Source organism: Protopterus annectens, chromosome 13.part0 (genome assembly GCF_019279795.1).
Source record: "Protopterus annectens isolate FY-2018-M chromosome 13.part0, PAN1.0, whole genome shotgun sequence".
NCBI lineage: Eukaryota > Metazoa > Chordata > Ceratodontiformes > Protopteridae > Protopterus > Protopterus annectens.
This window is the reverse complement of record NC_056747.1, coordinates 490,353,127-490,425,215: the sequence shown is the minus strand read 5'-3', so window position 1 is coordinate 490,425,215 and position 72,089 is coordinate 490,353,127.

Genomic DNA, 72,089 nt, shown 5'->3' with positions numbered 1-72,089 from the left:
AGGAAGAATGGACTGCAGCGTGACCATCCGGAACTTTGTTTTCTTAATAAACTTGCTCAAGTTGCTGAGATCCAAAATGGGTCTCCAGTCCCCTGTTTTTTTTGGAACCAAAAAGAATTTGGAGTAGGTTCCGGATCCTACTTGGTCTGCTGGCACTGGTTGAATAGCTCTTTTTGCGAGCAGCTTTGAAATTTCTAATGCTGCTTGCTCCCTTTGACTGGGTGGAACATCTGGAAGGGATTTTTTGGACAGCTTTGGAATGAAAAGGAAAGGGATTCTGTAGCCTTCGGAAATGATAGACTGTACCCACTTGTCTTGAGTTAGGGATAGCCAGGCTTTTGGGTACAGTGACAACCTTCCCCTGACTGCCTCCGAAGGTGGACAGTCGGGCAACACCTCAGGGATGCTGAAAAGGCTTGTCGGAAAAGGATTCTCGACTGCCCTGATTCTGCGGGCCCCCTCTGCCTCTGGGATGGCGTCTACCATTGTTGTTCCCCCCTCTGCCTCTAGAGGGGAATCGACTCTGTGCGTCAGGCAAGTCTTCTTGAGATTGTTTACGGAACCACATCTTTCCCCCCTTCTGACCTTTGGGGTAAGGTCTAGAAGGAGTAGAAAAACGGACTCCGACGGCAGAAAGAGTTTTGCCATCAGTCTCACACCTAGTCAGGGTTTCCTTCACTTGAGGACCAAAGAGGGATGATCCATCAAAGGGGGAATTAGTGAAGGACGCCTTAAAGGGGTCCGCAAAATTACAAAGCCGCATCCAGGCGTGCCTACGCAAGACTACACCTGTACCTGCCGCTCTACTTGCTCCATCAGCCGCATATGAAAGGAGGCGCATGGAGGAGTTGGTTATAGAATTAAGGGTAGCCAGCTGAGAGTTCATCCTGTCCTGAAAACCCGCAGCTGTTGGGTCCTTCAACATCTCACTCGCTTCCTTGAGTAAGTCCCTCTGAAGTCGAGTAAAATGACACAGGTAATTCAGCGATCTCATAGTAAAGGTCGCTGACGAGATGATCCGCTTCCCGTACCTGTCCATCGACCTAGACTCCTTGTTAGGAGGATGAACAGGCACCGAAGGATCAGCTAACTCCTTCTTGGTAGCTGCAGCCACCACCATAGCATCAACAGAGATGCCTTTGGTCAGAAACTCTTTATCCTTGGGGGCCGTGATGAACTTAGATGGTCTCCTGTGGGTGGGTTCCACTGAGTCAGGAGCCGCCCAAGCCTTCTTTGCCACCACTTGCATAAGGGGGTCAAAGGGAGGGGACACCCAGGAGGTGGAAGGGCGAGAGCCAAACGCCTCAAGATACACTGATTCATCCTCTGAAGGGTTGAGGGCTGGCCAATTCCCCCTCTGTTTTAAGATTTCAAGGATGTCTGCAAAGGAGACATCTTCAGAGGGGGAATGAGGGGAACCTTCAGAATTCTCTAAATCAGTGTCAGAGGTGACACACTCAGGGGAGACAATGTGCTTCCTCTTACACTGCCTCTTCCTAGGGGGCTCTCCTACAGGGTCAGGAGAGGCCTTGAAAGAGGAGGAGATCCCCACAAGGGAAACTTGAGGAGCTGGCTCTCTATGGTCGGGGACAAGAGAGTGAGTAGAAATCACCGGAGGCACCATGGAGGGAAGGGCAGAAGGAGCCGACTGTGGATTAGAACCTGGTTCTAATACGCTCCTCATGACCTCAAAGGCACCCCTGTCAGGCAGAGCTGGAGGTCTCCATTCCGAAAAACTGAAAACCTCCCCCGGCACCGACAGTGATGGCTCCGAGGCTGATGTCGGAGCCAAACTCACCAGCGCCGAAGCACCGAGAGGGAGAGCGGGGTCGGACAAGGGTCTGATGCCACTCGCCCCCTCGGAGCCGACGAGGCAAGTCCGGCGGCGAGATTCTTCCAAGGAAGACATCGGAGCCGACGACGGAACCGAAGACAAAGGTATCGGTTCCGACGCCACCACAGTCTCGGGTCCGAACCGCCCCGGCTCCAAACTCAAGAGAGTCAGAGGAGGAATATTTTGAGTGGTGGGGATAGTCTTCGACTGTTGAGTCGGACTTTGAAGCATCTGGGCTAGTGCCTCGGACTTAAGAAGTCGACTCACTACTCTCTGAAGGTCATGGTCCGATAACCTGGAAGACCTAGAAGAGTGGGATCTATGGCTCCGTTCAGACAGCAAAGGTGATGCTGGAGCCGATAGATGGAGAACGGGACCTCTTCTTAGTTGTCGGTTCCGACAACTTGATCAGAGCCGACTCAGTTATGTCTTCCTCGGCTCCGGACGGAGCCAAGGACACCATAGGTACATGAATTTGAGATTCCTCGGCTCCGGCCGGAGCCGATGTTCGAATGGACTTAGGGCCCCCAGAAGTCGGCTCAGAGGCTGGAGCCGAAGGTCTGGAGGACTTGGAGGGTTTCCCCGATGACTGAGTCGAGGGACCCTCAGGCTTTAATAAGCCTCTTAGAATTAATTTATTTTTTCGCTCCTGCAGGACTCTAGGGCTGAAGCCATGGCAAACAGCACATGAGTCCTGCAGGTGCAAAGGTCCCAGGCAGTAAACACAAGAAGTGTGACCATCTGTCAGAGACATCTTCTGACAGCACGAGTCACACTTCTTGAAGCCTGAGACCTTTGATTCTTTGGACATGTCCAAAGAGAAGAAAAAGTGTAATCCCAAACACACACACACACACACACACCAATTACACTTCCAAATATAAAACTTTAAAATTTAACTATAAAATTTAACTTATAATTAAGTTTTAACCAAAAATTTCCCTACAAAAACACAAACACTCCAACTACCAAGGGAGGGATGGGAATGGGCCTAAAGCCCGAGGGAAAGGTTCGATAATTTGGGATAGGAAACTGGAGAAAAATTGACTAAAAAGGGGATTAAAACTATTTAACTTAAAAGTTATAAAAAGAGCTAACTTAAAGGGGGGGTCTGACTGACTAAAACTGTCAAAAGATTCAACTAACCTGAGCCGGTTGAAAAAAGCACCTCGATCGCGTAGCGGCAAACGAGATCTGGAGTTACCGCCTAGCATTGTGGGATATAGGGGAGCCTTGAGCCAGTGGAATTAGCTCTCGAGCTTTTAGAGTGGCCGAGTCGGAGCCGAGGATCGGCTCCGAACCCATCCAGCAAGAATGAAGGCGAGATTGACAACTTAACAACTGAACAGAAAAAATACACATCATGGGTGGGGTACAGAAAGTAACAAGACGTATCAACTAAAAGCAGTTACGATATCAGTACAGTATTACCACTCTACCTGCACTATAATGCAAATGTCCTAAAACAAGCACCCTACTTGTAACAATGGCGTATATCTATACAAACCCGAGTGGACTTAAACTCTCTACCCTCTTCACTTAAACTGAATAGTGCACTTCATTTACAGGTTGAACTATGGAAACAGTCACACTAAATTTGTCAGTGAAGCATGTAGCAGGTGACTGTTACACACGTGAAGAATGACAGAATAAAGAAAACAAAAAAGTACTCGGCTGTAAGAGGACTTGAATCCTCAAACTTCCACAATTACAAGGCAAATAGCACTTCATTTACAGGCTGAACTATGGAAGCAGTCACACTAGAAGTGTCAGTGAAGTATATAGCAGGTGACTATTGCACATTAGCAGAATGACAGGATTAAAAGAAAAAGAAAATCTAAAAGCATTCACCCTGAGGGACTTGAAAACCTAACCCTCCTCAACTACACTGTACAAAGCAATTTATTTAACAGGCTGAGATATAGAAGAAATAATTCTAATAGCATTGGCTTTATCCTGTGTTGTATATGCAGTCTGTCATGCAATAATGTTCAGCTCTTTTGAGTGCCTGATGGTAGCCAAGGTCAATATTAATATCAGTTGCAGTCAGTTATTCAACAAGTAGTACCCAGTTGGTTGTACATGGGCATACTAAAGTTGTGTAAGCAAACCTACCATAATATTGGATGTTTTAATAGATCCCTGTTGCAGTAACCTAAACTATTTGAGTTATATTCTTGCCTAGGATGTGACCACAGGCCAGCTTTTAAAGTTTTAGTAGACTTTCCACTCATCCAAACTGTCAGTGGCTAGAGCAGAGCCATATTAAAAAGGCAGCCTGGGTGTGAAAAACTTCAGAGCTTTCTTGTACCAAGAAGGAAGGCTACAGCCCCGAAAGGAAAAATGCTAGGAAAGAATCAAACAGAAACCAGTGTAACTACATACACAATGGAATAAGGGTATACACATTCACAACCTGGCAATACATCAAAACCAACCAAGGGGGGTGGAGGGAGGTGATGGATACTGCAACTGTGATCTATTAGAATATTTATTTTATTTTTATTTTACATTTGTTGACCGGGCTAGTCCAACTGGATACATGTCCTTTTTCAGTGGAGGCCCGAGGAGAAAAGCCCTCAACAAACAATAATATCACAAGTTAGTTAGTTAGTTAGAACAACAAATGTATAGAATAGCTACTGTTATGTTAAGTCTGCCTACATAACTCTACTATGCTTAACATATAGATCACTGTTGTACTAGCCTTGGGCAGATTGCCAAACCTAAGGAATATAATGGGGAGAGGAAATAAATCAAGAATCCAGGAGCCCCTGGATGAATAATCTTAGCAAACAATGTTCGAGACCTGCAAAGGGAATCCAGCGGCCTCTACAATAAATACTTCTACAGTCTGCCCTTTTCCAAAAAGCTACTGAAGAAACCAAACCCTGGTAGAATGGGGCCCAACCCTGGATGAACATGGCTCACCATGCAGACCATTCAAAAAGGTAATAGCACAAGATGACTATTTCAAAATTGCCAACTTTGACACTGGTTGTTCTTTTTTCTTACCTTCACAGAGGACAGCTGATTGGCTTCCTTGAAAGGTTTAGTTCTGTCCAAGTAATATATGAGCTGCCTGTGGATATCCAGGGCATGTAGTAGACTTTCTCCCTTGGTTTTAGGTTTTGGAAAGAAAACATGGAAATAGCCTGGTTGAAGGTGAACCCTGAAACCTCTGTAGGCACAAAAGGATTAGTTCTCAATCCTTTTGGAAAATAGCATAGGTTGACTCACCACAGGAGCTTGTAACTCCAATATTCTTCTTACAGAAGTCAGAGCAATAAGCAACAATTGTCCATGTTAAAAAACTCAAGTTAGCCTGAAGAGCTGGTTCAAATGGAAGTGTTATTTTTTTAAGCACAAAATTTAAATTCCAAAGAGCAGCTTTCTGTTTTCTATCTGGACAAATACGTAAAACCACTTTCATAAACTTCTTGAGTTAAGGACAGGAAGAAAGTGTGATTCAAGTGGCCAAAAGATGAACTTTATCAAAGGAATAAGAGAGGCCAGAGGTTAACAACTGACTCAAATAATCTAGAACAGGCAAGACACAGTCCTGGTTCTTAGAGTGCCATCAACTAGAAAAACTTTTCTACTTGTACACACAATTTCCCAATGTCAGTTTTTTTGCCTCCTTTAATATTTGCTGCACATTGCCAAAAAACTTGCCTAAAAGGTATAAAAACTATCATCCATGCAGTCACTTGCAGTGTTTTCAAACCTGGGCTGTACTAATCACCCCTGTCTTGTGTGAGTAATGTGAGTAAATCCATTCTGTGAGAAAGTGAGAGATAATTGTCCTTGGCCAGTTTCAAAAGAAGGGAGAATCATTGTTGCCTATGCCAAAAAGGGAGTCACGACCATCAACTTTGAAGAGTCCCTCAAAATCTTTAGAATAATGCTGTGTATAAGTGGAAAGGGTGGAAACGTATACAGGTACATTAACATTCTTGCCCTGTTAAAGAAAAGGCATCAGTCTTCCAGGCCTTCTAGCGTGGTGGGCCTGAATTTTACCAGTTGACTATTCACTGAGGAAGAAGAAGAGTCTGAAGAGATAAGCAAGCCATCTAAATATGGAAAAATGTGGATATCCTGAAGAGTGAAATGGGCAATAGCTGGATCTTGTGAACACTCGTGGAGCAGTGCATAGTCCAAAGGGTAAGGCAAAGAACTGATAATGTGATCCAGACACACAAACCTTAAGAAACATCTGAAGTCTGGATTGGTTGGAATGTGATAAGCATGCTTTAAATCTAAGGTTACCAAAAAACTCAAATGAGGAAGAAGGGGTAAGAGATTGCATACTGAAAGCATTTTCAACTTGGGCTCCATTACAAATGGGTTTAGGAAAGAAAGGTCCAGAACTGGGTCTTCTTGCATTTTTTTTTCTTTGGCACCAGAAATATTCTTCAATAAAACCTCTTCCCCACTGGGAAGGAGGTAATGCTTCTTTACCCACAAAGAAAACGTGCTGTAGGACCAGAGGGAGAAGAGGGGTTTAATCTGGTAGATGTAGAATCATTTCCTATGAAGAAGGGATTTCTTCCCACTGCCATCTGTAATCCCCCTGCTGAATCAGTCTCAGAACTCATTTTTCTTAAACAATCTATTACCAGAGAGATAACTGGAGATTCAAGGTTTCTGAAAGGGATAAAGGACTATCATTGTAGGCTGGGGATATAAGGTCCCTTACATAGATATTCTGACTTATTTGACTGTCCTTTGTTATGTGGGGTTCCTGCTTTTTTTGGAAGCCTCCATGCCACTGGATTTTAAATTTCTGCTTCCCAGCATTTTGCACAGACTATTTTCCTACCCTACCAAAACAGAATGAGGGAGCAGAAAAAACCCTTAGAAAATTCAGAGAAGGAGGGATGAAAAGTCTGAGAGACTCCCTATATTACCTTATCCCCCTCATCATATTTTTGATAACTTCTGCTGCAGAGGGACCAAAAATTAAATGTCTATCCACAGGTGAATTTAAAATCTCATTTTTATCAGTATCTGGGAGGTTCTGAACCAGCCAGGCAAACGTCCTCAATATAGTATCAGTGGCAACGGCCCTAGATGTAGTATCTAGAGAGTCATAAACACACTTTAATCGATGAGTACTGACCTGAGAAATAGAAGAAACAAAACCACACAAAGCAGAGTTTTCCTTACAGGAAGGAACTGCAGTTAAAACATTCCTCATACTTTCACAGAATAAACTTTAACAAGCCTGACAACTCAAAATTCTAAAAACAAAAGTTGCAGAACCATACATTTTTCCCCAGAAACTTATCAATTGCTTTATCATCCTTAACAGGAGGAGGATTAGAGATAACAAAATGCTTGACAACCGATGGATTGAATGAAGCTACAGCTGCTGGGACAGGTCTAGGAAGGATGCATAGAAATTTGAAAGACTGTAGAGGTTTGTACATTCTTCCTGCTTTCTTGGTTATCAGGGAAACCACAGGCTGTGACATACACATCCTCCAATCATAGCAGCAAAAGGGGATGGCAGGAGGTTCTGGGAATTACAGTTGCAACATTTCATAGTATTTTCTGAGGGACTGAGAAACATCTGTGTTCTCTCACAGAAAACACTGGCACATTCTGGAAACAGCCTCACAGAAAGAGAATCCTTGACAGTAAGGTTCATATAACATGCTCTCCTCTAAGTCAGAATCAAAATTTTGAGTAAAAAACCCTCTATCAGCCCCATCACATCCCTCTCCTGATTCAACTTCTTGAATCTTGTCAGGAAAGAGAGGAATCCTTTTTTTTTCTCTTACCAGAAACCACTTGACAAGACAGGTCAGTAGCCTATACAAGACCCTGTGCTAGCCCTTAATAGACTAGTCCTGTCCAGTTAAACTGTATGAGGAGAAGATGCACATTTAGTTTTCTGCCTTAATTTTCATGTCAAGAAAAACAGGATTTTTAATGGTAGCAATATCTGTCCCAAGGATGGGTAAAGCATTCTGGTTAATTACGGGCACTTTCCCTGACCCTTCTCCGAACACCAACTGTCTCCACAATTAAGAGACCCAAAACAGCTGCAAAGGACATGGTTAATCCCTGGTCCACTTTGTAACATCAGAGGCATCTGGACAAAATGGAGTGGATCTGAACCTAGAGTAGTTTAGCCACAGTAGAGTCACTCACTCACTGCTGAGGCAAATTGCTAGCCTGCTGAGGTAGCAAAGGCTGCTTAGTTAACTTTTTATTTTTTGTGGCTGGAAGGACCCACCATTGAACTGCATTTTGTTCCATGGTCAAACCAAAAATGGCGCCTCTTTTCCATGAAAGCCAAGCAGCATAAGCAGGTAAAAAGTTAAATTTGTTAAAAGTCACCTTTTCCCACAAACACAGTAAAGTACTTTAATGCACTTGACTGGCCCCTAAAAGTGAAACAGTTTCTCCACAGAAAAAAAAAAGTTTTCAACTACTTTTGAAGTGACAGGAAAAAAGTTCACTCCCATTTAAAAGTAGAGTTGAGTCTTGTGACAGTCCATTAAAACAAATTACTACATGAAAAACAACCTGCCTAACAAGGAAAGTAATTTAAATAATTAAAACGTGGAAGGTTTTTCTCCAAAGGGAACTTATCTGCACAGCAAAGGAACTGTATAATCCGACCATCGATCCTCGAAAGCCTGCAGGAGTGCTCTCCTCAGTGACAGCAAAGCTCTGAAGGGCTTGGTGTGCAAACCTGTGTTTTTAGGCAGTTCAGTTGAAGCTGCCTAATGGTTTCACAGTGTGTGGAAGGTGCCCTGAAGCAGACCGGTCATTATATCTTTGGGAAGCTATAAAGTACAGTTTTGTACCTACCATAAATGTAGATGTTCGAAGATCCACATTGCTGCAGTCCTTACACTTTAGTCCGTCCGCTGTCGTCGTCGGCCCGAATATCAAAGTATACGCCGGGCGGTCGGTCAATGACTGACTGACTGACATCAGGGTACAAGGGTACAAATGCGCATACACAAACGTCAATCTCCTCAGTCTTTTGTCAGAAGAAGACCCTAAAAATAAAAAAAAAAAAAAAAAGAGAAAAGAAACAACCAACCAAACCACCAATTATATGTACAATATATACAATATACACAATAATATGTACAACCCAACCACAACCAACACAACCTACACACAGGGGGAGGGAGGGAGGGGAACGCATCCAGGAATGGCAATCAACATCTACATTTATGGTATGTAAAAACTGTATGTATGTTCTTCATCTCACATTGCTGCAGTCCTTACACTGTTGGAATCCCTTGGGTAGAATAAGGGGAGGATGGCTAGGAGGGATGCTGAACTACAAAGGAAGCATGCCCTGCAAAAGTGCCCTACAAAGCAGAGGCTGATAAAGAGTAAAGTGGCAGGTGATAATGGAAGCTGCAATGAACTCCTGCTAGAAGCAGCACAAAAAGTCCAAGTAGCCCTCTCCAAAAAATCCCTGGTTCAAAAGGCCCTGAGTGCCCCTGAGTAGATGTGGCCAATGGGAATGAATCCTAATCCCAGCCATGAATAACAGAAAGCAATGCAAATAAAACCCAACCACTTAAGAAAGTTTTGCTTTGCTTTCCCTTTTTTTGAGAAAAACAAAAAAAAAGAAACAAACAACTGTTGAGACTGCCTGAACCCTTTAGTTCTGTCCAAATAATAAAATAACAATTGTGCGTAAAATCTCTCCCTTAAATTTTTCCCTTTTTTTAAAAAAATTTGCAAATGAATAGTTTGGTTTAAAGCCACCAAAATAACCAGAAACCAGAAAAGCCACAAAATAACCACCTTAGGCATCTTAATGAAAAATGATACCTGCTCAAAAATCATAAAGCCTAAAAGGCTCAACCCTTGGCTGAGCACAGGAAATGCAAAAACTAAAAGCCTTCTTGCAATGGTAAATAAAAAAGCCCTCCAAGAAAAAAAGACAAACTCAACAGTAGAAGAAAGGTTCAAAAAAGAGTCAAAGGAAGTTAGTTGCAGAGATCCAACTTTAAAGGGTCTGCCCTTCCAGGGGGGGAGGGGATCTTTATTGCTGGGTATGTTATTTGCTTGAACAAAGGATGAGAAAAAAATAGTGGTCAAAACAATGGTGAGTCGAATTATGCATAGTGAGCGATAATACTTGAGAGAGACACTTTAATAGAAGAGAACAGCAGTGGCTCAAGAAGATAACAAATCAAATTAAAAAAGAGGAACACAAAAATTGGAAAATCAAAACATGCAAATCTTTTGCTGCACTCCCAATTTAAAATCTCTTCATACTCAAAGGTTTCTGTTCAAAAGGGGCCTTCTTCTACTTAAAAAAACAAACAGAACTTACTTGCAGAGTGGAGGCCCACTATATGGTGAAGAAACAGAACATACCAGGCTGACAGGTGGCACATGGCTGTCCTGAATACATTGAGCAAAAGGCTGTGGCAGACCCCATGAAGATTCAGGAATCGAGGCAAAAAGTATCCACTGCTTCGACACCAGACTAATCCGGGGACTTCCAGCTTTGGCCTTTCTGCCGAGGTGGAAGAAGTGGAAAGGGGCTTGTCTCTGGGATGCCTTTAAGGACCTGAAGAGGAGGACTCTCCAAGCTGTGGGAAGAAACCTTTTGGGGAAACAAAAGGAAGATGATTTTTCTGCAAGCACTTTCTGAGCTGTGGGATGAAACCTTGAGAAGCAAAACTTTAATCTGAAGATGTTTATCCACCAAGCACTGTCAATATCTGAAATGGGATGATAATTCAATTTCCAATATGGGAATCCAAATTTCCACTCTTGGGGGATCCATGATTGTCTGCTCTCCTGGCAGAAGTACCACCTGAAACTATTAAAACTTGCTATGACTGCTGAGAGAATCAAGAAGGCAGTGCAATTTGAAATCATTCACATGACAGTTGTAGACTGAATCGTAGAATGAACATGTTGCTGGACTGCACTTGATCTGTATAATCTGACTGTGTTGAAATGACAGCTGAAGAAGTAAAGCCTTAAGCTAAAATCTACTTGCTGACTGACTGTCTCTATTGTCCTCTCTATGTAGATGTGAGGTCATCCACTTCCACAGGCTCCTGTCCCTTTAATCTAACTAGGCTCCCCATGCTTTGTCTATAGGCATCTGTCGGCCAAATCTGACTCGACCTCCTTGATTCATACAAAATTCCCCTTGTTTAAAGTCCTTTTAGTGAGCCCAGGTAAAAATTCCTTTTTTGTTGCAGATCCTTACAATTTTTGTGTCAGATCCTTTTGAGAGCATGTCCAGTCATGTGTCAGAGAGCTTTGAGATTGTCTGGGTACATGAATTGATCATGAACCCGCCTGGGAAAGCTAAGAATACATGAACCCTAAGGCTTGAAGGTTGATAGAACTTGCAGTCAGGTAAGGATAGACTATCTTTGAGTTGATCGGAGGGATAAGAGATTTTGTTTTTTTGCCGGGGTTAAAAATAAACTCAGTCTGTTGTGTATTCTTAAAGTCACCCAGAAAGTCACTGTTGGTGAGGGTACTCCCAGAAACAGAATGCACATGAGGGTACTAGACGCATCTATTTGACTGAATGTGGTATTCCCATCTTTGAAGACTGCTATCACTCCTTGAGTATGAATCAGGCAGTCGTCCCTGTCCTTGAGCCAGAATCAGCCAGAATCTCTGCCTTGAGCCATCAAGTGAGCCCTTTGTAAATGAAAGCTTGGAATGTCAGATAATTTCCGTGGGAACTCGAAAACAATGATAGTGAACTTTCCTTCTCTTCTGACACAGATGATAAAAAGTATAGAGAAAAGCTAAACAGATAGCAAATGCCTGATGCTTCGAGTCTAACATGAGCAAAAGCCTCAGCAGATGATAAGTGTTGACCAAATGAATGTCCCCCGTTGGGCATAGGCAGATAGAATGGCAATCCCAAGAAAAACTTAATGATGTCCAGATAGTGCCAATAAGGATAGATAAAATCCTAATTGGTCTCAAACTAGGCCCAACCTGGTACTAGGAACAGGCAAAGGGCCTTGATCCTAGGGCTATGGCTGAGGAGAACGCTGAGGGGCCGCTATTTAGAGCCGGACGAAACTTGCCAACCTTGAAAGCCGCTTGTGAGCCGGGAGCGTCTGGTCTATGGCATAAAGGATGCAAGGTAATTCCCAGGAAACTGGCAGCGTTAAACTCAATAGTACCTCCCACATCTGTCTTCTTGAATTAAACAACTGTTTTCAAAAAAAGGCCCTTTCTTTCTTTCCCAAAGGTCTGGCTTCCCAGAGAGGCTGCAGCAGAACCCAGGTGGAACATGGAAAAGAGTCTGAAAGGCCTCTGAACTCACCCCTGTGTTTTACCCAACTCCTTACCTAGCTGACCTAGGCCTGAACTCTGCCTTACTAGGCCTAGATCTACCCCCTTTGGGCAGCTACTGTAGAAGGACTTTTACCCATAGACTGCCAATTTCAGTAGGGAGTCTTCAAGAAAACCTAAAGGCTGTCTTCTTTAAAAGTCTGGAACTTCTTAGCCAAACTTAGCCTTGTTCTACATTTTCAGATAAAACTGCCTCAACAGGAGAACCAAAACAACCTGGCAGATTTCAAATGGAGCATGAAGAACATGGTCAGACCACCGTAAGATCGGCCTTGATCCCCCTGCCGAGCCACAAACCCAGACGAGGCCTGTACAACACAAGCCACCATTGCAAACCTTCTGCCAGCTTTACTATCCATACCCACCTACATCAGAAAAACCACCTTATTCTCAAAACTCTTCCTTCTCAGGCAGATCAACCTTAGCCTTCTTAGCACAAAGGGAGAGAAGGAGATAGTTTTCAGCATCAAACTTTCAATTCAAAGCTATTCTAGCCAAGAACATAGCACTTCTGGAAGAGCTATAAAGAAGCTTCCCCTTTTATCCCTGGCTTATTCTGCCACTTGGCTGATCTTTTCATCTTTTGAACAGTTTCTCTTTACAACGAAGCCTCTAACACTTTTAGGCGGTTTCACTTACTTTCGATCTGAGAATCCTGTGAAAAGAAAGACTTTCATAAACATCCTAAACCCTATAAAACATCCAGGAGTAGTAGGCAGGAGGCAAAGAATCAGGATAAAGAGAAGCCTCATACATCACCCCCAATCAAATCCATCCAAAAAATTGCACCTAAACAAAAAGTAGCTGTAAAAATAAATAACTATGAGCCTTCTGGAATCAAATGAGTCCTGACCTTCCCATATGGAATGAAGAAGTTGGATCCTCAGAATCTGAAAGAGAAGGGTAAGAAGGAGAGAAATCAGGAAGGGAAGAATCAGAGGAAGGAGAGTCAGAAGGTAGGGAATCATCTACAGCCGAGTAGGAATAGCCTGTCTACAGCTGTCAGGCTTCCAAATAAGCTCACTCCACCCTATCAGGAGGGGCAAAGAGAACCAATAGGCAAGTCTTCCAAAGTAATCAAAGGAACCTCCATTGCCCTCTATCAAAGCTATTGCTACCAAACACTTAGAAAACTGAAGACCTAGGCCTGGACTGAACCTTGGCCACCCCTGGAAGACTGGGCTGAAACAGAACCTCCTGAGACCTTGGTCTAGCCTAAGAAGAGTATACCAACCCCTGAAACCCCCTCTGGGCCCCCCCTGCCTATAGTAACTCTCTCTTTCTCCCAATCAAAAGAGTCTCACCCTGCACTTGTAGAAACACCGATGCTGGCCACGGCTCCAAGAACTCAACAGACAGCTCCGGTGGGTACAGGCCAGTTCTAATAGCCTCTGTCTAACCTTGGCCGTACACGCTGCGCTTCTCGTTAACATTTAATAATCTTGCACCAAATGCAAGATCCCACTCTTGGCACAATCTCAATCCAACCTTAAAGTTACAAAGTACAAGTCACAACAGCGACATCAACCTCTCCCATATTCATAAAGTCACTGCAGCAGTGATAAATATGATGAACATTTAATGCTAGTGTAGCGTAGTTAATTTTTCAGACCAGACCATGTACAGAAATTACATGTAAATATGCTGTGTAATATTTTCTGATCACATTTACAAACAGAAGTTAAAAAGTTAGATGTTTCTGTGCCTATTTAAAAGAAATACTCACCTTGACATTTCATGCAGTACTGTTTTATCTCAAGATGGCCTTAGCTTCTGCGACTCTGAAGAAATCTTCTTTGGTTTGGATCCTGACTACTTTCTAATGTCAATTTTTCAAGAACATAGAGATACCACGAAGGAGGGATTTGCTTGTGAGGGGATCTCATATGCAATGCTCCTTTCATGAACTGTTTTATCAAAAGAAAAGAAGAAACAGGAGGATCTATAGGTAGATAAGTAGAGATGGCTGCGAAATGCACCTTAATTGATGCATACCCTAAGCTGTCCTAAAGTAGCTTACACAAATATTTCAAGACCAGAGGGATACTAACCTTAATGGACCCTTTATTTCTATTTAGGCACCACTTACAAAACCTCATCCATTTGTAAACATAAGATTTTCTAGTAGCAAGTTTTCTGGCCTACTTTAACACCTGCTGCACATCCTCATGAAACAAGTACCTAAACAAAGTCAAGACTGAATCATCTGGACTGTCAGTTGAAGTTTCTCCAAACATGGGGTGCACTATTCACCCATGAAACTGTGTGAGTAGATCCAGAGTGTGCAGAAGTTTATGGTAATTGCCCCAGGTTAATACCATTAAAAGGGAGAACTTACTTTGCCTAGCCAAAAAGTGGTCACCATAATGATCTTTGGCATTTCTTTTTGAACCTTTAGAAGTACCATGTGAATCAACAGAAAGGGTTAAAATGCATATGTGAGCATTCCCGTCCAAGGGAATGAACACGTCTGTCCTCCAAGCATGGCTGCAAAGATGTCTCAAACAGAATTGTTACAATTGTGTGTTTTGAAAGGAGGCAAACAGATCTATTTGAGGTGTTCCCCATATCTGAACCAAATCCTGGAAGACCTCTACCCTGAGTTTCAACTTGTTTGGTTTTGTCTAGAATCTCTTTAGTTGTCTGCCACTATGTTTTGCTCTGATGGGATGTACAAGACCTAGAGAGTAAGATAATGCTGTAAGACTAGCTCCCAGGCCATTCTTGACAAACAGAAGAGAGCGTATGACCTTACACCCCCTTGTCCGTTCATATGGTCTGTCACCACTAACAGGCATCTACAGACCATATTTGGTGAAGAACTTTTAAGGTCTGAATCACTACTAACATTTCTTTGATGTTTATGTGCTTTGTAGCATCCGAAGGACCCCATTAACCTTGCACTTGAACTCTCATGGACATTGTTCATAGGTAGGTACTAGGCTATCAGCCCTGGGGCCTATATAAGCCTAGCCAAAAAAGATCCCTGGCTTTCGCCACCCAAGAAAGTTATTCTCCTGTGCCCCTGTCTAGCAGACCCACAGAAGTGATCCCTGGGGTGAATTTCCTATTTCCATTCCAATTGTCGAGATTTTTCTTAAAGAGGGCTAATGAGGAGCTTTGCTTGACATGAATGGATAGTCTGTTCCAGAGCATGGGAAGTCTCTGGGACAGGAATCTATCCCTCCAGCATGTTCTGTTTATTGTGGTGGTAAGGTTTAGGTCCCTGGAGCGTGTGACTCGGAGGGATTGGGGTTTCTTTAAGTGTAGCATGTCCAACAGATCTGGGCTTGACATGGCTTTGTATGTTAGGCAGAGGTCGCCTCTGAGTAGGTGATAAGCGACGGAGTAGAGGTGGAGTTTTTTGAGACAGTCTGCATATGGCATCTGTTTGAGGCCAGTAATCCTCTTAGTGAGGTATTTCTGTGGCCTTTCTAGTTGTTGTAGATGTCTTGTGAGATACATGCCAAATGGAGTGATGTACTCTATATAATGGGTCTGATGAGGGATGAGTAGAGAGAAGCAATGACCTCTTTTTTTCTGGAGGTGAACCCCTTTGTGATGAGGTGTGCCATGTAGGATTTCCTGACTACTGTGGCAATGTGATTATCAAAGGAGAGACTACTGTCCACCTGTGTCCCAAGGTCTCTTATCACACTTTCGGTGTTTAGTAGGCTGCTGCCTATGTGGTAGTTCATAGGTACAGTATTTTTCCCAAAGGAATGACAATGCACTTCTTGGCATTGAGCTTGAAGCCATGACTTTAACACCAAGCATCAGTCTCAGTGAGGCTCCTTTGTAGAATGTCCACATCATTGGGCGATTCTATTATGGCACCTAGTTTGCAGTCAACTGCGAACTTCGTTAGCCAAAGATTTGCTGTATTAGCCTGGACTTTTGAGAAGTAGATGCCAAACAAGAGAGGGTCCAAGACTGAGCCCTGTGGTACTTCACTTGTCACTGGTCTGAAGTCAGATTTGGAGTTGGCTACTTTCACTGTGTGGGTTCTGTCAGTGAGCCAGTTGGGTCACCCATCTTGTGACATAGGGATTTATGCCCAGTCTAGTGAGTTTATCTATAATTCCAGAGTGGGGGATGGTGTCAAAAGCCTTGGTGAGGTCAAGATAGGCTGTGTGCACCACCTTACCCTCGTCCATGGCTCTGTTCACTGCTTCAAAGAAGTCATTCAGGTAAAGGAGACATGACCTACCTTTTACAAACCCAAACTGAGTGGGGTCTAGAGTTTGGAGGTTACCTATGTCCTTGTTTATAAGTTCCAAGATGATACGTTCCATGGCCTTGCAGACCAGGCTCGTCAGGCTAATGGGACAGTAGTTCCTGGGGTCCATGGTGGCGCCTCCTTTGTGGAGTGGGATAACCATCACTGTGCACCATTCAGTAGCCACAAAGCCTGAAGTGAGGCTATGATTGAACATGGTACTTAGGTGGGGTGCCAGTTTGTTCTGTAGTTTGTGCAGAACGCAGCCTGGGATGTTGTCAGGTACCATGGATAATGTGTTCCTGGCTTTGGAGAGTGCAGTCGCGATTACAGGGGCTTTGCATTCTTCTGGTATAGTGATGGAACCATTGGGGGGTGGGGTGAAGTCTGCACTGAACCTATCTGCCAGGATATTGGCAATATCTGTTGGTTCTGTATATCAAGTGCCATTGTGCTGTAGCTCAGAGCAGATCTGAGTGTTGCCATTGAGATTTTTGACATAGCTGTAGAATGCTTTGTGGTTGTCTTTAGAATCAGTGGTGATTTTATTTTCATAACTAGCTTTGGAGGATTTTATAAGGGATCTCAGCTTCTTACTGAGGCTGACCAGGAGTGCCTGCAATCAGGGGATTTTACTCATTTTTGCAACAGCTTCTTCCTTCTGTTGTAGAATTTTTTATGGCAGGGGACCAACCGGATTGGCTTCCTTTTTTGGAGGATAGCGTTTTGGTTCTGTTGGGGATGGCACGATCCCTGCACTAGTGTATGTGCTTATACAGTGCATTTGTATAGGATTCAGCAGTCGTACCTCTATTTTCCATCTGTATGGGTGAAGCTTGGCACTTCTGTCTTAAGAAGCATGAAGTTGGCTTTGGAGAAGTTTTTTACCGGAGGTTTCCTTAATGGGAGGTGGGAACAGGATATTGATGTCAAGGGTGATTAGCTTGTGGTCAGATCTGACCAGTGAGGAATTGACCTCTGGAGTGGAACACTGGTTACCCATATTGGTAATGACCAAGTCCAGGATACTGCTGCCCCTGGTGGGGGTATGGACAAGCTGATCCAGGGTGTTGGAATTTATGACTTCCAGAAAGCATTGAGCAAATGAGTTATTACATGAGAAGTTTTCCCAATTGATGGTGAGGTAGCTGAAATCGCCCATTATTAGGGTATTGGGCTGTGCCTTAATATTATCCAGTATATCAAGAAACATGGAGTGGGCATCCTGGGGCATGGCAGGGGATCTGTAACAAGCTACAACCTGGATTGCAGTCTTGCCCAGTGTTAGTTGGACTTGGATAATTTCGGATGCATTATGTTGAGCAACTAGCCTGTAGGTGTGGATATCCTTAATGAATATGGACATGCCTCCTCCTTTAGTGTTTTGGTCCAGGTTAGGTAGCCGAAAGGTGTGGTATTAGTTATAGCCTCATAATGCAGGGGTGCTCTCTGAAGCCTTGAACCAGGTCCCTGTCACTGCACAGATATTGATGTTCTCCATTTTAAGGAGTGACTCAACTGAGTGCATTTTGAGGTTTAGACTTCTAGCATTGAGTAGCATTACCCTCAGATTTTGCTTGCTTATACCTGCTATGATGTTGAGTTTGTCATTTGAACCTTGCCTAAAAAAAGGCACTATAGGGGTGGCAAGAGCCTTAGCCAGTATCCAGAATCCCAGGGGCGACAGGTGTAGATCATCTCTGGCAAAGCATCGTGGTCTGTCGATCATGTCGTCCCAGGCAGACAGACACCGGATCCCCTTAGAATGACACCAGAAGCTTAGCCAATTATTGAAGTGAATCATTTTGTCCTTGTATTGTGGTATCATTCTGGGTGATGGCAGGATGCTACTCGGGGCTAGGGTCACACCTGCCTGGGCTACATGATCCGAGAGCTCCTCCATGTCTCTTTTCATGTAGTCCAGGGAGGTATGTCTCAGGTCATTCACACCAACATGGACAATGACAGAGTCATATTTGTACTTGTTGTGGAGTGACCTGAGTGCTTGCATTATGTGGTGGATCCTGGCACCTGACAGGCAGCTGACAGTAACTTGCTCCTTGTTTAGCCTGGTGAGTGGGACATCAGTGTGCTTGACTATAGAGTCACCTATGACTAGTGCGTTGGGTACGTTGTTTTGCCTTATGGGCTGAGGTTGAGTGGCACATTGATTCTGTGGGCTGTGTGTCATTTGGGTAGTGCTGGGGGGTGGTGGTTACTTGTGTTTCAGCTTTGGAGGACTCTGTTTGGGCAGATTTTTATTGAGAGCCTTCACAAATGTAGGTGTATGTTTTGTGTTACTATGTGTGGGTTTAGGCGGTGTAGGTTTTGATGGACTATGTGTTGAGTATGGTGTGGTGCAGGTGTTTACCTTCTCCTCGTTCCCCATGCAAAATCTAAGTCCTTCTAGAATGACTGAAGTGGGGTCTGGGGGAGAAGGGAGGGCTGGACTGAGAGACATCCGATCCTTCCACCACTGTAACTCTCATTTCACAAACTGCAGCACAGTTACCTGGAATTCTAAAGGATGCAGGTAGGCCAACAGTATGTTAAGTATTACTGAATCTTTCTCAAGTGGAGTAAGTCCAGTGCTATCATGAGGATCACTGATGCCACGAGGCCTAGAATACTGAGAAACTCTCTTGTTTAGGCGACTACTTGAAAAGACAAATTACTGAATATGTTTGGAAAAGTCAGGACTCTGTCTTGTGGGAAAAAAAGCCATTCTTTTTTCTGTGTCTATCATACAACCCAGGAAGGCAACTCTTTGTGAATGTAAGACTGGATGTTTGTAGGTTTGACTGAAGTTGGGAGTAACTGGAATGTGATAAGCATCTTTCAGATCTAAAGTCAGATCCGGAAGAAGAGGTAGAAGCATCTGCAGGGTAAGCTTTTTGAATTTGGGTACTTTAAAATTCACAAATAAAAAAAACAAAAGTAACCATAGTGTAAAATATAACTTAAAAAAGTCCAAACCCTACACTGTAAAGCAGTAGGAAACCCTTTCAGTCAGCGAAACTCTTCATTTCAAGCTGTTTTTATTCTTCCAACATACAAAGGCACAGATTGAGTGCGTTCATCCCCTAAACTGGGGACTTCATCAGACTTTAACTGCACTCCATAGTACAGCCTTTAAATGCTATTAAAAATGAGTGATGTCATCACCCTTCACAATCCTTTAAAGATACAACTACCTTAATGCTCAAATGAAATGCACTACAAACACCTTTTAAAACAAGAACATTTTAACAAACAATTTATAAAAAAGAACTTTTCAAATTTCAAGACATTCATTAAATGTAAACTTAAAAATTGTTTAACATAAAAAATCAACCACATTTTATCCACTGACTTGCTTTAAAACATATATATATATATATATATATATATATATATATATATATATATATATATATATATATATATATATATATATATATGTATATATATATATATATATATATATATATATATATATATATATATATATATATATATATATATATATATATATATATATATATATATATATATATATATATATATATATATATATATATATATATATATATATATATATATATATATATATATATATATATATATATATATATATATATATATATATATACACACACACACGCTATTCTATATACAATTCTAATGCCTCCCTTAATGAAATAAATATAGCACATCGCCACATTGACTATTATTTGGAAAAATATTTGATAGATGAAAGAATTTCACCAGAGATTTACAATTTTTTAAAAGTTAGACATCCAGTGACAGCCACTATGTTTGGGATTCCCAAAACCCATAAAGGTTTGGAACATCTTAAATTTAGGCCCATAGTGGCAGGACAAGGTTCTAAAGCCTACCCTTTTGGGGTGGTAATAGACAAGTGGCTTAAACATGTTTACAAGGTAGACCACCTTTTGAAAGATTCTTGGGTCTTCCTGGGTAGGCTAAAAAATAATCTCTGGGAAGAAAACATTTTTCTTATGGTGGATATAGTGGAAACGAAGAAATAAAGTAACAGGCCATTGCTGAAATAATTCCAGTAAAACCACCTTTAATTCTAAAAGTAAGCGCTTTCGGAATAATCCTTCATCAGACATATTTTAAAATGACAAAAACAACCATATTTAAAAAACAAGCCATCCAATCATTAGTTCTTAAAAACCCGCCTATTTTGTAACACAGGTTTAATGGGTAATACATCATTAAGACCCGGAGGTCTATGTGCTCTCAGATCTACTATCCATTTAGATTCTGCTAATGCTGTTCTATGCTTGATATCACCCCCCCTATCATTAGTTTTAATGTTAACAATACATCTAAACTTAAAAGTGTGTGTGGGATATTGGTTGATATGCCTATAGAGAGCATTGCTCTCTTGACATGTTCTTATGTTGCTGATATGTTGTAGGATCCTAACCTTCAGCATATTGTTGGTCATACCCACATAAAAGCTTTCACATTGTTCACAATTGGCCATATATACTAAATGTTGTGTCCTGCAAGTTGCCCTCCCTTTAAAGTAAAAAGTTTTTGTCATACCAGGGTGTTTATATTCATTATCACTATTAATATATATGCAGGCCTTACAATTGCCACAAGGATGTGTGCCTACTCTCATAGTGGGTATATGTCTTTTATCCAGATGTACCTCTTTACATAACAAGTCCTTGAGATTATTATTCCTCCTATAATTAAACATAGGACGTTCTCCCACTATATCCTTGAGGCCAATATCACTTCTTAAAATATTCCAATTATTTTGTACTATCTGGCAGACATCTTTTATATTACTGCCATAGGTAAAGAGAAGTTTGGGTTTATCCTTCCTACGGCTAATCAGTTCAGTATGTGTCTGTCTATCCCTAGCAGGACCTTTCATCCATGGCCTGTTCTTAGTCTTTCTGTATTGTGTATTGCTACTCACTACATTACTAACCATATTTCTCCCATATCCCCTATCTATAAAATGTCGACTAAGCCTGGATAATTCCTCTTCACAGCATGCATCTTCCGAACACACCCTGGATATCCTACCCACTTGGCTCTTGACAATATTGGGAAAGATGTGTCTCGGATGCATGCTGTCAAAGGATAACAGTGTGTTCTGCCAACACTGTTTCCTGTAAAGTTTCGAGGTAAAACCAAGATCTCTTTGTTCCACAAGGACATCCAAAAACTCAATCTGAGTGAAAGAAGTTTTCGCACTAAAGCTCAAAAAAGTGGTAGTAGTGTGAAGAAAAACTAAAAATCTCTCAAAAGTGGATGTGTCCCCATCCCACAAAATAAAAACATCATCCACAAATCTAACGTATAAAACTATATACTTATCCCATTCCTGATTATTTAGGACTTCCTTGGTTTCCCATTTCGACATAACCAAGTTAGTCTATAAATGGACCCTGGTCCTATAAAAACATTGTTATTCAAAACCAAGGAAAGTAGATTTTCCACTACTTGTCGCTTGTGATTTGTGGCTCCCAATTTACTTATAACTTCTCCCACTGCTGTTATCCCATATTGATGCTCAATAACAGTGAATAAACTGTTAACATCCAATGTGGCCATCAAAAATCTTTCCCCCTTCTTTTTGGTGACTTCGGCTAATAGCCCCAAAAAATGCCCTGTATCCCTAAGTATATTGTCTATCTGATCTAAATAGGGTTTCAATGTGAACTCTAGCCATATAGAAATTTATGAATCTTAGGCATGGCCTTAAATAAAAACTCATAGACTTCTTGATCTATCAAACCCCTATCTAATAGAATGCGTAATTGGCTATATACATTGTCTATGATCATTCTAACATGTAGTGGATTAATGCATTCATAAGCCCCATCTGTTGTCAATGTATCTCTCAACTTCTGCTCATACCAATCTGTATCTAACACTACAATGGCACCCCCCTTGTCAGCCATCTTAATGGTTATTTCCTTTTTGTCCATTAGTCCATGTAGAGCAGTAACTTGTGATGGGGTAAGGTTATAATATTTGTTAACACTCCTACACTCAAAGTATTTGAACAGATCATTCTCACATCCATTCATAAAAAAATTGAGTGTTGGTGTCAGATTGGGAACAAAGTTGCTGGGTTTCTTGGGGCCTACCATATCACTCACTTGGTTATTGAAAATCAGTCTTAACATAACACTCCTACAAAACAACATTAAATCAAATATAACATCACTATATTCACACTTTTTACTCGGTACAAAGGTTAAACCTTTGTTTAAAACCTCTAGCTCGTCTGTACTCAGCATGACTTTAGATAAATTATATACAATGCCATTAAACATACTGTCAGTCACTGTAATGTCCTCCGACGCTTCTCTACATTCCTGTCCTCGCTGGAGGACCTCTTCCATGCACTCTTCTTCCTCACTGGTGCCGGTAGGTTCCCCAAAAAATGTAGAGCCCCTTGGTTCATTTTTGGTCGGGCCCCTGTTTCAGTATGTTGAACAGCCTCATTAGTTGTTACATTCATAGGACTCAAAGGACCCCCTATAGTCGAGGCTTCATCTGCTAAATGTGAGGTACAATCCTCGCTGTTACTCGTGGTCAAATCTTCTAAATACGAGACATGCATATCACTACTATGAGGAGTCGTGCCTGCTGACACTACCCCTGCTTGTATAGAACTGTTTTTAATCACCTTGTCCGCAATTGTATTTCTCTGTGGCTGTTGCTGAGTGTATCCCTGTAGTATGTGCGACCTCCGTACGTGTTGTCGTCATCATGGAGGGACATCTTGTCGGTTCAGTAGGACGTTCCCTGAATCTCGGCCAAACAAAGATGTTGCCCTCTGTAAAATCGGAGTAATCCCTCATGATTTTACCTAGTTTAGTGTCTCTAAGCTTGTCCGCTTCCTTCGACAGTTGAAACATAGCTGTTGAAAGTCTTTCTTTACTTTTGACGTCTGGAAAGTCCATCTGTAGTCTCGAAAACAACGAAGCTACCTCTTGCTTCAATATGTGCAACTCCGGTGCAAAAAACTTGATCAGCAGTTTCATATACTCCATACTTGTGTGTAAGTTAAGTGCCTGCCACTGTGCCAGCAGGTCAGGGTATCTATTGCCCTGTGCTGGCATGCACAGGACTCTCATGCCCCTGGGAACGATGCCATACTTTAGGCAGGCTTCAAGATGAAAAGCCTGCCATTGCAGGCGCTGCATTTTACCTGCCTTGAAATTCCATTCTTTTAACAAGTCCTCAAACGCTCTATCCACCGCTGCAGGTACATTTCTTCCATGTAATCCATCCCTCTGGACAGCAAAGCCCAAATCGAGGAGCGGATTACCTGAGGTAATAGTTTCTCCACCAATTTTGCCATACACAATTCCTCCCAGAGCATTGGGTGAAGTAAATACAAAGTCCTCCTTGTTATTTTCAGCATTTCCAGCAGGAATAACATTACCAATAAAAATAAATATGAAAATGAAGCACCATCATTGTTGGTGCTTCATGTGGATATAGTGGACTTATATACATCCATTCCAAAAAGTGAAGGGATAGAGCTCTTTTTAGAAAGTATGAAAAAACATACGGAATTTTCTGATGATAAAATAAGTTTGATTTCTGAATTTATGTAACTTGTATTACATTATAATTACATTTACTATGAGGGAGAATATTTTAAACAGAATAAGTCATGTGTCCCCATTTATGCTAATATGTTTCTTTTAGAATGGGACAAAACTACAATTTTCCCTAGTGAGTGGTTTAGATATATTAAAATGTATGTGCATTTTCTGGATGATGTATTCATTTTGTGGACAGGAACAGAAGAAAATAAGAGAATTTGTGGAATTTCTGAACAATTCATCTTGTTTTTTGGAATTCACATACACTAGTAGTGTAGAAAGCATTAACTATTTGGACACATTTATACAAAAAATCAGTAAAGGATTTAAGTCCAATGTTTATAGAAAACCCACATTTAGTAATTCCTATTTAGAGTATACTAGTAATCACCCCCACCATCAAAAAATAATATAGTCAAAGGTCAAGTGGTCAGAGTTACCCGTATGACTTCTGATGAGGGAGACGTAGATAGAGTTATAAAAGTAACATAACTATTTTATGAGAGGGTATCCAGCTAACATAGTGGAGAAAAATGTAGAATATGTTAAGAGTGAGTGGGGTAAAAACATTAAACCACTGTTAGGTGGTGATGTACTACAGGAAAAAGAAAATTTGGAAGAAGAGATACAATTTTATAGATAGGGCTATGTTTATTCCTTTGTGTGGACAAGTCAAACAAGTGAAAGATTGGTCTATCCTTAAAAATAACCCTAGAATATTTTCAGTTATTGGGAAGGAACCCACTTTTGTATACAAATCTGGGCACAATTTAAAAGGGGCATTTGAACTTAGTAACAAAAGTCAGGTAGTGGGCAATAGTGGTACAACAAGATGTGGTGCTTGTGCACAATGCAAGTTCATACAAGCTAAGAATATGGTAACCCTGCAAAACATTTTGAACTCTAAGGTTTTCTTTGAAAAGGAAATTGTCAAACATCAGGGGTGATGTATCTGGCAGCTTGTAAAACCTGTCCAGCTTACTAAATAGGCAAGACAGAAAGGCATCTTAGGGACAGAATATACGAGCACCAGTGACAGAGTGCTACAAGAAATATAAATAATGCCCTATATAAACATTCATTAGTATATGCAAATTTTGTTCAGTTTTTATTTGGTATTGTGGAGCGACTAAGACCAAATCCTAGAGGGGGAGATTACAGGAATTATATAGTGGAAAGGGAAATTAAGCGGCAAATAAAACTAGTTGCGACCCATGCATCAGGTCTTAGTGAAATGGTATCCTTAAAACTAATATTAGTGAGGAAAGCCACCTCATAAGTACTGTGCATCAGTCTGTGTGTGTGGGTGTGGGGGGGTTAACTACTCAGTATATATATTTTTTAAAGCAAGTCAATGGATAAAATGTGATTGATTTTCTGTCTTAAACAATTTTTAAGTTTACATTTTATAAATGCCTTGGAATTTGAAAAGTTATTTTTATAAATGATGCTTGTTAAAATGTTCTTGTGTTAAAAGGTGTTTGTAGTTCATTTCATTTGAGCATTAAGGCAGTTGTATCTTTAAAGGATTGTGAAAGGTGATGACAGCACTCATTTTTAACACTATTTAAAGGCTGTACTAAGGAGTGCAGTTAGATTCTGATGAAGTCCCCAGTTTAGGGGGATGAAAGCACTCAATCTGTGTCTTTGTATGTTGGAAGAATAAAAACAGCTTGGACTGAAGAGTTTGGCTGACTGAAAGTGTCTCCTACCACTTTTTTGTCTTACCTAAGTACCTTTCTGACTGAATTTTAAAGTATACAGTACAAAGCAGTAGGAGACACTTTCAGTCAGCCAAAGTTGAGTTATTTTTTTTCCTTCTTTGAGGTACAGGAACTGGTTCTATAACTCCTGCTTGCATCTTGTGAAGGAGTACCGGACAGAACGGATGTGTCTGGTCTGGCAGGTGTAGGCAGATTCCCCTGAAGGGAGGAATATTTTCTTTCCTCTGCCATTCTCAATTATTCTCAGCACCCATTTGCCTGAGACTATTTGTGGGAAGACTGTGGGTTGAGTAAAAGTCTGGTGGAAAGGAGGAATAAAAGGAAGGGATAGGATATCCTCAATCTCAGCATAGCCATTCGTTAACACAGAAATGACTTTTTTCCAGAAAGGAACTCCTTATTTGGTTTGCAAGCATTACCCTCCTGACATCTCTTCTTGGTACAATAACTCTGCCTAGGCTGGAATTTTTGTTTGTTCTGTCCTTTGAAGTTGGATACCTTCTTAGGGGAAAACCTGGGAATGTGAAATATTCTTGATACCGCATGCATTAAATTACCTCTATCTATCATCACACCCTTTGAGAATCTGAATAGGAGCAGGACCAGACAAATTCAGAACTTAAAGGAGTATTCAAAATCTTATTTTTTAAATCTTCACAAAAATTCTGGTTATGTAAACAAACATTCCTCCTCAATACAACAGAAGTGGCTGCATTTCAGAAACTTTGTCAGCACCTTCCAAGATGCTCCTCAAATCATTTTTCAAATGTGGGTCACATCAGAAAATCTCATTCATATAACACTTCTGTTCAGCAGGCAAAGATGCAACAAAGTCATCTAAACTACAAGCACATTGCAAAATAAATTTCTACATAATACACAGATAATTTAAAATTCTAAAGACTAAATGATCATATTGAGCCAACATTTTTCCCTGACATTCTAACAACTTGCAAACTTTATCTGGAGGTGTAGGGTTAGAGGATACCAAAGTTTTCTTGTTAAAGATGTCAGCTGGAGAAATAACAACTGGGTCAGCTGACAAAAAAGCAATGGGAGCTGCAAGATCAGAGTACACCCTGTATTTCCTCCTAGCGTTTTAGGAACTGGTTTACTAGACAAAGAGGTTTTACATGCAGTTTTACAGACCTCTTTCAAGGTTGGTAACAGAGGAGGAAGAGCCAACCATTTGGAATCTCATCCTCAAAAAGATCATAAACTCTGCCAATCTTTGGTGTAGCTCCAGCTTGCTTCCAGTCACATACATCTCTAATCCTAGCTAGCATCTGTGGAAAAGTGAACACCTAACTTGTTTTTTTTTTAAACTGATCACCTTCTGAAGAATCAGACTGGATGGACTCAGAGTATTCACCACTGTCTGCATCAGAGTCCCCATCAAAATCTGTGGCCATAGACTGATCCCTAGATAAGGTAGCCCCATAGTCATTATGAATAGGAGCATAGTCTCAGAGATTAGTTCACTATAAAGCTCTCTTAGGTAAGGAAATCACAGCAGCCCTGAGCATGGTAATAGTCTGATTGTCTACAGTGTGGTTACATTTCGGTTTCTTTTTACTGTGAAAGACACTAGTGGACAAAATATTTGTGGACAGAGTATTATGTCTGGTAAGGGGGTCTCTTATCCCAGATCTCCCCTGCAGCTATAGGTTTTGGTTCTTTTATACCTTAACCAGGTACTGGAATAGCCACTGAGGATGTGTTCGATCCCTATATCACAAAGGGCTGTGTGTTCAACACCAGAGAATGATGGGGAAAAAGATAAGTGGTCTGCAAGCAGGAGTAAAGCAACAACAGATTCACAAACCACAGGTTGAGGCATATTTTTGTTCAGGTGTTTTTCTTTTTAGGTGCAACTAGATTTGATTTGGGGGGGGGGGGCAGCCATATCAGGATCCATCAAGTCAGGGGAAAACACACCAGTCAGAATACACTTGACAGTATTAAGGGCTGTCTAAGGCAACAAAAATAAAAAAAGATAAATTGTTCCCATATAGCAAATCGGGCTAAAATGAATAAAATATATCTGATACAGTTTATAATGTGCTAATCCTTGTTCTACAACTTGCACAGTGCAGTAAACAGCACAGTCACATTTCCAAGTAAAATTTACTCATTAAAAGTGCCATAAAATCAAGTATATGCCCTTAAATCAAATTAAAACATTAATAAACATTGACTTAGAAATTCCCATGTCAAAAACGAAGAAATCTCCCCAGAAGATGCAAATAAAGTAATTTGGGTGAAACTGTGATTTAACAAAATGACTAAAATAGTGTTAAATCAAAAATAAACCGCTGGGCAAGTAGGACAGGATCCAAAAATAAATCGCCATACTCAGCAAGAAAAACTTTTTATTATTGCTTTCGTCCCAACAGGAACTTCTTCAGAACAACAATGACCAACATAAAACTGTTCACTTAAATAGGATAGAACACACCCATGATTAGGCACCACACCTTGACACACATAATTATCCACTCAAAAAATTACAATGCATGCATTTCATAAAATGAACATAATACATATAAAAATAATACATATAAATACTTTATTACTGTTCCATATCTCAATCATAACAAACTTTTATACATTTTTAACCTCCTATTCTTTAAGAAACACTTTATATTAGTGGAATCATTCATGCCTGGCCATTTATCTGCCCCCAGTCTTATCTGCCATGCAGTCTCCTTTTATTTGACTTGATCTTTATAACAACCCCCTCTCACATTCCTAGGTACATGTTCCAAAATAGAAAATAAAAACCTTCTATATTCTGGACAGCTAACTGTATACCTATATAGGGCATTGTTAGTATTTTTAACCCTAATGGCATACAAGTGCTCTTTAATTCTTTGACATAAGCACCTAGTAGACATTCCTATATAAAATTCTCTGCAGAATGAAAAAATGGCAATATAAACAATCCCTTGTGTTTTACAATTGTAACCCCCCCCCCCAAACGGGTAAAGCTCTATCTAAATGGGGTAATTCTATGAAGGGACCTTCGAGGATGTACCTACACACTACACAAAAAACACATTTGTACATTCAATGTAAAAATAATAATGATGAAAATCTGCTTACAGCGCTCCACGGAGAACTGAAAATAATAAGTGAACAGCACTCATATATGAGAGTCAAATGCAAGAAACACAACAGTTCATGTGCCGTCTATTCAGACCAAAACTTTTCAATAAAATAAAACCTTAATTCAGGCAGTCATGAGTACAAATGTTCAGTCTATTCAGACCAAATATGACAAGATGTAGTAGTATGCTCCAGAAAAACTGCAAATGAAGAATAATCCAAAGTTAAAACTAGAATACATCAGTTTATATATTAGCTTCAACTAGAACCAGTTAAAATATTTAAAATAAACAAAACATATCTATTACATTTATTAAAACTGAATAAGACATATTTATGTATGTTAAAACATTTAACGTCTTTTGTTCTTGAGTATCGGTTTTAATGGAATTCTGTCATTTAGACCTGATTCAGTGGTGTTTCTAATGTCCCCCATCCTATCATTTTCATGAATAACCTGTAGAATGGAAAATGTAAATGTATTTTATCATCCTGTCCGTAAACCACATGTTTGGTTTCACAATCAGCTTTCACTTTTATATTAAAAATCTCTGCTGTTACAGGGTATATAAAGATATTCATATCAGATAAATAATTGCAATAATTGCACTTATTGCATGGTTTCACACCACCGCTATCCAGTTGGCTATCATAATTAAATTGATTACCACAACATAACATTTTATACAAATTGTTGGTATTTTTATATGCAAACTGTGGACAAGACTCTAAAAATTTGGATGTTTCAGGGTCTAATAATAAAATATCCCAGTACTTATGAATGGCTCCTTTAATATAACTTATATCTTTAGTATATCTTATCGGAAACCTAATTTTAGGATGTATCTCACTGCTTGAGTTAGTGGTTTTCTTATACTCAACCATTCCCTGCTGTGAAAAAATAGGGCATAAGATCTTTAACATCATTAAAAATAGTGTCTATTTCAGTATGTGAATATTTCCTTTCTAAAAATTTATTTCTTAAATCAGTTAATTCATCATCAAATTTATGTTCACAAGGATTTAACCTGGATATTCTCATACCTTGTCCTTTAAGGACATTTTTAAAAACATGAGGGGGATGCATACTTTCTCTGTAGAGAAGAGTATTTCTATGGCATTGTTTACGATGGACACCAGTATTAAAATGACCATCATCTAATCGCCATATATTGACATCTAAAAAAGATATTTCAGTAACTGAATAACTCATAGTAAACTTAAGAAATGGGGTTAACACATTAACCTCCTGCTCAAAAATCATCAAATCCTGTTCATTTCCATGCCACAGAAAGAACAAATCGTCTACGAAACGTTTGTAAAATATAACATGATTTTTATATGATTCTAACATGAATAATTTGTCTTCCTCCCAAAATGCCATTAGCTATTGGCACACGGAGTGCCCATAGCTACGCCATCCTTTTGTAAAAAGAATTTGTGATCATGCAAAAAAACATTGCTTTCTAAAACTATTTCCAATAATGTGCATAGAAAATCTATTCTGGTGGATGTCAAATTAGTATGTATATTCAAAAATTTCTCAACAAAAGAAAGTCCTATATCATTTGGTATGTTTGTGAATAAAGAATTCACATCCATTGTGACTAAGTAAAGGTCCGGTTTGTTAATATATGGTTGAATAACTTCATAAAAATCTAACAAAAATTGTTTGGAGTCTTTAAGAATAGTAACATTGTTATTTATGTATGGCCTTAACATCTTCTCTACATAACATGAAATGTTCTCCATTACCCATCCCCGACCCGAAACAATGGGTCTCATGGGAGGGTTGGAAGGATTTTTATGAATTTTGGTTCTTCTATTATTAAGTAATTATATAACTGATAATTCATAATACCTAATTTATACATATCATTTAAGTTGTTATATACACTTAAAATTATAACTTCAATGTCACTCAATATCAATGGCTTATAATATTTAGTTTCTGATAACATATTCATCATTCTATTATTATAATCTGTACTGTCGAATACAACAATAGGACCACCCTTATCAGCTGGCCTTATAGAGATGTTTTTATCTTGTGTCAAATTACTTAAAGACTTAAAGGACAAGGTATGAGAATATCCAGGTTAAATCCTTGTGAACATAAATTTGATGATGAATGAACTGATTTAAGAAATAAATTTTTAGAAAGGAAATATTCACATACTGAAATAGACACTATTTTTAATGATGTTAAAGATCTTCGAGAGAATGTCGCATGCCCTATTTTTTCACAGCAGGGCATGGTTGAGTATAAGAAAACCACTAACTCAAGCAGTGAGATGCATCCTAAAATTAGGTTTCCGATAAGATATACTAAAGATATAAGTTATATTAAAGAAGCCATTCATAAGTACTGGGATATTTTATTATTAGACCCTGAAACATCCAAATTTTTAGAGCCTTGTCCACAGTTTGCATATAAAAATACCAACAATTTGTATAAAATGTTATGTTGTGGTAATCAATTTAATTATGATAGCCAACTGGATAGCGGTGGTGTGAAACCATGCAACAAGTGCAATTATTGCAATTATTTATCTGATATGAATATCTTTATACACCCTGTTACAGCAGAGATTTATAATATAAAAGTGAAAGCTGATTGTGAAACCAAACATGTGGTTTATATCGCTAGATGCTCAGCATGTTTATCCTTTTATATAGGGAAAACGGACAGGATGATAAAAGAACGTATAAGAGAACATTTGTACCAAATACGCATAAAATCTGAATTAAATGCGCTATCTAAACATGTATTACACACTGACCACTCTCATACATTTACATTTTCCATTCTACAGGTTATTCATGAAAATGATAGGATGGGGGACATTAGAAACACCACTGAATCAGCGGAGGCTGTGTGGATAATTAAAACTAGAGCACACATTCCTCCAGGTCTAAATGACAGAATTCCATTAAAACCGATACTCAAGAACAAAAGACGTTAAATGCTTTTAACATACATAAATATGTCTTATTCAGTTTTAATAAATGTAATAGATATGTTTTGTTTATTTTAAATATTTTAACTGGTTCACTATAAATTTATTAATTTGCTTGTTTTTATTATATTTGTAATATGCCTTTAAGAAATGTAACTGTTTAGGTTAATTAATTGATGAATTGAATATAAACTGATGTATTCCAGTAGGCTTTGTAAAGGTTTGAAAGTTTGTTAGCGAAAAGCACGTGTTATAAATTAAAATAGTTGCATTTGACTCTCATATATGAGTGCTGTTCTTTCATCATTATTATTTTTACATTGACTTTCTGCTACCTGCTCACAGTGCTATCCCTACTGTGGAAAATACTATTATTTATTTACACATTTGTACATTCCTTTAGCAGTCCATAACACACATTAGTAAGTTAGAATTCCCACAGTAATTAAAATCAGTAGAAAATAGCAAGTACATTAAAAAACATAATGTATATATTTGTAAATAAAACAATAAGAAAGCAAAAATATAATAATAATAAAGAGGAAGGAAAGTTGCCAAAGGGATCTGATCCGAGTCTGGATAATGTATTCCACAAATGCAGGCTGCTGAGGAGATCCAACTGTGTGATTCCTACAGCTGTCAGTAAAAGACTGAAAAAACTGAATTCCTGTGACAGAGGTTAGGCTTTGCTGAATGGAGGGGCTTAGCTAATCCCCTATTGCAAGGGGTCAGAGAATGGAATACTGCGGGCTGGAATGTTCCCAGCATGGGTTTGTGCAGGTACAGAACCCATATGCTACTTGAGGCAGTGTGAATAAAGGTCACCACCAGACACTCTGCATTAGTGATATTGTTTGCTAAAGATTGTTTTTGTAAGATAATGTATAGGGGTGGGTTTGGGGCAAGGGCTGGTTTAAGGTTATCACAAGAGCAAGGATCTTGTAAAAATCCAAATAATGTTCTGTGCCTCACCAAAGTCCAGTCAAGTGAAAAAAGAAAAAGTAAAGACTGGACACTGCTGGAGTTCCAACACCTTCTATTTATTAAAATAACAGACATACAAATGATGAGCGCTTTCGGGCCTCTGCCCTTCATCAGATAAAGCATCTCACATAAGCTAGACATTTTAAAACACACTCTAACCAATAGAAAATCAGTAAAAAACCCACCTATTCTTGAGGGCGGGTTTCATAGGAATTACTTCATTGAGCCCAGGGCTCCTATGTGCCATGAGTTCAATTATCCATTTGGATTCAGCTAGCTCTGTCAGCTGTTTAATGTCACCCCCTCTTTTATTCAACCTCACATTCACTATCACCTTAAATTTAAAATTATGCATAGGATGGGCTTCCAAGTGTCTGAACAGTGCAACTTTAAACATGCAGTTGGTCTTACCCACATAAAAACTTGTGCAGGATTGACACGACCAACAGATGTACAGATTTCACAAGAGATGGCTTGCACCTTTCATGGCATGGCTTCTGCTTACAGGTCAAAGCCTCTGCTGCTTTCATAGGGCCTTAATTAGCAAACCTCCATCTACTGGATATCCCAGCATAACTAAAAAGACCACCAAAATTCCATCTCCTGACTAAATTAAGGTTGTTCTACTTAATGCCAAACGTCTTAGCAATAAGTTACCAGATATTGAGGCATTCCTGCAACTTGAAAATATCCATATCTTTGAGATAATAGAGGCCTGGTTCCATTACAAAGATAGCACTCTCTCCATACTCAGCACCTATTAAACTTTCAGGCCTTTGGGAAAATGTTGGAATTTGTTAACAGTTGTCAGACTTGTCACCAAACTGATTCCTCATGAAAACTGAACATAATGAGGCCCGATTCATGCATCAGATAAATTATCATTTTACACCATGCTATACATCAGGAGAAGACCACAAAAAATCTAAATGTATTAACTGAATTACACAAAAACAAAACACCTTTATGTTAGGGAATGTTAGTTATCCAGCTATTAACTGGAATGCCTACACTACTAATGTTGTACATACCCAGCAATTCCTTTGTCAAATAAATTTGAATTCCCTGTAACAAATACTCAGTCTGCCTACTAGAGGTCCTAACATTCTGGATCTCTGACCTAACCAGCACTGCCATCTCCTACACCTCTACATCACATCTCCATCCCTGATCAAATCACATTATAATCAATCTCCTCTACTGAGAGACTTCAAACAATAATACTGATATAGCAAACTCCTCAGAATTTAAGGACATAAAAATGGCAAACCTACTAAAACTTTACTAAAGTGTTCGCACAATTTCATTGTAATAGCTCCAGTTCCTATACTGTCTCAGTGGTATATATACCTTAACATTTTATTCTTATCTGCTAAACAGCACAGACCAAGTAGTCCCCAAAAGGACCAAATATAATGGAAAATTCAAAATAAGCCATCCTGGTGGTCTAAGCTCTAAATTAAAAGAAGAAAATTAATAAATATGTGAAACAAATTTAAACCTATGCATATAAAGGACTCTATTAAAAGAATCAGTAAAGAGATAAAAAAAAAACACCATTAGGAAAGTCAAAACTAAACTGAAAAAAGCAGCTGAAATGAAAGATAATTGCAAATCATTCTTTAAATTAGAAAAACTAAGAATCAGTACCCAATAGTGCCCTCAGATAATTAAAAAAAATCACCTACTCCAAATCTAAGAATGTTTTTTAACAAGAAACACTTTCATTAGATTATCATGTAGGACATAAGCAATCATACATTTATATAAATGACAAACCATATTAACAATTTTAGTTGCAAACATGCACTACAAACCAAACTGTAGTTGCAAACATTATACACCACTTATAATCTTTTCAGTCAGTCAAATATTACCTAACTCATTCAGATCCTGCCTACTTTCAAACCTTGTTCCTTCCTCTGTATGTACTGTTCCCACAATTCCCATTTTTCCTATGTAATTTCCTATTTCACCATCATCCCTTTCCACTTTGAATTACAGTTTTTGGCTTGTGCTACATATTAGAGCATTAACCGAGTAGCTCAAAAATAGCCTTTCAAATTGGGTAATCCCAAACTGCCTTGTGCAACTAGCAGAATCAGCTTATCCCATTTGACCCTTGACATCTTCTACTCTCAGATAAAATCCTTCAGCTCTTTATTAATTGCTATCCACAAATTCTCCTCTGGTTGACAAAAATATGCCTGACCTGTGTATAAAAAGTACATTTGTGTAAAATCTTACCATAATAGTAGATGTCCTTCTCTTCACTGTTGCAGTATTCCTTACAGTAGTGATCCCCTGCCAAGGGCAGCCTGACGTCCGGCCAGTATACCAAAGCCTTCAAGCTGATAAGTGCATGATGTACATTATATGTATGATCTCTGCCATTCAGTGTATGGCATAAAGGTGTACCAACCTCAGAAATGAGAGTCTCAGTAGGAACCCCAGTTCAAGGATTAGAGAGGTAATGAGCACATCCAGAAGGGAAAAGAACCAGGTTAAGGCGGGATGGAGTGAATACTGGAACACTGAAGAGTAGGACATCTACCGTTATGGTAAGCTTTTACACAACTGTACCATCTGTACCATATCCTTCCATTTCACTGTTGCAGGAATCCTTATAATAGGGAGAATGCAAAACTTCAGGAAGAAGAGATGGAGGAGGAAGGACCAGCAGAATGCTCTAGAAACCCATGAAAAATGGCCCTAGAAAAACCAATTCTAGACCTGGATATCACATCCAACTTATAAGTGCTTGATAAAAGTATGCATAGAAGTCCAGGTAGCTGCCTCAAGAATAGAATTAGTATCTAACTCTTGAAAAAAGCAGCAGAAGAAGCCACAGTCCTAGTAGAGAGAGACAGGGGAAGCAAGGCTCTTTGTGAAAAGAATAACCAAATTAAATGTCTTTAGATATCCAAAAAGAAATAGTTTACTTGGAAACAGCCAATCCTAAACAAAAAGCTGATTATAGTTGTGAAAAGCTTATGTCTTATCCAAAAAAAAATCTGAGTTGTCTATGCACATCCAAAGTGTGCACAACCTTTTCACTAGCAGATTATGGAGAAGGGAACAAAGTGGGCAAATGATCAGACTGATTAAGAGACAACTCATTCACCACTTTGGGCATGAAAGAAGGATTAGTACAAAGGGACACCATGTCCTTACGGAAAACTACAAAAAGGAGGAACAGCAATAAAGGCTTGAGGCTCAGACACCAGTCTGGCAGAAGTAAGGGCCAACAGAAGAACAGTCTTCCAAGAAAAATGCTGCAAGGAACCTGAAGCCACAGGCTCAAAAGAAGCCCAGGTCAAAAATTCAAAAACAAAATTAAGCTCCTAGGAAGGAGGGGACAGGCTTTTTGGGAGGTCAAATATGAAGGACACCTTTAATAAACAGTTTAACCTCAAATGTAGAGGGTAAAGGGGGTTGCTAAAGATAGACAAGCAGAAAAAGCTGACAAGTGGGCCTTAATAGAAGAATATGGCAACCCAGCATTGAGAAGTTCACACAGATGAGAAAACCAAAGGAACATCCACAGAAAGTGGATCCAGGTTATGAGAAAAACACCAAACAGAAAACCTCTTCCATTTGAATAAGTAGGACTTCCTAGTAGTGGGTTTCCTGGCCTCCTGCTGGACCCTAAGCACGTCCTCAGAAAAAAGGTGTGTGTGTGTGTGTGTATATATATATATATATATATATATGTGTGTGTGTGTGTGTGTGTGTGTGTGTGACGCACAATGTCAACTAAAGAGTGGACAGGTGGGGATGGGTGAGAGATCTCTTGTCTTGTGTGAGTAGGTCCACCCTGTGAGGTAACTTGTGATGATTGCCCTTGGCTACCTGCAGAAGAGAGAACCAAGGCTGCCTGGGCCAAAAGGAAGTCAGCAGCAAGATTTTGGGAGCATTAGGCTTTATCTTGAACAGGCCTTTTGGAATAAGATGAAGGGGAGGGAAGGCATAAATAAACATACCCTTTTAGAAAAAAGAGAGGGCATCCACCTTCCAGACCAGAGGACATGGGGCTCTGGCATAAAAACAGGAAGTTGTCTGCTAAGAGTGGAGGCAAATAGATCTACTTGAGAAGTACCCCACTGGTGAACAATGTCCAGAAACGCATCTCAGTGAAGCATCCACTCTTGGGACTGTGATATGGACCTGCTCAGAGTGTCTGCCACAATGTTCTGACCTGAGGGAATGCAAACTGCCTGAAGAGTCACTTAATACTGGTTAATTAGCTCCCACACTTTAAGTGGTAACCTGCAAAGGAGATGAGATGTTGTCCCCCCCCTTGCTTGTTGACATACCACATCACTATAGTATTGTCTGTAAGTACCCTGAGGGGCCTTAGAGTGAAGAGGATGAAATGCTTAAGATGCCAATCGAAGAAATGTAATCTCTTTGATTATTGATGTAATCTTTCTTTTGTTGAAGCGACCAGAGGCCCTGCACTTTCAGAGAGCCTAAGGAAGCCCCCATACCAAGTCTAAAGCATCTGTGAACAGCTACTGAGAGGGAAGAGGAGGTTGAAAAGGAAGCCCTGGATTGAGTGACAATTGCTGAATCCATCACTGAAATTCCAGCTTGAGGCAAGGAACAGGAGGAATTATGAAATCTGGAGGATGAGAACACTGAAAGGAAATTGACTTTAGAAACCACTGACGCTTTCTCATGTGGAGTTTGGCTACAGGGAGCATAGGAATGGTGGAGGCCATGAAACCCAGAGGTCTTAGGAATTCCCTGGCTGTAATTCAGGCCAGAGGAAGAAGGGATTGAAAGAAGACAATCACAGTCAAGTCCTTGGGAGGAGGAAGGGAATCCTAGCATTGGAACTGTCTGGGTCCTGCAACCCAAAAACACATGATCCTGTGAAGGGATCAGGAAGGACCTTTGGAAATTTCTAGTAAACCCCAGGCTTTGCAGGGGAGAAATTGCAAAATGAAGATGCAGCAGTAGAATCTCTAGAGAGGAGCCCTAAAAAAGTAGGTTGTCTAGGTAGGGAAAGATCTGTAAACCCCCGCCCCTTAGCCTGCAAAAAGCAATCACAGGAACAAGGCATTTGATGAATACTCTTGGGGCAACAGAGAGGCCAAAGAACAAAGCAGAGAAATAAAAATGCCTGGAAGCAACATAAAAAGGTAAAACATTTCTGAAAAGGGGCTGAATATGAGGCCCAGAGAAACTAGAAAAGCCTGAGGAAGCAGCACAGGAAAAGTCTGAAGTATAACATCCAAAAGGAAGGAACCTTCAGAAAGGCATTTAGGTGAGAAAGATCCAGATTGGGTCTCCAAATGCTCTCTTTTCCTGGGTTCCAAGAACATTCTGGAATAAAACTCCTTCCCACTTTAGGAAACTGGAACTTCCTGAATAGTTCCCTGAGTCAAGAGACCATGAAGCACCTCTGGAAAAAAGCCAATTGTTCTTGAGGGGGGCTGAGGAATGCCTATGAAATGGGGAAGAGATTTCTAAACCATGTACCCTTGGTGAATGATAGAAATAACCCAGGAATCCTGAGTAATCTAACTAAACAAGGGGACAGGGAAAAATGAGTAGAAACAGGAATGTGGCTGAGAACACTACAGTCAGACAGCACCTAGTTTGTCAGGAAAAGGAGATTTCTGAGCTAAAGGGGGCTGGGGTAGCCTTAGCAGGAGGAGCCCTTCTACCACCCTTATTACATTTGTGGGAAGGGTGAGACTGCCTATGAAAAAAGGCCAGCTTATTAGGGTAATTCCTTTGGAATTTAGGTACAGGAGAAACAAAAATATGTTTTAGATCTTGTAAGACCTTACACCCTTTCCTGTACGGACTTCTGCAGCAGTACCAAACAAATGCTTGTCATGCAGATAGGAATCCATCAACTTAGCCTTAATATGATCAGGCAAAGGCCAAAGCCGAAGCCAGGAATATGTCCTCAGCACAGAACCAAAAGCAGCAGCCCTAGAAGAAGCATCTGTTGCATGATAACTACATTGGATAGAATGGCAAGCCACCTGAGAAATCCCAAACAAGGAGATAGCAGAAGTTTCCCCTAAGAGTCAGGAAGGTCAGAAATAACCTGACAGGCCTGAGACAGAAGAGCCAAAATATATCTTGTCATATGGGTCTGATAAATGACAGCCCTAAAAGCAAGGGTAGCAGAGGTATACACCTTCTTAACCAGTCTTTGCACAGTTCTGCTGTCGTTATCAGAAGGAAGCAACTTTGTAAAAGACAGTAACTTTGATGGCTTGTCAGATGCCACAGACACCAGAGAAGGGTCAGCAGATGATCACTTATAAAGGAAGTTGAAATCATCAGGCACCTTATAAAACCCATCAGTTTTTTTGGGAGCAGGGGGCTGGGAATCAGGAGCCTGAGATGTAGTAGAAAAGGCATCAAACAAGGCAGCCTGAACAGGAGGAACAGCAGAAGGTCTAGGAGAGTCCATTTGCAGAAGCTCATAATACTTCTTCTGAACCTCAGACACCTGGGCACAATCTTATCTGAAAAAATTCATCACTCTGGAAACTGTGTCCCCAAAGGAAATCTCCTCAAAAGGAGAGTCAGGACTAGTGGACTCTTCCTCAGAACCACAGTCTAGGGGAGAAGGAAATCTGGGAAGAATAGGCAAGGGATTCCACATCTTCATCCTCCTCCTCTTCCTCTGAGGAATCTTGTTCCCTAGGCCTCCTAAGAGGAACAGACTACGAAGGGGGGGGGGTGGAACCAAAACTCCTTGGGGAGGCTTCAAAGTCATAAAGGCACTAAACAAACCTTGAAAAAAATTCTTCCATTCACTCCAACAGTCCTTAGGAGCTGGAGAAATGTTTTCTTCTTTAAAATGACATCAGTCTTGTAAACCTTAGAGGGCATAGACCCCATATGACATACTATAATTTTAGTTGGTACCTCCTCCCTAACCAAAATCTGGGGATCACCCCTAGACCCTTTGCTAATAAACAGCTGCAGTTCCCACTGAACATCCAAAGTGGATGTCTGCAAGGCCTCCAGACTCGTGCCTGAAGCCAGATCTGTAACAGCCTCCAAACAGGTCTTAGCAGCGGAATCCAACCCAGGAGATGGGTGATGATCTGGGCTTTCACTAGTCTATAGAGCGACATCTGGTGGAGGCAGCACAGCCAAAGAATCAGACCTAGCTTTCTTGGCCTTCTTTGCAGACAGCTGACCCTCGGAGCGGGAAGTTCCTTCCATAGCATCTCTTGCCAAAAGCTTAAGACATTGATTTTCTAAATATATGCCCAAAGAGGAAAGCTGACTAAAGTCTTTGGAATGAAAGCTTTTCAAATAGAATATATGGTCGAGGGAAGTACCTAGACAAAATAAACACTGCTCATAATTTGTCTTTATGGGAAATTTGTCTCCCGGCACTGGCATTTGCCCTTTCTGAATGAAATGAATGCTGCAAACAACAAAACAAAGGAAAAAGATAAACCCACAACAGGGCACTTATCTAAAAACAGCTTGGTGAACCAGCAAACAAAGTGAGCGTTCAGACGTACAACCGAAGATGATGTTCAGACTGGTGGTGACGTTCTGAGGTTGGTATGCCCAGACATCACCCTTTATGTCCTACACTGTACACGGGGAGCATATGTCTGATGTATGGCATACCCTTAGCAACCTAAAGGCTTTGGTATACTGGCTGGATGTTGGGTTGCCCTTGGCAGGGGGTCCCTATTGTAAGAAATACTGCAACAGTGAAATGGAAGGGGTCTATAAAAAATAATAAAAAAGTGAACTGTGAAATATTGAAAGAAACAACTTTGAAATAAAATACATCGAATTGTCATAGTTGGCCAACATCGCACACAACCAACCAAGGTGGGGGGCTGCACCATCCACACCCCCAACTATATATCCCAACTCCAATATCACACTACAGTGGGGAAATAGGGAAAATTTAAAATGTTTCCCTTCACTTACCTTATGCATCGCATTACTTCCTGGTTGTTGGCAAACTATGGCCATTCAAAGTATTTTATTTTGCAGTTTTCTGTGTTTGATACTTTTCTAGTTTGCTGTTTTCCGTTTGATATTTCATGGTTCATGTTTTTTATAATTCCATAGCTGAACATGGACCCAAATGGAAGGACATCTAAAGGGACTAAAAACAATTTAACTGCTTGTATCTTGCTAGCCATATCAATACAACACAGCCTCCAATTTCTCAGTGTTTGTATTATCTTTTGTTTAGTCTCTTCCCAGATATCCTTAGCTGCAACACCAGAATACTTTTTTTAATCCATTCTCCCAAATACTTCATTTTATCTTGTCCCCATAAATACATGGATTTTGCTGAACCAGATTTTGTGTGGGTATATAATTTTACAGCTATTGTCTTTGCTTTAGCTTCATTAATTCTGTATCCTAAAAAAATTTGAAACTGTCTCAAAATGTTCCACAACATTGAAATGTCCTCTTCTGGTTTTATCAGGTATACAATAATATAATCTGCAAATACAGACAGCTTTTCATTACTACCATACCAATTATATCCTTGAATTTCTGAGGCTCTTATGTGCTTTGCAAATGGTTCTAAATATTGTACAAATAACAAAGGGGAAAGAGGACACCCCCCTGCCTGGTTCCCCTGCTCACACAGAAATTATTAGAGGAACCCACCCATTTTAATTTTTGCATCCACTTCCTCATATACCCTCCTAATCAACCTTATAATTTTATCAGGGGGAATGCAAATGCTTCCATTGCCCTGCTCATAAACTTCCAGCTTACTCTGCCAAATGCCTTCTCTGCATCAAGACACAACAGTGGTATTTTCTTACATTCAGCTTCCCTCTGAATCATCAATGTTCTGTTAATGTTGTCAAATGTTTGCCTCCCTCCACAAAACCACACTGATCCATGTCTAGCAATTTTGGCATCACCTCTGCCATTCTTTTAGCCATTATACACATACACTTTATAATCATGGTTTAAGATTGAAATGGGCCTGTATGAAGCTGGATCTGATGGGTCTTTACCCTCTTTAGGTATTACAGTGACCACCGTTTTCTTCCAGGATGTTGGTCATTCTCCTCCTTTTAAAAGACTGTTAAAGCCTTCAAGATCTTTATCACTTTTTCCCTCCTAGCTTCCAAATTTCAACAGGAATACCATCTATTTCTGAGGACTTTCCTGTTGATTGGTTATACAGATCCTCATCTACCTCTAACTTTGGCATATTTAATTCTTCCATAAACATTTCTATTTGTACCTTTTCTTGAACTCTGTATTTTTCTGCTTTATATATACTTTCATAAAATTTCCAAAATATTTCTAGTACTTCTACAGGATCTCTCATCTTCCTTGTTATAAGCTCCCTATGCTTGGCGACAACCCTTTCCATTTTCTGTTGCCCAAATTGTTGCGTTAAAAGTTTTTGTGCTCTGGCAATATCAAAAAAACAGTTGCTTAACAGTAATCTTTCTAAACTCATGCATATTATCATAGGAGGTTATTAGGCTAATTGTCCTGAGGCTCTTACAAGCCTAGCCTTATCGAGGTAATCCTTTATTTTCTACTTAGGATCCTGCAATTGCTCCTCTTGTTCTGTTAGATTCCACCTATTCTGTAATACTTTAACATTTGTCAGTCCCTCTAAAGTTTTACTTCTTATACATCTCTTTTATATCTCTTATTTCCACCCTATTTTTAAACTCCAATTTAATTTCATTCCACTCCCTAACTATATTTTCAGAAATTTCTGTCTTCTCTATTAGCTTCTGAATAATTTCCACTACTCATTCCTTAAATTCCTCTCTTTTCAACAGATAGGTGGGAAAACGACAGTGTCTCATTTTTATTTTATTACCCTGCATTTTTATTTAGTCATTACTGGTGCATGATGCGAAATAGTTATTAGATGTGTCTCAAAACTTTCAATTAAATGCACATGTTCCTATGAAATGTAGAGTTCTGTCTAGTCTAGCCCATTTTTGTACCTTGGGGAATAATTTGTAAATTCACTCTGAACTAGTACTACTACTGCATTCACATCTTCCATACCAAACATTTTCATAAATTTCTTCAAAAATCTACCCTCCTTTGTTATATTTTACCTGCCGGGCCCCCCAGACACATCTTCCCTGCTGCAAATCAAATCTCATTCCCCAGCTACAAGTAATATTCCATGCAGAAAACTGATTTCTCACAGATTTAATTAAGCTCCATTATAGCAGTTTTAGGTGGAATATAAGCACATGCCAGTGTAATCCACCTCCCTTGCCAGCAGCTCCTTAGGACTACATATCTACCATTATCATCTTTTTTATCATCTCTATTACTACTGGAGCTCTTCTTACAATTAATAAAAGTGCTCCTTTTCCATTGTCCAAGGTATTCTGCTGAATAACCATCCTGAAAACCTTTATCAAATTCACATGTTCATTTCTTTCCAAATGTGCCTCCTATAGCATAACTATTTGCACTCCACATTTTTAATATAGTTCATGACTTTTTTTTTTATATATCTGTGAGACCATTAACATTTACAGATGGTATCGAAAGGGTCATTATACTGAAAAGTTATTGTTCCCACCTTGTATTTGTAACAGCTTTTTGTTAAGTATCTAGTTCTGGCTTTTGTGTTGCATGCACACACTGTTTGGCAGGCTGACCTTTTATACAGTTATTTCTTGTCATATCCATTTGAGCCTATGTCAAATTATATAAAATATCTGTTTTATTGAAAACTCTCAAAATAAATAAATACACCCCCAATACATTCCAAAAACTTATTAACTTAATATTAACACAAAACTACTTACATCTTCAAATATTGAAGTTTTACCTTCCTAATAGGAACGATTTCTCCAAACTGACATCCACACTCAGAGACTTGGGTTAATCTGAAAGGAAGGTTATATATGCTAAGATGCATAGTACAGCCTGTGCTTCTATAAGTGCTGTCTGGTTTTGTTTTATCTTTATTGCTCTCTCAGAATGAGAAAACACTTGAATGCTTTCAGAAAACATAATCTCCCAGCCATTATAAGAGCATTGTATTCTGTTTTTATTGCTCTTTTTCAGATGGTCTCCATGGAGACATAACCAGATACAAAGTTGCTTCTACACTTATTTCCTAGAGGAGAACTTTATCATGTTCAATGTTCTTTTTTTATTTTTTAAAGCTTACTAGATAAAGTTGTTGTGTCTTTCGGCTTTTCCCAGTTAGGGGTCGCCACAGCGGAATTCTGGTCCGCTAAGGATTGGCAGTAGATTTTTACATGCCGAGTTGCCAGCTCTGATGCACAACCTTCAATGAAGGTACGCCCATTCATGCATGTCTCCACACAGAAGACGCTCTAGCTGAGAATCGAACAAGACAATGTCTTGCTATGAGGCGACAACGCTACCGCAGCACCACCACTGCAGTCCAAGTCAAGAGCCTTAATCTAGTCATTCCCCTAAGCAAAAATTAAAAAAGCACATCATTTTTCTTGTATCATACTCTTTTGAACAGACTTTTTCACTGCAGTGCCTATATTTCTTAAAATTGAACAAGGAGAGAGAGAAAAGTAGGAAAAAAGGGGCACATGTTTACTTTAGTATCCTCGTTACGCTTGAAACTGAGAAAACTTTACTTTATAGTATGCCAGTATCATACACTATAGAAATATTACTGTTAAGAAAAATAGTGTTTTACTTAAACTCTTTCCTTCCTTTTCCCTTCTAAGTGTTTCGCCAAACAATGAAATGAAGTAGGGCATATGTTTTTTAGAGTCCCCTACAAGTTTAATAAACTCAAAAAGGCCAATATTTCCAAGTTTCCTTGTTCTGTCATGTTTCACAAATATAATTAATGTTTTTTAATCCCACATTTATTTGTCAATTTCTTAGTTGATGGTTTTATTCTTATTTCCATCTGCCAAACCCAGTCTCTGCTTCCTTTCTAACATACTCTTGGTTCTTCTAGTCAACTTGTGTGCTTTTTTTTCTTTCAATCATTTTCCATTGAAACACTGGAAACATTTTCACTGACACAGACTTCTCTGTGGTCTTTATTACCAGAAGAATAAGCAGCAGAATCTCCTTCTGTTTCACAGCTCACTTTTTGTTGGACAAACTTATTTCCTCCTTAGCATGTTCTGCATCATAATATGATTTTGTCGATACAGGAAAAACATATTCTGAAGATAGCTAGATACAGCAGTTTGAATCTCACTCCTGCATCTCGACATTCCCTGATTAGTTGAATAAATTTACTCCTTCTTTCTGGTGTACAGTGAGTAATCATTTTTCACAAACACTCTACCATCTCCCACTTGTAGTACTTTGTCCTTCTGACACAGTTTTGTCAGAATCAACTCCTCCTGCCAGTAGGATTGCACTACTAAAGGTTCTCATGGCCAGGACTGGACCATACACACTATGTGCCCTTTCAATTAACAACTGCTTAGGAATACCAATCCAGTTGCTTATTTGTGCTTCCATAAAATTAATACAGTCTGTTCCTTGCAGCTTCTCTGGTACAGCAGTAAATCTCAGGTTTTCCCTGCATGCTCTGTCCTCTAATTCTATTAATTTTTGAAACATATCTTCTTGAACAGTCCAATATTCTGCCAGGCTTTTCTTTGTTTCAGTCTCTGAAATGTTTAAGGCTTCTTCCATTTTATCCAGCCTTTTGATATTTGAGTTGATATACTCCATCAGTGTTTTGTTTATTTTAAACAGCTCTGAGTATATTTGACTTTTTTTTCAATTAGGTTACTAGAAGTCATATCTTGCACCAAAGCTGGAGCTTGCACTGCTTTTTTCTGAACAGCTGCAGAATTCTTCCCAGTCTGTGATTTTTCTCACTTTTTGTGGTTGATTTTCTTTCAGGTTCTTTGAGTTTCTTTCTGGGAGAGATGAAATTAAGCTGAATGTTGTAAGTATACTAACATATAAATTTACTGGCAATATCACATCAGCTACAATTACTGAAGTTCCAGAGATCTCAAGTTTCCTGCCTCATTCTGTGATTACAAAGAAGCCAAGTCCTAGCTGCCCTCTCCAAGGCCAAAATACCACATCCATAGACCTCAACAATACATCTCAGTGACTTCCAAACTGCATCACACAGCCTCTGTCTGAGCCTCTCTTAAACCTCTATAACTTTTTCTTCCACAGGATGCATTTCAAAAGCTTGAAAAATGGCCCTTGTGATGCCTCTACACAAGTGTCAGCCTATCTTACACCTAGCATCTTAATTAGCCTAATATGTAAAGCTGTGGAACATATAATCAGACTTCTTAAACAATGACATTAAATACTTAAGACAGAAGTGACAATTTTGGATGGGTACACAGATACATCAAAGATAATGACATACATACATTGAGGCCAAGGAGACTGAAGTAGGTAACCACCCTTGAGAAAGTAACTGATGGTGGTACAAGACGACAGCTCCACTATGAATAATGAAATTACAATCAGTCACACAGGCAGATAACTGAAATGACAATAGTGAGTTAGCAAGCCTATAATTCTGTCCATCTACTGTAATGGTAGATACAAGCTCCTTATCCAGAATCAAAGGTTCAAAGCTGATCTCCACATGGATAGAGGGCAAGGGGACAGAGAAAACAACAAAATTAGCCAGATACATTAGTAGTTTAACTGTTCCCTGCAATATCAGGAATTTAGGCTGAGGTACAGTCTGATGACAGCAGGCCAGTGACAGTACAGGAGGTTTTTTTTCCTTGACAGGGGATATTCAGAAGATAGCTCTATTGCAGAAACGTGTCCTCTGTTACTAAAATAAACAGAATTATAGGATGTGGAGGCAGGTATGTAATGTGATGCATTACTATATTACTCCTGATCCCCATTCCTGCAGTAGAAAATGTTAAAAAGAAACTGAAGTACCAGTGTTTCCTAGGATGAGGTACAGCTCTTCTAGAAATTAAACAAGGTACATGTTAGAGTACAGCCAGAACTTGGAGTCCCAGAGTACAGGATTCCTTGCAGGGTGAGCTGATGGCAGCATATATTGAGGTACAGTTAATGATCTCTATAGAAAGAAAAAAATAAATAATCTTGAAATAAATAATTATAGGTTCATAGGAGGTTACTAGGCTAATAGCCCTAGAGCTCTTACAAGCCTAGTCAGGTTAGACTCTTGTTCCCTTAAGGGTCTAGAGATATGGTCTATGTTATAAGCACATCTAAATCAGCACAGACTGACCCTATCCAAGGAGGAGGCAGGTGAAACCCCTGGGGTGAATTTGTGGTTTCCTATCCAATCATCCAAGTTATGCTTAAAAAGGGATAACTAGGGACTGTTTAGCCAGCATTGGAAGTTTACTCCAGAGGAGAGGCAACCTCTAGGAGACTTATCTGTCTCACTAGCAAGTCCTGTTGATACAACATGCTAAGTTAAGTAAGTGAATCGTGTAACATTTGACTTATGAATGTGCAGCATTTCCATTAAGGCAGGCTCAGAGGTTGTTCTGTATGCAAGATACAGGTAGCCTTCGAGTAGTCTATACGATACAGAGTATAGTGACAGTGATTTCAGTCTGTCCATGTAAGGATGTGCTAATGACCCTGAATTTTCTTTGTGAGGAACCTCTGAGGTGTCTCCATTTGCTGCAGGTGCCGGTTTAGGTACATACCAAAGGGAGCATTGTATTTTGTTATTGGCCTGATGAGGGAAGAGTAAAAGGGGGTTATAACCTTTTTTGTTCTGGAAGCTATGCCATTGCCTATGAGGTGAGCAATGCAGGTGGCATTCCTTACCACAGTGGAGACATGGGGATCAAAAGTAAGGTTGCTGTCAACCTGTGTGCCCAAATTTCTCACCACTGATTTAGAGCTTAGGGTGTTGTTATTAATATGAAGGGACAGTGCCTTTACCAAAGGGGATAATAATGCATTTTTCGTACTGAGTTTAAGACCGTGACTTTGGGCACCAATCATTGGTTTGCGCAAGTCCTTCTTGTAGGATGCTGATATCATTTGTTGACTTAATGACTGATCTCAGTTTGCAGTCATCAGCAAACTTTGTCCACCACAGACCTTTTGTTTTTGCCTGTACTTCTGAAAAGCAGAGTCCAAACAACAGGAGCCCCAGCACCGATCCCTGTGGAACATGACTGGTAATGGGTTTGCTGGTGGAGTCCCATATGTTGACTGTATGTGTTCTGTCGGTGAGCTAGTTTGCAACCCACCTGACAGTATATGGGTTAATCCCCAGCTGGGTGAGTGTTTCAATGATGCCAAAGGCAGAAATTGTGTCAAAGGTCATGGCGAAGTCTAGGTAGGCCATATGCACAGATTTGCCTTTGTCGAGGGCTTTGGTGACATCCTCGAAGAAGTCCACCAGGTTCAACAGGCAGGATTTCCCTTTAACAAAACCACAATGGGTCGAGTGAAGTGTTTGAAGGTCTCCTATAGCCTTGTTGAAAAAGTCCATGATGATTCTCTCCAAGGCCTTGCAGAGAAGGCTGGTTAGGCTAATGGGTCTACAGTTCCCAAGGTTGGTGGATGCACCCCTCTTCTTGTGCAAAGAGATGGCGGTAGCGGTTTTCCATTTAGCAGGAACAAAACCAGTGCTTAGGCTGTGGTTCAAAAAGATTACCCAATGATGTTGCTAACTCTTGTATTAAACCATTAAGAATGCAGAGTGGGATGTTATCAGGTCCCATAGAGGCTGTGTTTTTGGCCTTGGAGAGAGCAGTTAAGACCTGTTCTTTAGAGATACTAGGTGAAGAATAGCTGATAGCAATGTTTTGGGGTATGTGTGGTGGGGCCAGGGGGGAAGAGTTTTCACTGAACCTGTCTGCTAGCAGGTTGGCTATTTCCACTGGTTCAGTATATGTGGTACTATTCACTACCAGTTCAGCACAAATCTGGGCTTTTCCTTTAAGGTTTTGGATGTAGCTAAAGAATGCCTTACGGTTATACTTAGCTAGGGATGCTAATCTAGATTTATAGTTAGCTTTAGAGGACTTCACAAGATGTCTTATTTGCTTGTTCAAGCTGAGAAGGGTATGCTTCCAATTCTGAGATAGAACCCTCTTGCTCTTAGCAATTTATTTCTCTTATTTATATAACCTGTTTATGGTGGATGTCCACCAGGCAGGCTTGTTTTTTCTTGAGGATCTTGCTATAGTCCTATCAGGAATGGTTGAGCCAATACAATTGTATAGATGTTTATACACCACATTGGTGTATATCCCAGTAAAGGTGTCCTTGCCATCAGATGAGACAGAAGCGTTGACGCTATTAATAATGCCTTCACGTAAAAGGCTGTAGTGGGCTTTGGAGAAGATTTTTAGCCCAATTTCTCCTGAGGGAGGGTCAGATCCTATTGCTACTTCAAAACAGAGCAATCTATTGTTACACTACCATGTTGGCGAGTACCAAATCTAGAATGTTTGGGCCTCTTGTGGGGGGTGCCAATGTGTTTGTACATGTATAATTTACCCAATCTATGGATGGATAATTAAAGTCACCCATAACTAGGGTGTTTGGTTGTATTTTGAGCAACTCAAGTAGATCCAAGTAGGCAGTGTGGATATCATGTTTCATGGAGGGAGATCTATATCTGGCGATAATCTGGAGAGGGGTCTTTCCTATAGTTATTTGCACATGGAATAGCTCTAGGGATTTACTCTGTTTAACCAATCTGGAGGTGTACTTAACTTTGAATACTGATACAACTTCTGCTTTAGTTTCCACGTGTTCATTTTGTGGTGTGAACATACAAGAGATATTATGAACCAGTATGGCCGGGGTGCTCTTCACGGCCTTGAACCAGGTTTCTGTGACTGCACAGATGTCTGCATCTTCCAAGGTGAGGAGTGCTTCCAGTGAGTGCAATTTCAGATTTAGACTCCTAGACTTTAGCAACATAACCTTAAGGTTGCTTTTTGAAGATATTTTTATGTTGGGAAATTTGTTTTTGTGCCATTGCCTAAAAAAGGCACTATGGGGGGGAGGCAAGAGCCTTAGCCAGTAGCCAAAAGCCCACAGGTGACAGGTGAAGACTATCTCTGAAAGCACTGCGGTCTATCAACCATATCATCCCAGACTGACAGGTACTGGATCCCCTTAGAATGACAGCAGAAACTAAGCCAATTGTTGAAGTCAATCTGTTTTGTCTGTATTGAGGCATCATTCTAGGTGAAGGTAGAATGCTGCTTAAGGCTAGGGACATACCCGTCTGGGACCCAAATCAGAGAGCTTAGTCATGTCTCTCTTCATATAGTCCAGTGAAATACATCTCAGGTCATTCACACCAAGATGGACTATGACAGAGTCATAACAGTGCCTGCTGAGAAATGTGAGTGCATGTGTGTGATGTGGCAGATTCTAGCACCTGACAAACAGGTGACCATGGCCTTTTCCTTATCCATCCTGGTTAGTGGGACATCTGTGCATCTCACAATGGAGTTACCTATGACTAAAACATTTGATTTTGTGTTCTGCCTTAGCGGCCTGCTTGGTGAGACATTGGTACATGCTTTTGTAGATGTACTGTGATTTGCTGGGAATATGTTAAGTGAAGCATGTTTATGTTTGGGAGGGCTCTGATCTTTAGGTAGGCTTCTAGTGAGAACCTCTTCATATGTTGATTTAGGTGTTGTATGTGTGAATGGTGCAGGAGTTGAAGTGTGTGAGCTGACAACCTGCTAAGTATCCGATGCACTGATTTGAGAGTGACAGCGCCGAGATTCTAGATTCTTAATATAGATGCATCTCTTACATATTGAATGTGTGTGAATTAGGAGAAGTGGGTTGTCACTGTACATGAGGCAATTGCTACACTGGCACAGGATGCCCATGTCGATCAGGTCGGCTGGAGAAATGATGGCAAATTGTCCATTCATGATGCTAGGTGAAGTACTGTGATCAGTAACAGGGAGGGGACTAGAAGGACCAGGTATGGCTAAGGGACAAGAAAAAGTTCTAAACTGCAACAGGGCTTAAGACTTGTGGAGGAACCTCAGAGACTCAGCTGACTGTCTAACTAGGCAGTGAAGCACAAAAGCGAGAAAAACCCGATGGGAGCACAAGAAGTTGAGTTTGCATCTATAACCGCCAATGATATCCTCACTGCGTGGTAATGCATGGTTATACTGGTGTGCACCACGCAAACTGAAGCTGACACAGGCAACAAGTAGCAACAAAATTAAACTGATTTCAAACACTAGCCAATAGTAGCACACTAGACTGGGCCTGGGCAAACAATCACCACTCAGATAAGGTCCTACACTTTCTCACTAGGGTGTAGGGGGAGGCCCTCTTTTGAGAAGGAAAGCTGGATTAGTGCTCAAATTGTAAAAATAGACTGGTTCCAGCAAATCTATGCTAGGCTAAACGTGCAGGAAACAAAAATACAGTAAAATACAGTTCAAAAATAACAGCACACAGTAAAATACAATGCAAAAAGTGCAGATCAAGTAAAAATGATGCTTAATTTTCAGGAGCAGGCAGTGGATGCTTCAGATAACATAGGAGATTGATTGCTTATAAAGAGTTACAGGACATGCTGAATAAAAATAAAGTTCCAACAAAGACAGGAATGGGGCATGAAAAGCAGCTCATCAGTCAGTCAGTCCAAGGGACTATACTATACAGAATGCTAGTAAAACAACAGCATGTCAGAACCAAGTTCATGTAACTAAATAATTCTAGAAAAGGATGTCAGATTAGGGTAGCAGCACAAAGTGCATAACGTCTAAGGACCAGTTTGAAAAGAACAGTCTACTAGATTCAGTTTAAAGCACTTATATCGTACATTAATGAACCTTTTTTTTTAATTATCTGTGTTTGTGAATTCACCCATGCATTACCATGTAAAGAACAGACATACGCATATTTTTAATTGAAAAAAATACAGGCATAATGGAATATTGGACCACATGAATAAAGTCCTGTTGACTGCCCATAGCCTGCCAGCTCCATTTGAATGGAAGGCTTAGTATACATATACCCATTAGGCTTTATTGCAGTAGTATTTTAATGCTGAATCAGTGTCTTATGTAGATGACTGACAATTCCTTTCTCCGGAATCCCATGCTTTAAAAAGTGGTACAGAATGTAGCACAACTGAAGCCTACATGCCAACTAGTCAGAGAAAGCTCTGCTGGGACAAGTTACAGATCTGTGCATAAGGCATATCTGTGAAAGTTAACAGTGGCTGGGAGGAAATTGTCTACATAGCTGACACAGTGAGCTCTGTGAACCAGTGAATATAGACTACGCAGCAGTCATTAGCTTTGTTAATAAAACAAAAAGTAGCTAGAAATTACTTTACAAAAACAGAAAAGCCTGATAAAGTCTGCCACTGCTGCGTTCTGCCTTTTTTTTTTTTTTTGAGTGCAGGAAAGGAGAGGTTTGCCAGCATTCTCAAAAAAGCACATCTGAATGAATCTGCATTTCTCATGCAGGAAACACAATGGCTCAAAAGAAGAGGTTCTTAATCAACATGTCAAAGAAGATAAGAGATATATTCTAAAAAAAGTTATACAAAGAAAAGAAATTTTAAATTTGTGAATTCACAGTGTCACTGTGGTTCTTAAGTACTGTAAAGTTAAAAATAATTTAAAAGGTGTAGGAGGTATTTACATGCCTAACAAAGTTGTTGATCTCGTCTGTCACCCATTTCTCTCTCTTTTTTTGCAACAAAAATACTGCATCACAAAAGCACATGTTAAAGACTTTGACTACATCTTAAAAGCCTGAACATTTATTTTAGAAAATTAGGCTAACAGAAAAGCAATTTAAAAATAAAATGCAGGCACACAATTATGCAAGTCAGATGATGTCACATGGGACAGTGAATTAGTCTTCCTGCCTAATTTTTTTAAATGTTTAATCTAAGATGTTTGCCAAAAAATATTTTTTGGCTATAAAGTTGATCTGATTACCATGCTTTACATATACTGGAAACTGGGGGCCAGACTGCTCAAAGGTAGGTACTAGTCTATCGGCCCAAGGGCCTAAGTAAGCCTAGCCAACAAATTTCCCTGGCTTACGCCAACCCAAGAAAGTTAATTTCCTGTGCCTCTGTCGAGCAGAGCCACAGAAGTGATCTCCGGGGTGTATTTCCTATTTCCCATCCACTCATCAAGATTTTTCTTGAAGAGTGTTAATGAGGAGCTTTGCTTGACATAGATGGGTAGCTTGTTCCAGAGTATGGGAAGTCTCTGAGACAGAAATCTATCCCTCCAGCATGTCCTGTTTATTGTGGTGACAAGGTTTAGGTCCCTAGAGCGTGTAGTTTGGAGGGACTGGGATTTCTTTAGGTGTAGCATGTCCAACAGCTCTGGGTTTGACATATCTTTATATGTTAGGCAGAGATCACCTCGGAGTAGGCGATATGCTACAGAGTAAAGCTGGAGTTTTTTTGAGACTGTCAGTGTAGGGCATTTGTTTGAGGCCAGTAATCCTCTTTGTGAGCTACTTCTGTGACCTTTCCAGCTGCTGCAGATGTCTTGTGAGGTACATTCCAAAAGGGACATTGTACTCTATAATGGGTCTAATGAGTGTCGAGTAGAGGGGAACAATGACCTTTTTTTTCCTGGATGAGTACCCCTTTGTGATGAGGTGTGCCATGTAGAAGGATTTCCTGACAACTGTGGCAATGTGATTATCAAAGGATAGACTACTGTCCACCTGGGTCCCAAGGTCTCTTATCACGCATTCGGTGTTAAGTAGACTGCCGCCTATGTGGTAGTTCATCGGTACAGAGTTTTTACCAAAGGGGATAACAATGCACTGAGCTTGTGGCCATGGCTCTAACACCAGGCATCTGTCTCAGTGAGGCCCTTCTGTAGGATGTCCACATCATTTGGGGACTCAACTATATCACCTAGTTTGCAGTCATCTGCAAACTTCATTAGCCAGAGGCCTTCTATGTTAGCCTATACTTCAGAGAAGTAGATACCAAACAGGAGAGGTCCCAGGACTGAACCCTGTGGTACTCCACTTGTCACTGGTTTGAAGTCAGATATGGAGTCTGCAACTTTTACAGTGTGGGTTCAGTGAGACAGCTGGCAACCCATCATGTGACATAGGGATTTATACCTAGTTTAGTGAGTTTAGCTATAATTCCAGAATGGGGAATGGTGTCAAAAGCCTTGGCGAGGTCAAGATAGGCTGCGTGAACCACCTTACCCTTGTCTACGGCTTTGGTGATTGCCTCAAAGTCATTGACCAGACTCAAGAGGCATGATCTGCCTTTCACAAACCCGAACTGGGTGGGGTCCAGAGTTTGGAGGTTACCAATGTCTTTGTTTATAAATTCCATGATGATACATTCCATGGTCTTGCAAACCAGGCTCGTCAGGCTAATAGGGTGATAGTTCCCAGGATCAGTGATGGCTCCCCCTTTGTGGAGTGGGATAACTGTTGCTGTGCACCATTCAGTGGGCGCAAAGCCTGACATGAGCCTATGACTGAACATGGTGCATAGGTGGGGAGCCAGTTCATTCTGAAGTTTGTGTAAAACGCAGCCTGGGATGTTGTCCAGTCCCATGAATGCTGTGTTTTTGGCTTTTGAGAGTGCTGATTTTACCTGTGTAGTTGTAATTACAGGGACTCTGCATTCCTCCTGTATAGATACTGGCCCTTTAGGGGGTGAGAGAGTGGTAAAGTTAGCACTGAACCTATCTGCCAGGATGTTGGCAATATCAGTTGGTTCTGTAATTTTTGTGCCACTGTGCTGTAACTCAGAGCAGATATGGGTGTTGCCACTGAGATTCTTGACAGCTACAGAATGCTTTATGGTTGTCCTCAGAATCAGTGGCGATCTTGTTTTCGTAGCTAGCTTTGGAGGATCTTATAAGGGATCTCAGCTTCTTACTGAGGCTGACCAGGGAGCTCCTCCACTCATGGGATTTTACTCTCTTTTGCAACAGTTTCTTCCTTCTGTTGTAAAGTCTGTTTATGGCAGGGGACCACCAGATTGGCTTCCTTTTTTTGGAGGATAGCATCTTGGTTCTGTTTGGGATAGCACGATCCATGCACTTGCATAAGTGCTTATAGAGTGCATTTGTGTAGGATTCAGCAGTCATAACTGTATTGTCCATCTGCATGGGTATCATGAAGTTCACCACTTCTGTCTTAAGAAGCATGAAGTTGGCTTTGAGAATTTTTTTACTGGGGGGTGGGGGCGGGATGTGGATATTTAGGGTGATTAGCTTATGGTCGTATCAGACCAATGAGGAATTGACTTCAGGTGTGGAACACCAGTCACTCATGTTGGTAATGACTAGGTCTAGGATATTGTTGCCCCTGGTGGGGGTGTGGATAAGTTGATCCAGGGCATTGGAATTTATGAATTCTAGAAAGCGCTGGGTGAAGGAGTTGGCACACGAGTAGTTTTCCCAGTTAATGGTGGCCCACTATTAGGGTGTTTGGTTGAACCCTAATATTTTCCAGTATATCAAGAAAAGAGGAGTGGTAATCCTGTGGCATGGTGGGGCATCTGCAGCAAGCTACAATTTGGATTGCAGTTTTTTCCAGAGTTAGTTGCACTTGGATAACCTCGGATGCATTATGCTGAGCAACTAGCCTGGAGGTGTGGATATCCTTAATGAATATGGGACACACCACCGCCTTTGGTGTTCCAGTCCAGGTTAGATGGCTGAAAAGTGTGGTATGAGTTATAGCCTGGTAATGCAGGGGTGCTCTCTGGAGCCTTGAACCAGGTCTCAGTCACTGCACAGATATCAATGTTCTCCATTTTAAGGAGTGCCTCAAGTGAGTGCATTTTGAGATTTACACTTCTAGCATTGAATAGCATTACCCTCAGTTTGTGCTTGCCTGTTCCTGTTACGGTGGTGAATTTGTCATTTGAACCTTGCCTAAAAAAGGCGCTACAGAGGCGGCAAGAGCCTTTGCCAGTATCCGGAATCCCAGGGGTGACAAGTGCAGGCCATCTCTGGCAAAGCACCGTGGTCTGTCGACCATGTCATCCTAGGCAGACAGATACTGGATTCCCCTTAGAATGACACAGAAGCTTAGCCAATTGTTGAAGTCAATCATTTTGTCCCTGTACTGCAGTATCATTCTGGGCAATAGCAGGATGCTTCTCAGGGCTAGGGTCACACCTGCCTGGGCTACAAGATCAGAGAGCTCTTCCATGTCTCTTTTCATGTAGTCCAGGGAGGTACATCTCAGGTCATTCACACCAACACGGACAATCATAGAGTCATATTTGTACTTGTTGTGGAGTGACCTGAATGCGTGGGTTATGTGGCGGATCCTGACACCCGACAGAAAGCTGACAGTAACCTTCTCCTTGTTTAGTCTGGTGAGTGGGACATCTTTGCGCCTGACTATAGAGTCACCTACGACTAGTGTGCTGGGTACATTGTTTTACCTTATGGGCTGTGGTTGAGTGGCACACTGAGTCTGCGGGCTATGTGTCATTTGGGTTGTTTTGGTGGGGGGAGGTTGCTTGCATTTCTGCTTTGGAGGTCTCTGTTGCTTGAGAAGATTACTATTGAGAGCCTCTGTGAATGTTTTTGTGTTTCTATGGGTGGATTTTGGTGGTGCAGGTTTAGTGGGACTATGTGATGAGTGTGGTGTGGTGCAAGTGTTTACCTTCTTCTCTTGACTGTCATGTTCAGTCTTGGTTGGAGAGAGCTTTACCTCCAGTTTGGCTAGTTTAAGTGCATCTCTCACAGGTTGTAGTGTTTGGGTGGTAGGAGGAGAGGGTTGTCTGTGTATGAGGCAATTGCTACATTGCCCCAAGATGCCTAGATACATCAGATAGACAGGAGAGAACACTGGGAGCTGACCCTTGGACATGCCTGAATAAAAAACTATTTTTCTCTAGACAAGTGAGGAAAGTGAGTACAAGAGCTGCTTTTTCTCTAAAAAACTGTTTTCCTCTAGGTAATGAGGAAGGTTGAGTGCTGTAGTAATTTGTAGCTTATTTAGTGCTTACAACAAGTGCTGAGCACGAATAAGCAAATTCAAGTGCTAAAACTAAGAATCTGGATCTGGATCTTGTTGTAGATAGGTTACCTAGTGCTTACCACTCCCACTGATAAGCTAGAAGGTTTCCCTCAAACACAGAAAGGCTTGGGGGCACAGAAGCTTACAAACAGTCCTGGATACAGCAAATCTGTATCTGGACTAAACTAGTTACAGGAAAGGTGGGAAACCAGCGCAAACACCTGTTTTTAAACCAGAACGTTGAAAGAGATGGAAAAACTGCCCAAATGGCCAATGAATTGCCATACCGGGATTGCCTTCAAATGAAAAGTGCAACCCCCTTAGATGGAACATGTGGAATAATTTAATACCCTCTACAATACGTAACAGATACAGGGCAGAATGACTACTATATAGGACTGGGTGGTATGTGCTGCACAGGAAAAGGTAGACTGTACATGTTAGAAATACAGTGAATGCAGCAGTGAATGCACAACTCCCAGGGGCAATGGAGTGTGACTAAAAAGTAGGGTACATAGTACTAAAACATGCATGCCTTACTGTTCTACAGGTCTATATGTGCTTCAAGGAAGGTTTATATGTAAACAAAAATGAACAGCACTTGGTATTTGAAAATTTGAGGGAAGTGAGGCAACAGATGTAGTGCTGCCACAGTTCCATCAGTTTTACTTTCAGACTATGCAACAGTGTAAAGCAAAACCAGACAGCATGGCATGCATACAAGATTTGGAATAATGCTAAAAGTGCCACTTATTTAAGGAGATTTTCTCCATGGGTGTACTGTCCCCACCTGTGTTCTTCTGCATGGCCTGTACTCTCTTATGCTTATTCTAATGACTAGTCTTATGTCTGCCCTTTTCCAGTAACCTGACTATTTTCCTATCTCTTATCCTGCTGAGCCCCCCTGGGTGTTCTCTTCCTGCTATTCTTGTCTGTTTTCTACCTTAGATTCATTCCTGTTCCCCTTCTTCCCTTATTATGGTGTTCACGTAAGTTACCCATACTCCTTTGCACCCTTTTAAACTTTTGTGTGGTTCTCCTGCACCATCCCTCCACACTCTCAGTAAGCGGCCCCGTAGCATGCTGCGGCCTTTTCAGGTGAGCATTTATATACGTTTTCAGATGTTTTTTGCCTGTTTTAGTCTGTAGAACTGAAGGACAGTAATGCCAATATGCCTATGCTCTAATAGCTGCAATCTGCTAAATTCACTCGCATCTGTATGTATTATCACCTGGTGATACCTGGCGATCATACTGTCTGAAATTGCACGTGGGTGTTCCAAGTGCATGTGTACACTTGTGATTGTTAAATTTTGCATTTCAAGGGCTATCCTACATGTGTCAGTCTGAATTATTTTCAGATACCTAGTTCTTTTTTCTTTTTAGATTAATCCTGTGACGATTTTGTTGGCTATTCGCATGCTGATGTGTGTGCAGTTGTTGCTTAATCTATAGCAGAGGCAATCTCATATGTGACAGTCTGACTACCATGTAATTAACCAATCTTTGTATGATATTTGGCATCCATACTACCTATATTTCCCTGCGGCTGACTGTGCACTTGTATAGTTTGATTATTACTTACTACTTGTCAAGGAATTGCACATGCCTAATCAGAATACTATGTAGTTTAAAGTTCCCGTTTAATAGTGATTTCTGCTCCTTGTGGTTTGTCTTATCTTGTCCAAGACAGCGACTACCGAAACTGGCATTTGTGCATCATTTCCATTGTCATTATCATGAAATTAAGTTCTTTGCTGTATGTCTTTTTTAGCATTCTCCCTCCACACATTTTATTATAATGAGCTAGCATGCTGCTTTGGTAGCTTCCCTATATATTTAATTGACTTACTGACGCTGACCTAAGCTTTTGCATGCCAGATTTATGTCCTGGATGTACCTGTTTTAGGCATTCATAATACTTGTGAACTGTGAATTGTTATAATCTGTTGACCAATTCTGTGTACTAACAAGAAAAAAAAAATGTGGGAAATGCTCTTATTGTAGTTATACTGACAGTCAGTTTTTTCATCCTGATCAAAAACTATTATATAGGTTTAAAGTACAGGCTAACTGTGATGCTCAACATATTGTATATCTGGCACATTGTTGAGAATGCAAAACGTTTTATATTGGTAAAACTGATCGAACTCTGAAATAAACAATCAGAGAACATGTTTACCATATTAGCAAACAGAGCAAATTTAATGCTTTGGCTAAGCACATCATAAATACTTGCTCCTCACATATGTTTAGATTTTTGGTTGTAGCTAGGAATTTTGAAAGTTTGAGGGGTGGGGATGTACGTAACAAAACAGAAGAGTTGGAGGCCAAGTGGATTGTGACTTTTAGGGCAGACACTGGGCATGGCCTCTATGAGCAGATACCATTAAGACCCAAGTAAAAATCCAGACCCCTATGCAGACAGAGATACTTATATAAACTTATAGAGTTTTAATTTAATTTTAGCAAGAAAAGCGTTGATTATTAATGTCTTACTACCATTTTTATTTAAGATATTTTATTTTGTCTTTGAAGTTTTCTAACTTGAGATTTTAGCATGTAGATAATGTGATGTCATTTGCTGTAATATAAGGAGAGGTTTGCACTGTTGTGATTAATGCACCTGAAGAAGCAATTGTAAAAGCGCTTGTGCTACATTAAAAAGCTACTTTTAACCTGGAGCCCAGCCTGTGTCTACTTTTGGTTTTTAGTTGCTTTTTCAATTCTGTGTACTGTTGAACGGGTGGAAATTGTCTAAATCAGCTGTATTCCTCAAATTATTTTACACTGCATAATTCTACATGTCTGACTTAAGCAATGTATATCCAAATGTTAGAGCTGCATATTGTACTGCACTTAGTCCACTGTTTGTCTTATTCGCTGCATACTTAGTTTATGCTTACCAAATAGCCTCGTTTATATGAGAATCGTAGTACTGCTGATTGCATCGTCTCCCCTGTATTTTCTCCAGTAACTCTGTTTTACCTACTCATCCCCACTTAGCTTCTTTCCATCATCAAACTCAAACCTGCACTCTCTCCCCTTAACCCAAACCACCCAGAGGCCTCCACATACTTTTTCTCTCTCTTATCTCACATCACTGTTCACTAGCAGCCCTTACTTGCAGTCACGTCTCTCTTACGTTACATTTCAGTACAATCTATCTCCCCCCTCCTTTTTCCATTAAATAACTGCCTAGTATTTAACTACCTCACTTATCTAGGTTCCACTTCTACCTAACCCCTCTGAGGCAGTGGAGGTAGATTGTTAACCTAAAAAAAGAAGAAGAAGAAAGACAAAGTCCTCTGACCCACCCTGCCTGGAACTACCTGCGGTCAAGTCCCTTCGTGGGTGCCTCCCTTCATTATTAGTGACTGTTTAAGTATGAACTGCTTAATCTAATTGCTGTAGTAGCTACCTGTAATGTACTGCTGCTCCTCTTGAGGCTATTTTCCTTCACATCTCCAGGCCACTCCCTGTTTTTCTCCATCCTATCCTACCTCCCCCACCTTCCTTTAATGATTTTTTGCTCTCTGAACCCTCTCTTTTGTGGTGCCCCTCTCTGGTCCCTCCTACTCTGACCTAGCTCTACATTACTACTCTATCCTTTCTGCCCATCTCCTGTCACTATACTTCTCAACTACTGCCTCCTGTCCTTTAGATCTAACCTCAGTCTATTTCTCTCCGAGCTCCACTGCCCCCCTCTGCTCTTACTCTCACACCTGCCTAGCTTTCATGCATCACTGATTGTTTTCAGATATCTTCTCAGTGGGTGTAGTCTCGCTTGGGCTCAATTCCCTCCCCTACTTTACCCCCAGTACACACCCACTTCATTACAACTTCCTTTATACCATCCACTCCCTTCCTTTCCTGTCTCAATCATCCATTCACATCTAACTTCCTCCCAGTAACCAATCCCAGCCTAACATCAGCCTTACCCAAGTTAAACCACTTCCTACCATTAATTCTTACACTCACTCCACAACTGTCCTACACACACTAATTATGCAACATCTTCTCATCACCACTACACTCCTCCTACATCCCTCTGCTCAAACCACAAATATATTCCCCTACCTCCATCATTGATGACACTCTTCCAACAACTTCCTCCTTCACTATCTCCCCATCTCTCTTCAACTTCTCTACCACCTGTCTTCATAAACTAACTATACTTCAGAAGCACCCACCTACCTACAAATCAAACCAAAACTCCACAAACATGTATTACCTATTACTCCACTCACACTGGTCTCTAATATCTTACTCCAACCAGGAGACATCCACCCAAACCCATGTCCCCATTCCTCTCCCCACAGCCTCATACCGCTCAAGCTCCTCTCCAGCTCCCCATCTCCTGACACTTCTCGCCAACCCCATCCTCATCCTCCAAAACATATCCTCATACAAACACCTAACTATTTATTCACTAAATTTTCAAAGCCTAACCAATAAAATTACTGAGCTGCACTCCTGGATAGCCCATACCACCCCTCATTCTTTCCTTATCAGAAACTTGGCTCAAGCCACACATCACCAACAGTGAAATACTCCCACCTAGCTATAATATCTACTGCTCTGACAGATTCTCAAAAAAGGGGGAGGCATAGCCATCCTCTACTCTGATAGCCTAAATCTCTCACATGTCTCCATCCTTATTACTGACTTCCACCCTGCTGAACTTACCATCCTAAATTGCAACCTAAATCCTCACAAGAAATTAGCTATCACTTCCATCTATATTCCCCCTGGAAACAATTTACCCATCCTGGTTTTCCCAGAACATACCTTATGAAACCCTCATCCTTGGAGATGTCAATATAGACTGCTCCAAACTCACAACCGAACTCTCCACAAGTCAGTATAACCCTACAAGGTTTTAATCAGCTGATAACATCCTCCAATTGCCTCCAAAAAAACCCATCATCCAGCTCCACCATTGACTGGATTCCAACTCCCCCCACCACTACCACAGCCCTACTATCCTACCAGACTCCCTAAGTGATCATCTCCCCACCTCTGTCTTAAGACACCACCCAACCAGCCAAACCCCACCTTTACAAAGACTGTCATAAACTCTCTAACTTTACTATCCCCCTATTCATAGTTTCATAGTATAGTACTAGGCTATCTGCCCTGGGGCATTTGTAAGCCTAGCCATAGTGATGTGGCTTTTGCCACCCCATGAAATGGTACAAAAATGTACAGAATAAATCTAGAATACTGTGCCTCTGTCTAGTAGTGACACAATGAAAACTCTATATCATCTAGTATTGACTGGTCCACCCTTAAGCAAATCCCTCTTGATGACACAGTCAAGTTCAATAGCATTTTCCTGAATACCCTCAACTCCCTTGCTCCCTCCAGACAAATTAGATTAAAATCAAATTATGCTCCCTGGCTTTCCAAGGACACTAAGTATCTTACGCAAAAAAAGAGATTATGCTTGGAAAGCCTGGGTTAAAACTAAGGAACATCCCCTACTACAACATTACAGAGAATTATGGAACCTTGTTAAGAAACAAGTCAATAAAGACAAAAAAGCCTACTATAGCTCTACACAAGTCAAGAGCAAATCCAACCCTAGTACGTTTTGGTCTACTCTTAACAAAATTCTTTCTCCAACCTGTCCCACCAACCCCTCCCCTTATGCTATTAAATCTCCTCAGGAAACTGCAACCTTCCTAAATAAACACTTTATTGAAACAATACAAAATCTCACACCATCCAGTTCTAGCAAAAAAATGTCCCCTGCCCCTCCCAACCCTCTCACCAATAACTTCTCCTTTCATCCTGTTCCCACTGCCTACATTAAATAATTTATTCTGAAGCTTAAACCCTGCTCTCCCTCCACTGATAATCTACCTCCTACCTTCTTCAAACTCACTGCAGAATCTATAGCCTGTCCAGTATCTATTCTTATCATTAATTAATAAAACTACTTTTCCCCTCCCATGGAAATCTTTCACTATCCCCATTCATAAAGGTAGTAACTTAACTGACCCATCTAACTACCAACCCATCACCATCCTATCCCCCTTCTCCAAGATAATTGAAAAATGCATTCACTCACAGCTTCTCAACTATCTCCTCCAGCATAACCTTCTCACTCCCACTCAGCACAGTTTCTGACCTAATCACAGCACAACTACTGCCCTACTATCCTTCACCCATATTATTGCCAAGGCCTGAGATAATCTACTCATATCCTGTCTCTTTCTTGACCTTTCAAAAGCTTACAACACAGTCTTTCACCCCATACTGCTATCTAAACGTGCTAACCTCAACCTATCGGCTACCTCCCTCGCCTGGTTCTCCACCTTTCCAGTAGGCAGAAATCTGTCAGATGGCTCTCTTCCTACTCTCCCTTCATACTAGTCCCTGAGTACCACAAGGATCCATCTTGGATCCCCTGCTATTCAACATCTTCACTAATGAACTTTACATAGCTTGTAAACAATCTTCCCTCATCCAATATGCAGATGACTCTACTCTCCTCTCCATCTCCAGCAATCTCTTTGAACTCCACACTCAAACCCAACACACCTTTCTATCCACTGAAAAATGGTTGTCCGACAATCTACTCATCCTCAACCCTAAAAAAACAAACTCTTACTCTTTCTCACCATAAATCCACCTTTACCATTACATCCTCTAACAATACAATCATTAATCCTGAAACCCACACAAAGCTCTTAGGTGTTATTGATGATGAACTCAAATTCAACCTGCACATACTACAATGCATAAAAAGAACACATCAGAAAGTAGGTTTGCTATACCACAACAAAAAAAAATTAATTTCTACTACTAGACTCTTTCTAGCACAGGCACTGCTCCTACCTTCCCTCACTTAAACTGCCCTTGTTCTAACTAGCATTCAGGCCACAACCCTGAACAAAATTCAACAAACATACCATAAAATAGCAAGGTTTATTACAAACTCTCTATACAACTCACACCACTGCCTGGCCCTAAACTCTCTCCAATGGCTTCAACTCCCACAACAACTCCTGCTAACACAATTTCTAATGTTACACACTATTCTGTACAAAACTTCTTCCTACCCAGCCCTCCCATCCATAGTCTTCACCTATACCCCACCTCAGACCCTTCGCACTTCTAACCAGCAACTCCTCGATATCTACCAACCAAAGAAAAATGTAGGCAAACTTCTATATAAATGCTCTGTAGCCCAAGCTTGGAGCAAACTGCCCCTACACACACTTCCATCACCCACCCATCACACTTTAAAAAAGAACTCAAACTTCATCTACTTAATACCAGAATGTGCCCCTGTCATGACCCAACTTAACCCACCCTACCCCTGTATTATGTATCCAATATAATCTACCTCCAATTCACCTAGTAACTCACAAGGTATTAAACCTGCTATACAAAATCAACAATACTGAAATAATTAAAAGCTTACATAAATCTATATTTATTTTGTAAATAATCCTAAGTGTATGTTACTATGTGCATGCTTTCTACTTTGTATCTTAGACTTGTATTTTCTGATTTCTATAATCCGTGATTGTGAAATTTTATTTTAAAATATTTATTTTTTTACGCAGTGTAAATTGTCTGTAACTGGAGCTTTTCTCCTGGGGTCTCCACTGAAAACGAGCCACAAACCCAGTTGGACCAACCCGGTTAACAAATGTCAACAAATAAAATAAGACATATAGATGGTACATCCTCCTTTTTCCAGTGCAAAAGAATGTACCTTTCTTTTGAGTTAGACCGCGCTAAACATAGTTTAACACACCCACAAAAGACTATAAATATATGGCACTTGGTCTTGTATTCAAATAATTGTATAGTAAAACATTGAGTAAAACAGCTCAAAATACAAAATAATCTTTAAAAAAAACAAAACACTGCATTCCTCACACGTACCTTTTTTTTTATTTTCGGTGCAATGAACTGACTTCTACCAAATAAGTGACACCCATATATGTATATATGTCAAACACAGGGACGGACACACACATTTGTGCACGTGTATATGTATATTTGCGTAATCATATATATATATATATATATATATATATATATATATATATACATGGATCTGCTTCTACTTACCGAAAGCCCAATTCATCAGACCTCAAAATGGCGAAACGAAGTTGCCAAAGATATAGTTTCAAGAACACCCAGATCACCATATAATAACTCCAGGAAACGAACCACTTTGCCATCATGGTAAATTTTGCTCTTTTCTCCACTATAGTGTGATCTTGGAGTTAATGTATTTAGTTGGGGGGGTGCAGCCCCCACATAGATTGGTTTGATTTGGTTCTGTTTGTTGATGAAGTGTTGCTGGACAAGTGCTTTGTTTCATGGAGTTATTTTGCAGGGATCTGGGTGTTCGTGAAACTACATCTTCAGCAACTTTGTCTTGTCATTTGATATATATACATATATATATCTATATATACACACACACATATATAGCTACACATACACACATCTCCCTGCAAAAGGTCGAGTGTGTGCTTGTTCGACAGCTATTTAGTTAACCATTTATATTTGATTAATTAGTTTGTCAACAGGCACCCAAGATCACACAATTCCAGGGGTTTGGGGATACTTGCTGATCTAGGAGTTAGTATATATAACTAGCAGGCTGTTTCTCAGCTCTTGCTTAGTGGTACATCACTGTCTGGATTTGATGTATTTCCATCAACATTTTGCATGTCGACAGTGGGTGTATTCGATGATTAGTACTATGCCCATATTACACACATGTATCGTAATCATCAGCCACCCTCTTTTTCTTATTTTCTACATGGAGTTGTGGTGTTGCATTAACTTTCACCATCTCTTTCGATTCAGTGCCACTTTTCCTCCTTCAGCAGTTATGCCTGACTGTTGCATGTCTTTCCTCACACAAAATATTGCTGGATGTCCTCATTTCTTGTCTTATTTCTCTTGGTCCCAAATCATCTTCACCTTATTGTCTTCTGCTTTCCTGCACACAAGCTAAACCCCACTAATCTGCTCTCTTTGACCTTCGCTGCAATTAAAGCTACTTGGGCTTCTGCTCTGATGTCCTCATTTCTTCATTTGTCCTGTAGTGTGCATCCTAACACCTGTCTCAGGCACTCATCTCCATCACCTCTACCTTCCTCAGGTTTCTGTGCTATGCAGTAATACTAGACAAACCCCTGTTTTGTAGACCTTACTTTTCAGCTTCTTTGGCATTGTTTTGTTGCACACTAACCCTAACACACTGTGCTAGTTGGCAGCAGCCCCTCTAATTCTAGCTTTGGTCTGCACATTCAGACCTCCCTTCTCCTCAACCATCCATTCCAAATATGTGCAGCTGGTAACCTGTTCCACTATTTCCCTTTTAACTCAGTTTTCAACTTGACTGATTTTCCCCATTTGCTGCCATTGCAACCATCTTGTCTGTATTCCATTTCATCCCATGTGCCATTAGTTTGGTTTTCCATTCCATTCCCCCATCCTTTGCAGAGATTCTTGTTCAGAATCTGCCTGTAAGTCCATGTCATCTGTGTACAGCAGCTTTGTTGATATGTCCCATTTGACTTGTTTGTTAATGTAGTCCATTAATGGTATTTTTGATTGCTGGTGCCTTTGATTGATTGGGAGTTGGTTCAAAATGTTGGATGAGCTGTTACCTTAACTGACTGAACAGCACACTATATATTATTCATCTTACAATTTCACCTGGGTTTCATTGGGGAGATGACAAAAAAACAGGATCCAACACAAATCTCAATGCAAGATAAAAAATCAATTACCTTCATTTAACAAACACATCTTAATAAATGCGTGAAGTGACAATGCTATATTTCAATTGCCTAGCTTGCCATAATGGCTAAAAAAACAGTGGCTGCCATTCCAACTGTAAATCCACTTCTTTAACATCCAATCACAATTTTATATCACCTTCTCTAGCAAGTATTTTTTCTAAAATTAATAAAAAAATGTGCCTAGTGCACTTAAGGGTATGCCTATATACCAGAATGACTTTTATGTTAATAAAATCAACAAAATGCTTCTTAAAGTGATTACATATACAAATGCTGACTTTTTTTCAAAACAATAAAATTTGTAAGATCAACTACATTTTTTTTTGTCATCACATGTACATATTTCCATAAAATTGAAGTGTGCCTGCCATTATGGCCAGTTGTACCTTTCAAAGCTTTGGTCACTCTACACTTTTTATTGAAATATTTCTTGCACATAAATTAAAGCAAGTAGTTTCAGTGGCCTCACTTGTGGCATACAAGGATGAATCCTTGAATACAAACCAGGCGACCAGAATTTGAGAAGAGACTCAAACACTTGACAGTGAGGTAGGGAGGATGGGCATGTCCATCGCAGAACGATAAGAAGGGAATATGAGGTGTAGTTCAAACTCAGAGTGAACTCCTGTGGCTGGGGAGCAGGGTATACTATGGGCCTAGGACACAGCACATACTATGGCAACTCTCCACTGTCTGCCCAGCCTGAGAGAGTTTAAATCACTATGCTAGGGGAGGGATGTAGGGCTATGAGGAAAAAAGTTGGTCCCTTTAGAATGATGGCACCCCTCTCAATAGTCTTCTCTTTACCTCCAAGAAATAACCAAAACAGAAAAGCCAGTACCCTTGGCCTGGGAAAATGAATGGATTAATTGAGAGTGCTAGGAAGGGGGGGGGGGCTTGATGATTAAGAAGGGAGCAGGAGAAAAAAAATGAAACAGCAAATATCAGCCCTTCCTTCATATATTAGGGACTTAGTAGTAGTTTTTTGATTACCTTAACATAACTATTTATAATAAACATACTGACGATAATGAATACATTTTGTTATGACAGACACTGAGCTGAATTCATAAAGGTTACCACAAGGTGTACATGTGTATACCTTGTGGTAACCGTCTGAAAATCAGAAACAGCCCTACCACAGTGCTTTTGCAGAAGACATGCAGCACTGTGGTAGGCTGTCTTCACAGCCATGTCAGATGCTAATAAGTTAGTCTGGGGAGAGGCATATGCTAATTAGCCACATACTCTCCCCAGAACATTCTCTAGTAAGGTATATAACTCAACTAAGTGATTAACACAGCCACTCCTGGCCCCTTGTGGTTGTGAGTACAGCTAAAAGGCTGTGTTCATCCATCATGTTACAAGTAAATGCTGGGGAGTTTAGTGGTAAGGTAATATTAGGAGGTGTATGCAAGTGTATATGATGGGCTGCACGTCTGTTTGCCTGGGAGGTAGCAGTAGGGTTGTTAAGGAGGTAAGTTAAGCAGGCGTGTATGGGTGAATGCATGAATGTCTCAGAGTGTGATCAGGTGGGAAGGGGACTGGTGTGTGTGTGTGTGTGTGTGTGTGTGTGTGTGTGTGTGTGTGTAAGACTGGGTTGGAGTGGCTGTCATACTTCCAGACACACCCCTAATCTAATGAGCAGAGCCTGCAACATTGGGTGGAGGAACCATTAGCCACAATAAGTATTTCTTTAAACTCATGCCCGAGCACCACTTAAACAAAACAGGGATCAAGGAGTGGGGGGAATCACTAGCCATCACGGATCAGTTTTATGCTGTGTGTGTCACTGGCACTCAAGGTCAGGGGGAACACTAGACACCGATGATTACTCAACATGACATGCTTTGGGGGGGGGGTGTCAAAAAAAAAGGAAATATTGCCAGCCCAGCTCGCTGGAATTTTGTAAATAACTGTGTCATTTGTGAATATTAATATAATTTATATAGAAGTATGACAAAGAGAGACACTGCCAGCTCAGCTATCTGGAGTTTTGTAAATAATTGTACGTCATTTATGAATGTCAACATGATTCATGTGCCTGTGTTACAAATGTCAAAAATCAGCAACCAAAACTGGTAAAACAAAAAAAGCACAGTAGTGTGCAGAATCCCAGGACACAAACTTTAATGAAAATAAGCACTTTCATCAGGTACAAGAACCAAACTTCTTCAGATAAAGAAAAAAAAAAGTTATCTGTCCCTATACCGCATTTGAAATGCATCATGGTCCAACAGCCAATGAATCTAAAACAATGATAAAAAATGCAAATTGCACCCTGCAACCCTAATAGTAACCCTTTGTTTACCAAAGTCTTTAAATATGTAATTTTTTTTTTAAAACATATAGAGCAAATATATTACTAATACATAAAAAAAAAATTCATGTTTATTGATGGACATGAGTTTAATAACTGTAGTTATGATCTTTCAAACTGTTTTAATTTTTAAGTACTGGAGATGGAAATACTGTCATTCAGCCCAGGGGGAAAACATGCATTCAAATAAATTTGCCACCAAGTTTCTTTTTCTTCCAAGTATAGTTTCCAAGGGTCATTATAGTGGACTTACGTTGTTTTAAGGCTTGGTACATTGCACATTTTCTTAACAAGCAACTGAAACATGTAGCATCTAAAATCCCTTATTTATGCCGTGACTCCTTACACTTTTTGACCTTACGTTATCAGATCAGTCCATTTCAAGAACGGATTTTCATTACTGTTGATGTTAAAGATTTCTACAGTTGCATCCCATACGATGTGGGCATGGAATGTTATTCGGACATTCTGTGTCAAGTGGTGGGTTTAGGACAAGATAAAGTTAACATCCTTAGTCAACTAATGGAACTGGTATTAAAGCATAATTACATCTACTTTGAAGGGCATTATATTAAACAGATGCTGGGGGTAGTAATGGGCTCCACATGTGGCCCATTATTTGCTAATATTGTCATGGCTTGGTGGGAGAGGTGTTGTTTGTTTCCTTCTGAATTTTAAAAATATATTAAGATGTATATGAGATATTTGGATGATCTGTTTACTGCATGGGTAGGACCATTAGATGAAATTCCACATTTTTGAGTATATTAATCAGACCACCTCATTTTTGAAGTCTACACATACCATTGATCTGGATAAAATAACTTACTTGGATATTTTAATTACCAAGTCCCCAAACAATTATGCACTAAGATCTTCTATTTATAGAAAACCTACTCACTCCAACAGTTACCTCCACTACACCAGCAGTCACCCTTTTCATGTTAAACGGGGACTGATAAAAGGGCAAGTAGTTAGGGTGGCTCATATGGTCACAGACCATGATTATTTTCTTCAGAAATGTACATGTATACTCAAAATGTTCTCCAATGGAGGCTACCCACCATGGTTATTGACTAAATTTCGTAATGCGGTGGTTAACAAGCATAACAATTGTGAATATAAGCCCCTCTTGCAGGATTTTTCCTTACATCAGGAAGATGCAAGTATGGCATCTTTGATGAATGGTAATCAGGATATTGTGCCTCAGACAGGATCTGGTACCCTGAATATAACTCAGGGCAAAGAAAAAGTTTTTGCCCTATTGTTACCACATATTACAGTATCGGTTTCATTATTACTGATATTTTGAATAAAAATTGGAAAATTATTACGGGTGACCAGAATATCCAGGACAGACTGGGGTTACATCCTAATATTGTGTACAGGTGTGGGCCTAATTTAAAAGGCATTATGGAGAAGCAAGTGGTTAAGAAGAGTACTAACAGCAGGAGGATGGTTCTATGTGGAATGTGTAGTCAGTGAAACATTTGTATTGGTACAAAAGTTAGTATAAGGGGAAGAAATATTGCTATAAAAGGAAAATATTCCTATTATTCACGTTCAGTGGTATATATTGCTTTGTGCTTGTAATGTCCAGCCTTTTATGTAGGCAAAACTGAACGTAAACTTGCTCAGAAAATATATGAACATTAATATGATACAGCCCACTAACGCCTTATATCGGCATCTGACCAAGTACCCTGAACATCAATTTAAATTTGTGGTAGTGCATCAAGTTCAAAAAAGGCCCTATAATGGGGCTTGGAAACTATACTTGGAACGAAAAGAAACTTGGTGGCAAATTTATTTGAATGCATGTTTCCCCCCTCGTCTGAATGACAGTATTTCCATCTCCACTACTTTAAAATTCAAACAGTTTGAAATATAATAAGTACAGTTTTTAAACTCATGTCTGTCAACAAGCATGAATGTTTCTTTCTTTATATTAGTAAGCATATAAATAGTTTTTCATAAATTTGCTCTATGTTTTAAAAAAAATGTACATGTTTAAAAACTTTGGTAAACAAAGGGTTACTATTAGGGTTGCAAGTTGCAATTTGCATTTTTTATCATTGTTTTAGATTCATTGGCTGTTGGACCATGATGTATTTCAAATGTGGTACAAGTAGGACAGATAACTTTTTTCTTTATCTGAAGAGGTTTGGTTCTTGTACCTGACGAAAGTGCTTATTTTCATTAAAGTCTGTGTCCTGGGATTCTAAACACTGCTATGCTTTTTTCTTTTACTGTGTGTTAATGTATTAAAACTGTATGTTACATGTATATCAAACTGCTGTTACAGAAGTGTGTGTTGAACAGGGTTTGTGTGGCACTGAGCTTTAAAGATATATCCACAGTGTACCCTACTGGAAGAGTAGTTGAAATTACATTTTTATAACCACGTAATAAAACAGATGCTTTCAATGCAGCAACGAGACAGGATGTCTAAAACTACGGAACCTTCTGCATTATTTTATAATTGTTTTATTGTTTTATGCAAGTCTTCCAGCAGTTGCAAACATCTGAAGGCTATGTATTTTTACAGGGAGATGCTAAAATGCTAACCATTTCTAGCCATGGTTGCTGAGCCTGGGGACTAAAGTCAGGTGACAAAAAGTGATGTCATGCTGCAAGTATCCCAGCAGTAATATTTGATATTAATTTAATAACTCAGAGAGTGACTGCGCATTTTGTATTTTGCTTTTGTCCTGGCAGCATCAGCTGGAACCATCCACTCGCCAAATCTGTCTTGCCTTGCTGTAAGTTAACTAGGGTACAATAAAATCTTTTAGATTAAGTAAGGAATATAGTAAAGATTAGTTTAGATGTTTTCTGTATTTATTTGAGACTGTCCTGTAATGTTGTTTTAAATATTTCCTGTGATTTTTTAAATCTGATGTCACTGTGAAGACATTTAGTATTGTCTTGTTCTTTTATGTATTATTAAATATATTTAAAACTACAGTTGTGGCTATTTGTGAGATATATTTAAGCTCTGAGGTACTTGCATATTTGTTTAGTGATACTGTACAGGCCACTCCTAATAGCCTTGCTCTTGGGCAAACTACCATTTAGATTAATAGTAACATTACACAGTAATATTGGACACCCTTTGTTAAGGGCTTTAAAGCAGGTGATAAGGCATTCTGGTGGTAGTGATAACTACCTTATAGTCTGGGCAGAAGTGGGCATAGCTAGTAAATCTGTGCCAGCCTTTCCCAGGTGTGTGTGTGTGTGTGTGTGTGTGTGTGTGTGTGTGTGTGTGTGTGTGTGTGTGTGTGTGTGTGTGTGTAAAACAAATATCCAAGAGTG